A 61,721-nucleotide genomic window follows, 5' to 3' on the forward strand; every position below is an offset into this window, starting at 1 on the left:
ATTGAAGCACCAAACCTTCAACCAATTCAGTCAGATGCTTTATTGATTCCGTCAAGCTATTTAGCTGCAATTTAATTTCTTCATTGTCTCGTTCAAGGACTGTAGTTCTTAATTTCTGAATTTTTAATTGAAGATCCATTGAAGAAGAGCATGAACTTGCTATTTTCTTGTTTGGTAACACGATGAATAAGACGGAAAGTTAAGAATTTGGACCTGGAACTTGCGCTCTGATACCAAATTGATGTACTTTCAAGGTTTTGCACTTCTCAAGTATAAAGAAGAGAGAAAAATAAAAGCACCCCGCTAAGATTTTTCACAAAACTAGCGAAAGTGTACTTCAAACTCACGTTAAAAGAATGTAAGATGAAAAGAACATCACCCACACGTCTTCAATCCCGCAAGATTGCAAGAAGCATTGAATAAAGGAAGAACAGTGAAATAAAAAGTAAATCATAATTTTGAAGCAAGAGATTAGAAACACTAATCACCCATCTTTATTTTCAGCATATTAAGCCTTTTAAATAGGCCTTTCAATGAGTAAAATTGATAAGGTTAAGGAACTAATCCTGATTAAACTAGAATAAGAATAAGGTTAAGAAAATCTATCCTAACTAAAATAGGAAAAAGAATTCTAGTAGGAATGGGATACAACCTAACAATCCTAGTTTGACTAGAATTACAAATATAATCCTACTAAAACAAAAATTAAATTACTAGGAAACAAGAAATAAGAAATCCAAATCTTTAAGGAAAAGAAATTCCAATCTTGGATGAATTTTTGGACTTCTTGAATTTCTTGGATTTTTAGCTTTCTTGATCTTGCATCATGTGTTGACTGATGAACAAAAAATTCAAGTTGTCATACGTTCTTTACCTAGTTCTTGGGATCATATGAAAATGCATTTGACCCTTAATGAGAAAAATAACAACTCTAGAAGATGTCCGGAGGCATCTTGACTTAGAGGAGGAACGACTTGAGGCTGCAAAGCCAATAGCTGAGTTGCACATGGCAACAACCTCCAAAACCAAGAGCGATTCAAAGAAAAAGAACTGGGGAAAGAAGAGAGGGTCACCTCAAGCTCAGCCAGCTCAGCCTGCTATACTGAAAAAGGCAAGAGTAGACGTCCCAAACGTGTCAAAGTTGCTAAATTGAAATATTATAATTGTGACAAAAGGAGTCACTATGCCAGGGATTGCTATGATACCAATGAAGGAATGCGTTAAACTGAACACATTAGATAGCGTGTGAATTGTAAAATAAGAACTTACTTGTTCGCATAGCGAAAACAGAACGAACGGATGAACCACAGCTGGAATTATTGGTTGACGGTGGTTGTCACAGTGTGTTGGATCAACCCCAAATTCCACAGTCTAAACCCTAGTCTGATTTTAGGAGAAGAGAGTGTAGAAAATACTATTGAGAGTCTGTTTTATTGTACACTGTAAGTGTACTTATATAGAGAATATTAGAGTTGACTAATAACCCTATTGGGCCTTAAAGTATCCCTTATGGGTGGACCCAAAATTTCCTTACATACAATTCCGAGTACTATTCCAAAGCCAATGAAAAATCTATTTCATGCCAACAGAACCTTTTTAGCTTTGCAAATCTCCTTATCTCACTCCAAATTTGATAGACCAGACGTGAGAAACTGATCGGGATTGTTGTGATCTCCTGTAACAATTTTGCTGCCAAGCAATTCAAGATTGGAGCACTCTTTTAGTTTTTCTTTCCTTTTCAATTCTCCTTTTCTCCTTTCCTTTTCGTATTAATGGTTTAATGATGGATTGGAGTAAGGACTCAAATTGTTGCCCTGGTAACAAGTAACTTGAAGAAAATTGCAGGACTTCTTTTTCAGTTTCTTGGGTGTATCAATTGTTAGTATTAAGGATTAGAGATATACACAACTCAAACTACCACCAATAATGTAGTAAAGCCAATAATGTAGTAAAGCCAGCTACACTGGGTTTTACAAAGCCACAAATCTAATACTCAGGGATTGCAATTCACAAATAAAAAGAGTTTAACGTTTATACATTAACTGTGCAAAAAGAATTTTTACACCATCTGATTACATAAAAGATAATTACACGTAAACGTTCATAATAACTGGAATTAATAATGCCAAGATTCCGGCAATCATATTTGACTCAAGTACTTTATTCGCTTTTGTGCTTCAACCTAGGAAATGCACCTGTTTTCTTTTTAGAGATTTTGCTTTATCCAAGATATTATACATGAGACAAATATACATACATGATACAGCCAATCAGGTTTTATCCAAATTCATGTACACAAGTAACTGATGTTGAAAAAATATATACAGGGACAACCCAATTATTTGAGACAAACTCAGCGCCAAACAAGAAAACAATCATAAATAAAAACGCTGCATCTTTTAACTGGACGCGAATATACAGCAAATTCTCTCAAAAGGAGGTTAAGATTCTGAATATATTCATTGCGAAACTAAAACAAGTATATGGACACAAGTGAAAACTATAAACTAGTCAGCTAACATATGTAAACTGCATGCATCATTTAAAACTTCAATCTCCTTGAGTTGGAGGTTGGATGCATGCACAAAATGGAGCTCTCTTTTTCCTGTTGCTTTTTCTAACTCCGCCATAAAGATAATCTCGCAATAGAACCCTTCTTTTTGTCTCGGAGGCGTTACTATTTCCTTTGCTTTCGTCGTTGAGTTTCAGTAAAACAAACTGCAACTTCTGAACTTCCAATTGCAACCGCCCAATTTTCTCAGATATTCTTCGTGCCTGTTCTGATGTTCTCCTCCTACTAACATTTCCAATCTCTTCCGACTCCAATGCAAACTTCATATCAGAAGACCCGAAGCTATCTTCCATGTTTTTCATCAACTTACCAGTAAGATCGAATAACTTGTGAATAGCAGCCTCAGCTTCATTGAGCTGTCCTTTGAGAGTTTCCGATTCAGCTACAGCTTTACCCCTTTTCCCCTTCTCAGTAATCTCAAGTTCCCTCTTCAAGTCTTCTACTGTGATCTGAAGATTCGTCAATTTCTGCACATCCGAATCGAGCCTCTCTAAGACCTTCCTCTTGTTTCCCTCTTGAGTGGATTCTCTTGATCTTTTTGAGATGTTCAATTTTCCCTCACTCGAATCCTTCTCACCTAACTCATCTGAAGCAGGATTTTGACACTTTGTCTTCACTGATATGACACGCTTATGGAAATCAATATCATTTTCAGCATTTGGAGTATCATCCAACTTTGCTTTACCAGTAACAGTAGGATTGGCAGGATCCCATAGGTCAAAAACTAGATTATTAGTCTCAGCCTGTTCCTCTCTCCTGCCAATTCTGTTGGACGAACACTCGGATACGTGGTCAAGCATGATATCCTTGGTCAATATTCCACTTTCTGCCTCAAATATTTCAGATTTAGGTGCTGAGTTTCTTTTACGGAGGCTGCTCTTTGACTTTAACTCCTCAATCTGTTGCATTGCAGCCTGTAGCTTGATTTGCATGTTAACGTTTTCCTGCCCCAAAAGCTGCTCCATTTCGACCAATGCCTTCTCAACAGCTCGAACTCTTATTTCCAATCCGTGCAGGTCCAAAAATGCATCGGTCGCCACAGCATCTTCATTGTCTTCCAAATGAGAGCTGTCAACTGGATATGCTACAACAATGTCCTGAAAATAAGCCAAGATAATCTTTAGCTCACCTATACATAGAAAACAGAAAACCTCAATTTGTACATATCTCTAAGGTTTAAATTCCTCAGAATAACCTTTAGAATACAGTGCTAAGACTGCATTAATCTAATTTCCCTAGATTTCAAGTTGCAGGAGCATCATGCACGGGTCTACTTTTGTACACAAATATTTCTGATATTTTTACCCTACACTAGAAGATTTATCACCACCAGGAGTAACGAAGTTTCTTGTCACTAAATTCGTGGAAATAAATACCTAAGCTTGATCATGATATTGTCTATGCGAAATATCAAGGTCCATCATATATTAGTTAACATATCGCAACTTACCACACAGAGATGGAGAGGATAGAAGATGATAAAACTGTTGAAATAAATTCCACAAAATACAATTGAGAATGTGTTTTTCTTCGATTGAGAAGCATCTTGTGGCATAACACTAACATATATACACATGCATACATACATACATACATGCATATAATATTTCAGCAACCAATTAACATATTAATGGACAAGATTATTCCAGGAGCTTTCTAATATTATACTATTACTTACTAGTGTCCAGCTAAAAGAAGCCAAGCAGAGGATTTGTGTAGGAGCAGTTAGTTACCTTTGTGTCCTCAGTATCAGGCTTTTTGGGCTTCCCGTGCAAATAGGAGTGTTTCTCTAGGGATGATATGCATTGGCTCAAAGACAAGATTGCAGGTCCATATGCAGCTAGTTGAGTGTTAAGCTCTTCATTTTCAGTACCCAAAGTTTTCACTTTTTCTTTCAGAAGTTTAATGTCCTCATCCTTTGAAGTGATCTGAACATCGAAGCTTTGACATGCTTGTGCAAGCTCATGAATCTTCTGCTCGTAAAGGATTTGGTAGAACATTGAGACCTGCAACTCACCTAGAAGCACACTCATCTCTAACTTATGTGCGTCAATCTCATTCAATTGCTTATGGAGCTCAGTATGCAATGCTTCCTCCTGCATTTTCAGTTTTTCAAGCTCTCCATGAGATCGCTGAAGTCCTTCCCGCAATAATTGACTGGCCTGGAAAAGGTGTGCTTTTTCTGTGCTCAATTGGTTATTGTCACCACACAACTTTAGGATCTTTATTTCTTGGTCCTCTACAACGTTTTTGCTCCCAATTAGTTCTCTGCTCAAGTTCTTCAAAATTTGATGCAACACCGATTTCTCAGTTTCAGTAATATAAAGCTTCTGTTCCATTCCCTGAAGCTCAATTTCCTTCTCAAACAACAGATTTTTCAGTTTTTCAAGCTCTCCACGAGATTGCTGAAGTCCTTCCCTCAATAATTGACTGGCCTCAAAAAGGTGTGCTTTTTCTGTGCTCAATTGGTTATTGTTAGCACACAACTTTAGAATCTTTATTTCTTGGTCCTCCAGAATTCTTTTACTCCCAATTAGTTCTCTGCTCAAGTTCTTCAAAATTTGATGCAACACAGATTTCTCAGTTTCAGTAAGATAAAGCTTCTCTTCCATTCCCTGAAGCTCAATATCCTTCTCAAACAAAAGATTTTTGCCGTCATTTACTTGAAGACTGAGCTGATCCCTCATACTTTTAACACTCTTCAACTCATCTTCTGCCAACTGCAACGCTTTTGCCAGGTTACAGTTTTCAATTTCTAGCAGTTCCCCTCTGTGATCTTTCTCCCTGATTTTTAATTTCAGTTCTTCACTACCCTCTTTGAGTTTAGTTGCATCACTCTGCAACGCCAATAATTGCGCCGATTTGATATTTGACTCCTGCCCGATAATTGTCTTTTCAGCAACAAGATGCTCCGCCTCTAGTTTTAATTGCTCCAGTAATGTGACAAGAACATTCATCTGAATAGCCCTTTGGTGATTTTCTTCCTCAGTTTTGTAGAATGATTCATTAGCAACTTCAACTCTATGAAAAATATGGTCAAGATGAACTTGGTCTTTCCTGTCTTCACATGCATGGTTTGGAACAATATCAAGAGCCTTCAGCAACTTAAATATCCCATTTCTCAGAGTACTAACTTGATCAAACAAGGATTTCATTTCCATTTTCTGTTCAACATTCTGCTGCTTTAAATCAGAAATCAAAGTTTTAGATAATGCAGATGCTTCAAAAAGCTTCTGATACTCACACAGCAAAGAAGAACCCTTTCCTTCAAGATCTAGGGTGGATGTCTGTAAGGTGAAGTTGAGAATGTCAGACTCTGTAGCTTTTTCGAGCAGCTTATCAAACTCTTGCTTAGTTAATTGACATTCTTCCTGCAAAAGATGCATCTCTGATTCCATACCAGCCAACCGTGCATCACTCATGTGGACAAATCTGTCGTGTTCACAAATTTTTTCATCTAAAGAAATCCTCAGCTCCTCCATTGCATGAAGCGTCAATTCCTTCTCTTTCTCCAAAGCTGAATGCCTCTGTTCCAGTCCTGAATACCTTCCCTCCAGATCATCCAGTGCAACTTGTGCAGCCTGCAACTGAGAAAATAGACTTTCCTTTTCACAGGCAAGATCTGCTTTCTCTTTGACTAGTATTTCACATGAATCCTGTAAGCTCTTTGATTTTACCTTTAAACTCTGAAGCTCAACATGAGCATCAGAAAGGGAATTCTCAAGAACGGTATTCTTAGCTGAGACTTTTTCCAGATTCTCAATGGTTACTTGCAACTCACTCGTTAAAGTGGCTTTGTCATTGAGAAGTGCAGATTTCTCCTCGAGAAGAGATTGACAGGAGTCTTCTAATGCCTGTAAACTTCCTCTCACAGCTTCCAGTTCAGCACTCAAATCTGACAGTGAATTTTCCAGAATGGAGATTTTCTCAAGAAGCTCCTCGAACACTTGTAGCTTCTCCAGAAGAGCTACTTTTTCACTTCTTTCCCTCTCACAGGTTTCGTTCAGATTTGACTTTTCATCTTGCAGCTCCTTGACAGATGATTCAAAGCATTCTGGGTCAAGGCCTACTGCCTGCACCTGTGTCACAATAGACAATAACTTCTTGTTGTGATCGTTAAGTTCTTCCTTAAGGCAGTAGATTTCTTGCTGAAGAGCATTTCTTTGGTCCACTCGAAGCTCAACCTCTACCTCGAGTTTTCCCTTCACTTCCCTTAAACTAGATATCTCATTTTGCATATCCCTCATAGATATAGCTGACGATACGTTTATCTCATTGAGGTCCTTGTTCTCCTCTTTAACCTTCTGGACTTCATCCTGCAATGTTTGATTATGAGTCTCCAAATCCTTTAACACCTGTAACCGGTTCTGAAGCTCTGAAGCCAGCGCCCTCATTTCTTCCTGAGCTTTGGCATGCAGATGCTGCAGAGTTTGGAAAGCAGTTTCAGCCTCAACAAAACGCAAGCGTTCTTCTTGTACACAAGTCCACAATGTTCCCAGTTCCTTCTGCTTTTCTGTAAGTTCTTGACTTTGGGTACCCATCTTCAGTGCCAGAGATTCCAGCTCAGACTGAAGAGATTTATTGGATCTTTCTAATAAAAGGCAGCGCCCTTCTGCACCTTCTAACTTGGCAACTCCATCGTTGATCTCTGCATTCAACCTTTGGGCCTCCTCTTTGGCACAAGAAAGCTTCTCCTCTAAAGTGGAGATGGTTTCCAAGCATTGCTGAAGCTGCAGAGCCGCAGCTTCTTTTTCCCCAGTCAATTTTAGTATGTCTCGTTTGAGAGATTCAACCTCATTTTCTGCTTTCTCAGCCCTCTCAGTTGACCTTTTTGCATCTTCTTCAGCGCACTGTAATTTGTTCTCGAGCTTTGCTATTATCTCAAGAGATTGCATATACTGCTTAAGAGCTTCATCTTTTTCAGCTGCTACCTTAGCGAGATCCTCTCTTAAAGATTGGGCTTCAAGTTCAGCTTTGCCAGCTCTTTCACCAAGTACAGCAGCGTTCTCTTGGGAATGGGCGACGGTGTTCTCCAACTCAGAGATCCTGTATAAGGACTTCTGATACTGCTGAAGACTAGCCTCCTTTTCAGCTCCCAATGCAGAAAGTGCCTCCTTTAAGGTTTGGGCTTCAGCTTCAGCTTTGCTCGCTCGTTCACCAAATCCTCGGGAATCTTCTTTGGCTCGAGATATTTCTGACTCCAGATGAGATAACTTTTCCAATGTCTGTTGGTACTGAATAAGGCCTGCTTCTTTCTCAGCTTCCACTCGGGCAAGAGCTTTCTTCAATGTCAGAATCTCCTCAGATTCAACCTTGCACTCTGAATCTGGAAGTGCTCGCGATTCGAAACTGTTTCTCTCATTGGTCTGCACTCCTGCTGCTTTCTCCTCTGTCTCACTAAAATCCAGACCCTTCCTAACCCTTCCATCAGCAAATAAATCATTGCGCTGCTTCAATACTTTTCTTTTCATCGCAGAGTGTGACTCATCTGTGAATGCTCCATTGCTCTTGAGATCATGAGCAGCGACTCCAAGAGCACCTTTCTGCATCTCTTCAGGTTCAAAAAGACCGCGCATTGGGGTTAGCTCCGGTGTTTGAGGATCAGAACCCGCCGGTGAATCGTCTCCAAGTCCTAGATCCGTCATGGTCTGGTGGGCATGGCGGATCACCCCGGTTGCATGATCATATCTTTCAGCCAATGCACGGTATGCTCTATAGAATTCTTCTACAAATTTCATTAATTCTGGCCGTTTCTTATAGTACATCTCCGCTCTCCTTGCAAAAGAATCGGCATCTTCATTTATGAGTTTGATCATTCCTTTGACTTTGACATCCATATCTAGCAAAGCGAACAGTGAATTGTATTAGAAGTTGTTTAGGAAACACCATATGAGAGAGAAATAGTTAGAGAAAAAAAGAGAAGCCACATTTTGAGATGATATCTGCAAAATTTTATAAACTGAAATGCACATAAGGCATTGAGGTTTAAAGCCATCAAGAGCATGTTAGGAATAGAACAATAACTCCACCTCGTAAACAACACCGATGTTACTATCCCTGTAAGACTTTTTGATCGATAACACGACGTTACCATTTCTGAAATTGATAGACATTTAAAAAAGAGCACTCCATCCTATCTTGATCGCCGCGAGATCTCCTTAATCATTACCACAATGATACAATCATGAACGATGCGTGGGCACGAAATCAATGCTTCATGCAAAGTACTCTCACTAAAAGGAAATAAAGGCCGAGCTAGAACAATATATTCTTCCATTAATGACCACCTCAAAGAACAGGGAATTTCTCCTTAGATAACTCTAGCATAAGCAAAATTCTATTCCCGCAACAAAGAAAGAAAACAGCAGTACCTGTGAGATTCTCCTGTAACCATCTTGAGTTTTTGGGACTAATGTGACTATTCCACCACCAAGAGTACATGCGTCGAGAATCTTGATGCGACAAAGTTGCCATCTTTGCTAGTTTATCACAGATTATGCAGATTGCTCCTCAAATGTAGTCCAGACTCGGCAAATGTGAACCAGGAAAAAAATATACGACTTCTGAAAACGAATATACTAGAACTTCAAGACAACCAATTCAATGCTCAATGATAGATTTTATAAGTCTTGTTCTATCAGTCCCTGTAGATAACAGCAAGAAAATGAAGATTAAGGAATGAAACACACAGTTTAAAACTAAAATTTGACGTTGTAGAGGCGAATTATAGACTGTAAAATCTATAATTAGGAGGAAACTTACAGATTACTGAAATCCAAGTCCATTTTCATATAACAAATTATGCATATTGCTCCTCAAATATAAGCCAGGAAAAAAATATGGCCTCTGAAAGGAATATATTAGAACTTTGAGACAGCCAATTCAAAGCTCAGTGATGGGTCTTACATATCTTGATTTATTACTCCCTGTAAGTATAAGCAAGGACATAAAGATTAAAGAATAAAACAACAAGTTTTACAAAAAAAAAATTAGTATAGTCAAGGCTAAAAAGACTGTAAAAAAGCTAATTAGGAATAAAATTACCTGATCAACGAGCTGTAATCTAAACAGAAGGGTCTTTTAACATAAGATTGAACAAACTCTGCAGATCACTGAATCAGAAAAAAGGAAAAAAACTGGGTTAGATCATTCACAATACTAGACCAACAAGTAGTTGCTTAATCCAGAAGCAACAAGTCAAATTTAAGGATACATTAAAAATCACAGCTTGATCAATAAAACATTAGAAAGCCATAAAAGGGTTGACTGAGAGTCAACAAAAACTCGAACTGAATTAAAAAACTAACATGATCATGGAATAAATTCATGTTTTTGAGAATAAGAAATTACCAAGAAAAGGAGAACAAAAATGGGATTACCAGCCGCAAAATTGAACAATTACTCTGATTTTTCTATTAGTTTATGTTTTTTCTGTATCAACCCATTATGCAGTTAGATCTCTCTCAAATATCTCTGGAATTTCTTTGGCTTTTTGATACGCTTCGCTGGGATACTTACTGTATGAGCTAAAGTGTCCAATAGTAGTAGGGAAGAGGAGAAAAGCAGGGGCAAAAAAGACAAGAAAGAGACAAAAAAGTAGACACAGTTAGGAGTAACGCCTGTCCTATTTTATGTTTGAGATTTCGTAATTTCTTACTAATCCCATTCGTTTATGAAATAGTTTGATTCGATACGGAATTTAAAATTAGAAAAATTAATTTTGAAGCTTATAGTATTAAAAGTTTAAGGAGTAAAAGTTTTGTAAGACCATGATATTTGTGTAATTATAAAAAAAAATTATTAAGAATAAAATAAAAAATTTAAAATTAAATTATTTTTAAATTTAAAAATTTATCACTTATTATTGAAACAGACTAAAAAAAAAATATTTTGTCTAATTTAAAACAGAGAGTATATATTTATTGCCTGCGGATACATGGTAAATGACATAATTACACCATGTAAAATGACGAGATTGTCTTTTGGATTTGGAAAATTTGGAAGATGCTGTGTCTGTACTCTACAGTGATTCCAACGTTGACTCTAATGACTGCGCACCAATTCAGAATTACCAATTTACCCCCTTTTCCTTTCCGATTTTCTTTTTAACACGAAGTAAGGGAAGTCCCACAAAAATAAACTTACAAAATTCTTTGTCGCATGATTGTTGATGGGAAAGAAAGATTGAGATTGGATTAATAAAATGTTAATAATATAGACATAACTTATGAAGTAGACTGTAGACTGTATAATAGGTAATAAATATACTGTATAGGTTTTTCTACCAATCAATACTAATTTAAAATTATTTGTAATTATCTTTAATTGAAAAATAATTTTTATACGAGGTTAACTTTTGGTGGATAACTATTTGTACGTATACCGGTGAGATGTAATAAATATTCGTAAAATAATGGTAAGTTGATTACAAAAATAATATATTTTTACACGATGAAATAAAAGTCTTATAATAAATCAGGCATAGAGCACGCACATCTGGAAAATGGTCAGCATCGACACACAATGCGTGGTGCCAAAATCTGAATAATGTGGAAAACGAATAAAGTAGCACTCCTACAGTACTTGTTAGAAAACTAGTTGGTGGGCTCTTTTAGAAAGTGGGGGCGTCTTGGCCGGTGGTAACGCCCACGGCTCTTCAATCGTCACAAGACACACAATATTCTTCTTCATTTCTATATGGCCCACGTTTATCATACCCTCTTCAATCACCCCTTTTATTCTCTTTCTTTTTCTCTTCCTATTTATGTTTCATTTCTCAAGTGATTTTTGGTTTTTAGTAATCTCACTGATTAATTCAAATTTGTATAAGCTAAGATTAATTTAAGAAAAAACGTTCTTTATAGATCGAATTTGAGACATCTGATTAAGAATAAGAGATCGAATCTAAAATTTCTGATTAAGTTCGACCGAACCATAAACTATAATCTAGCTCCGCCCAAACCATAACCTTTGTGTGGTTTCATTTTTCAAGTTGCCTCTTGGGCAACGTCAAATGAATGCTGATACGAGACAGGAATTAGAAAACCCGATGTCTTGAGTTGTCCCTTCCAACAAGAATCAAATAATTCACGATGGAATAAAAGATAAGTACACAATTGTATTGTGCCTCAAAAAACAAATTTCATAAAGCATAAAATCCGTCATTCAAACTTATTACTACTGGTAACTTATTGGTAGAATTGTTAATTCTTTTATCATTCTAATTTTGTGAGATGTCCGCGAAATAGTAATAATATTACCTAACTTATTTTTTATATATTCAAGTTTCAATTCTCACTGGAACCTTCTCTTCCTTTTTCTTAGACTTCAAACCCAAAAAAGAAAAGGAGAAAATGATCTTCTTTTATCGAAAAATATTTAGCACTTTTCATTCTTCAAAAGTCAAAATTAAAAGAACACGACCGTTGAAAATTTATTATTCAACATTTTGATACGGAAAAGTAACAAGACTGAATGGCCTATTTATTTAAATATTTATATACTTTAAACAGTAAGGTAGGTATATTTGGTGATTGCCTAGATTAAATGGCTCAATCATACCACCTGCTTTCCTCCCGTAAGGAAATTCTCCTATCCATTTTAACTGTAATAATTCATTCACGCACATTCCTACATCATTGCTTTCGTTGCCTCGGGAGTTGTCTTTTTCCAGACGAACCTACTTGATCCTTCAACTAAATCATCCTCTATAATAGCCAATTATTACAATTTAAGAACATATCAAAACCGCCTAAATTTGCTATAATTACAGTATTTATTTTATGCATTAATAATTCTCCGTAATGCATTTTCCTATCAGGATTAGCATGTCATTTCCGTTAAGCTAACAAATAACCGAGACAAGTGATACCTGCTCAGTTGGGTTCGAGTCACGCTGGAGGGAAGTGTGAAAACACTATAAATACTCCTAAATTTGAGAGGGAATTCAAAGAAAAAATAATTTAACCAAAATTCAAAAAAATGGATGCTAGAATATTCAAGTAAGATGAGACCTACCTCAAGCCTAGCAAATTGAAAGTGAAAACAAACTTGTTTACCAGTAAAACGGTACAGTTGAATTTATACGTAATTTCTAGACAAGTGAACTAATTTGATCCTAAAATAATGCAATAATTGAAGAAATGTACAATACTTAGCCTTAAAATGTAGATGAAACAATAGAGATGGCAGTTCCGGGAGCAAGGTTTCCGGACACAGCAATGATGAGATCAAAAAACAAGAAAGTAAGATTATATTAAGCTTTATATAGAATGTAGTGTAAGTTTAGCCAGAAAATTCGTGTCCCTTACAATGATAACTTGGCTCACTATTTATAGTTGTGTCTAGGGAGGGAGGTCCTAGGATTGTACCCTCCTTTAATATCAATTATAAGGGACATTGATGAAGATGTAACAGTGAATATAAATGTCAAATTTTCTGTAACGGGTCATCGCTCTTAGTGTTGCAGAATATTCCTTATTAAATTCTACCGGGCGCAGAGCATTTAATACATCTTTATGAACGTTATCCCTTCTGGTGACAAGCGGAATGACTGCGTTCGGCCTTCGGTCATCCACGTCTAGGGTTCCACGTGTCTTTCCTTTAGATGACCACGTGTCATATCATATTTCACCTTATACAGATAGTCTCCCTACTTTCCAATGACATAACTTTGTGTTACCAGGAAGTTGGTAGAAATACTCTTTTGGCGGGAATTACTATAACTCCCTCTGAAGACTCCTGAAGGTTGATTAGACGCACGTCTCTCCGCATTTAATGCCCCGAACACGCGTCATCCCACGATTCAGCACAACTTTTATCGATTATCGAGGTAATCATGGCCATGAATTTAGCCACCAAAATTATACTTATACGCATCATTCTTTTTCTTTTGCACTTCATAATTTCTCGAACTTCTGATTTGCATTTTTGTTCTCCATCCTTTCTCTAATTCTCTTCAAACAAAAACATTTTCCTTCTTCATATTCAATGGCTTCTTTCTCCCAGCGTGCTGGTTTTTCAAAGAACAAGAACAAAGCCGAGGACTCTGCTCCTCCAACGGTGGGTTCCATCATCCCAATGAGACTCAGTACCACAAAGGACTTAGAAGAGAAATTTCCTACTGCTAACTCTCGTACATGGGCTGTTAGTAGGTATCCTTCTTCCATTCGTCCTTCCAGTATTCTTGATGTGAAGGAAGACTGTCGCTTCCATGGGTTGGATAACATTGCTCCTGATCTATCGGAGCGAGTGACCCTTCCCAAGGAAAGTTTTACATACTTTTACACGTATCCCTTTACTTTGGGTGCGTTTTCTTTGAGTGGAGAGCTTGATTCCGTGATTGCGGAGTTTTGCCTTCGCTACCAGGTGTGTTTGGCACAGGTAAGTCTTTTAGTGTGGAGGACGGTTGCCTGCCTTCTACGCTTGTGCCAGGAGATTGGAGAGGAGTTAACCTTAGCTCATATGATGAAACTCTATTCTCCCAAAATCTTCCGCGGGGGAATGATAAACCTCTACAAGCGTGGCCACCATGCTTTGCTATCTAGCATGGATGATGACAACGACCGTGGGTAGATGGAACATGTCGTTGCATTCTCCACCAACGACATCATTTCGACAATGACTTCATCCTTTCCGATCGCTTGGAACCGCACTCATAAGCTCTTTGTTTAGTATTTCCTTTTACTAAATATTTTTTTATAGCCATATTGATCCTCCATCCTTCGTTTTTTTTAGCAACTCGATGGATCCTACCGGTGATGGAAGGCTTGGACCGGTGGGTTCAAAAGATCTTGGACGTCATGATGTTCGAAACTCTTTTGTGGAAAGAACTGGCCCTTAAATACGGGTGGAAGGACAAAAATCATGGTAATTTTAACTTACCTTGATTCCATTTTTTTGTATATGGAGAAGTTAGTTAAACCCTTCTGACTTGTTCACGAAATTAGGTCTACCTGCGGGTTCTGTTATTGTCCCCGAGGAGGACGTCTTGGCTGATCTTGCTGATGCAGCGAGGCTGCTTCAGGAGGCACTTACTCAAACAGGTATCTCCGGGCCTGTTTCGGGTGCAAACACTTCTTTACGGAGTCCCCGGCCAGAGGATAAATAACCAAAGAGAAGACGTTTCTCCGCGGTCGGGGAAAAGAATAAGAGGGCAAAGATCGATGCCCCCGAGTCATCTCCGGTGGCAATAATGACTGGTCCTCTTTTCGCTCGGTCATAGACACTGTGATGATTGATGATGATGAAAAAGCTAGTGATGAGGGATCTTCTCTACATAGAAGGCAACGATCTTCATCATCTCAACAGGATGCTCGACCTGTTGAGAGAGTTATACTAAGTGTTTGTAACACCAATCATCTCAACCGGGGAGAGTTTTATTTGGTAGATAATGTCAACTCCCATTTTCGGGCACCAATTATTGTGCCCGGTATTGCGGGGATAAGTATCGGGTCCTTGCCGTCTTTGGTTGGCGAGAATCCAACAACCAGCACTACATTTGATGCAGTTTCTTCTCACTCTTCAACTCTATTAGTTTCATCTCCATCTTCATTAATACCAACAACTGCTACATTACTTCCATCTTCATCCACTCTTCCACCAGCAGTTGCTACATCGCCTCCACCGGCCGTACCTGACCATGAAGAGGGTGTTCCTCTTCCATAGTCCCCAGTTCATGAGAATTTGGGGCAAAATTATGTTGCCTCTTCTAAAGATCCATAAAGGAGGAGGAACGTTACTCTTTCGGTCTCTATCGGATGCAACTTGCTATCCCGGCTGGTGGAGCTTGCTAATTATCTGAAGCCTTTGGCTTTAGAGAAAGACTGGGAAAAGATTCAGGCACTCTCGGGAGAGTGTTGAACAACGCCATGCACCACGCCGCAACGGTACGTTCCTTTGTTCCTTTGTTATTTCTTCTACTTTTGTATGAATGTATTCTAAGTTTTACTTCTTCTTGTTTTGTAGGCCAACTTTCTTGCTTCTGAGGGCCTTCAGAAGTTGATTCGTGAGAAAGAGGAACTTACTTCTAAACGGAATCAGCTTTTGGTGGAACGGGACCGAACTGTTCTCCGCCTCTCGGAACTGGAAACCAAAGCTACTAAGGTCGTTATTTTGGAGGCTCGTTTGCAGCAAAGCGAGCAGGAAGTGGTAACCCTTAGCCAAGAAATTGGCTCGCTGAGGGTTAGATTTGATGAAGCCAAGGACAAATAGGCTGAAGTCCAGGACGCCGTTCTTACTGCAACCGAGCGCGAGGCTGCCTCCGTTGAAAGAGTGATTAACTTAGAGGCAGCCTTGAACTCCAAAATTGAAGAGGTTGCTGCTGTGGGGGTGAAACATGCCCAACTAGAAGAGAAGTATAGGAAAACTATCGAGCATAATAGGCTTTTTAGTTCAACTGTCTGCGACCTTGGTGTAAGCCTCAAATCTGCTAGGTCCGCCCGGGAAAACCTTTCTGCTGAGGTAACCCAACTCAAAGAAGAACTCAAGCGTCGAGAGGCTTCCCTCATTGTTTAAAAAATGTATACCATGTACTGCATGAGGAAAAAAACATTGGAAGGGGCCAAAGCTGGTGTCATTGACTTTGATGCCGAAATTGCTAAGGCACGCGAGCTTGCGTTAGCTGCTAAAAGTGGACTCCCATCGAGGTCCGATGTACCTGGCCCTACTGGTTCTGGTTCTGAGTTTTCGGGATCTGAAGAATAATCGGAAGATGATGATGCCGAAGGCCAAACTGATGAAAATGTTGAGCCACCAGTGGACCCACCTACTTCTCCCGGGGATGCGGACACTTCTCTTCCTCCTAGTTCCGGAGGCACTATAGTTTAGCTTTTCTTTTCTTTTTCCCATTTTGTACTTTTACCTTTTTGGCACGTTCTTGTAAATAAAGACATATTTTTGCTCAAGTATTGTTTGGGTCTTACTTTCGTTTGAATATCCATGCAAATCTTTAACCTTTGCATTTGCTTAAGAATTCTGCGCACGTTTTTCTGTTCGCGCTTTACTATGTGTAGTCTCTGATGCATTTTCCTCGAAGCACTTTGGTTCCGAGCATTATCCCTTTTACGTGAGGGTTTCTATAAGTATTTGCACAAGTTTACTTTTTGCGCACTTTCGTGTATGTTTTCGGGTGCATTTTCCCTCGAAGGCATTTTGAGTTCGGGCATAAATTCTTTCGAAACCAACCCTTTAACGTGAGGGTTTTCATAAGCGAGAGCCCTCTTATATTTACGGTGCTCTTGAAGAGGACGTCTCCTGTTCATTACGGCACTAATATTTGAAGTACTTGTTTAACTTTCAAATGATAGAGTTAGTTCATCGTTCAGACAAGAAACAAGATAAAAATAAAAGGATTTCTTTTCGTATAATTCCTTCTATTTTCAAAAGTACACAAGCATTTATTATGCTAAGAAATTGTCATTACTTGTGGCTGGCACTTATTATGCTAAAAAGAAATTGCCATTACTTGTGGCTATCTTGTACAACTTGTTTCTACGAGACTGGCTGCGCAGACCCCGGTCTCGATGATGTATTTGGTATTCGGATTTTCGTTTCCCGGTTGACATAGCAGTCAATGTTGTCGTATCCTCATATCATACCCCCAGTGTTCGAATGTGAAGAATGCGAATTGGAACACTGGAAGTCTTGTGTCTTCAAAGATCCTACCAATGAATTGCTAGATAATCCTTAACTCGGCAACATACCTCACTTCCCCTTAGGAATCCATGCTATCGAGCGAAAGAATATCTAACAATCCTCTAGCGGTTTGTGCTCATGAACGGTCGGGTAACCTCTGTTCGGTAGAAAACTTAACTTCCCAATGGGAATTTGCTATCGAACCAAAGATTATCTAACCGTCCCCGAGTGGAAGGTTGTTTGTTTGCCTTGCTATCAAAGGTCTTATTGCTGCTACCTTCGTATTATGCTTTCTATCGCTGCCTCGTTAAAAACCTTGCCAGAAAAACCCAATTGGGACAAAAACTGAACGAAGGGAAAAAGAGTGCAGCACATACTTTCTGCTTGAGTAATGTTCATCAGCAATAATATCTTTTGAGGTGCGCCACATTCCAGTTGCTTGGCAACTTTTCTCCATTCTGGTTCTCCAACTCGTATGAATATTTCCCAGTGATAGCTGAAATCCGGTAGGGACCTTCCCACGTTAGACCTAGCTTTCCCGAGTTGAGCTCCGGGGTATTTTGGATTACTTTCCTCAGAACCAAATCTCCTACTTTGAAATAACGGAGGTTGGCTCTTCGATTATAATATCGCTCCATTCTCTACTTTTGAGTTGCCATTCTTACACGCGCTAAGTCCCTGCATTCCTTGAGCAGTTTCAAGTTGATTAACATTGCTTCGTTGATCGATTCTTCATCTGCTCGAAAATATCAAAGTGGGTTCGCCCACTTCCACCGGGATTAGGGCTTCAGCACCGTACACAAGGGAAAAAGGTATTTCTCTTGTGCTCGATTTGGCCGTTGTTCGGTAGGCCCGTAGAACTCCGGGCCATTTGCCTTTTGCTGTTTCCAACCTTTTCTTGAGGTTTTGAATAATCACTTTGTTTGTTGACTCCACTTGACCGTTTGCGCTCAGATGATAAGGAGAAAATGCGATCCTCTTTATCTTCAAATCTTCGAGGAACTTTGTAACTTTTGCACCGATAAACTGTGGCCCATTGTCGCATGCTAACTCTTTTGGTATTCCGAACCTGCAAATTATATTTTCCCACAGGAAATCCAACACTTCGCGTTCTCCGATCTTCTGATAAGGACCTGCTTCTACCCATTTAGAAAAATAGTTTGTCAGAATTAAAAGAAACCTTACCTTCCGTGGAGCCAGTGGCAACGGTCCGACGATGTCCATCCCCCATTTCATGAACGGCCATGGGGACAAAACCGAATATAAGAGTTCTTCTGGTTGGTGTAGTGGTGCGTAGCGTTGGCACTTATCACATTTTTGTATGAAGTCTTTGACGTCTTGTTCCATGCGAGGCCAGTAATATCCTGACCGTACAAACTTCATCACCAAAGAATCTGTGCCCGCGTGATTGCCGCATATCCCTTCGTGGACACCTCTCATGACATAATTAGCTTCTGACGCTCCTAAGCATCGGGCCATCGGGCCTTGGAAGGATTTTATATACAATTTGCCTCTCTTGAAGCTATAAAGTGCAGCTTTGGCGCGTAACGCCCGTGATGCTTTAGGGTCTTCGGGCAACTTCCCGTGCTCGAGATAGTCGATTATTTCATTTCTCCAGTCCCAGACCAGACTAGTCGAATTTACCTCATAGTAACCATCCATATCCAGGACTAAGTTCATCAGTTGCACTATTGTCCCGGACTACGATCCCTTTATTTCTGTCGATGATTATAATTTTGCTAATGCATCCGCTTCTGCATTTCCTCGCTCGGGATATGAGTAATTGACCATTCCCTGAATCGTTCCAAAAGATCCTGGGCCTTTACTACGTATAGTTGCATACATTCTTCTTTGGTATCCAAGATCCCGTAGATCTGATTTACCACCAGATGTGAGTCACATTTGATTTCGATAACCTCAGAATCAAGTCCCCGGGCTAATTTGAGCCCCGCAATCAAAACTTTGTACTCCTCTTCATTGTTAGTTAAAGGGATCGTTCTGATGACTTGCCTTAAGGTTTTCCCCGAATGTGTGATTAAGACTATTCCGAGTCCGGACCCTTTTACGTTGGAAGCTCCGTCCGTAAATAAGGTCCAAACCCCCGATGTCGATTCCGACACCATTACTGCCCCCTTGGTTGCAAGAGGCAGTAGTGTCGGACTGAAATCAGCCACGAAGTCAGACAAAACTTGTGACTTAATTACAGTCCTTGGTTTATATTCTATGTCGAACTCACTCATTTTGACGAACCATTTGGCCAATCTTCCCGAGAGCTTGGGTTTATGGAGGATGTAGTAGTCACCACAACTATCGGGTGGCATTGGAAGTAAGGCCTCAGCTTTCGAGCGGCGACTACGAGAGCTAAGACCAGTTTTTCCAAAATTGGGTAGCGAGTTTCTACTCCCGTTAAAGTTTTTCTAATGTAATAAATGGGAAATTACGTACCCCTCCTCCCAGACTAAAACTGCACTTGCCGCAACTTCTGAAACCGCGAGGTAGACTAGCAATGTTTCACCTTCTTTTGGTTTTGACATCAATGGAGGGCTTGATAAGTACTTCTTCAGGTCCCTCAGAGCCTACTGGCACTCCGGTATCCATTCAAATTTATTTTTCTTTTTGAGCAGTGTGAAGAAGCGATGACATTTTTTCGACGACCGAGAAATGAACCTGCTCAAAGCTGTTAATCTTCCTGTGATACTTTGGACTTCTTTTATGTTTGACAATTGATCTGGGATATCTTCTATGTCCTTGATTGTGTCGAGGTTCACCTCAATTCCTCTTTGTGAGGCCAGAAATCCCAGAAACTTACCAGGACTGACCCGAACGCGCACTTCTCGGGATTAAGTTTTATGTTATGCTTCCTCAGAATGTCGAATATTTCTTGTAAATGATTAAGGTGGTCACCTGTATTCAAAGACTTAACGAGCATATCGTCTATATAAACTTCCATAATCTTTCCTATTTGCTTTTCAAACATATTATTTACGAGCAGTTGATAAGTGGCTCCGGCATTTTTCAACCCGAAGGGCATCACATTGTAACAATATGTACCGAAATTTGTTATAAACAAAGTCTTTTCCTGATCTTCCGGGTTCATCTTGATTTGGTTGTACCCGGAATAAGCATCGAGGAAACTCATTAACTCGTGCCTGGTCGTGGCATCAATCATTTGATCGATATTTGGCAGTGGGAATGAGTCTTTCGGGCACGCCTTATTAAGGTCTTTATAGTCTACACATGCGAAATTTATTGTTCTTCTTCAGAACTACTACTACATTGGCTAGCCAGTCCTGATATCTTATCTCTCGGATCAAACCGATATTAAGCAAGCGGGTTACCTCTTCTTTGACGAATTTATTCCTGGCCTCAGCAGTAGGACATTGTTCTTTGTCTTTCCGGAAGTACGTTGGGATCCAAACTCAGCTTGTGTATGGCTACTTCCATCGGGATAACTGTCATATCCCCGTGCGACCATGCAAAAGAATTGGCATTAAATTTAAGGAATTCAATAAAACCAGACCTGAGCTCCGGGTGTAGTACTATCCCAAAATGGAATTTTCTTTCTAGGAATTCTTCGAACAATGCAACTTGCTCCAGTTCCTCCGTCGTGCACTTTGTTGCGTCCGTCTCTTCTAGAACTTGGAAATATCTCGGCACCTGATAATGTTCGGACGGCTCTGCTCCTAGACTAACTTCTTCTAGTTCAGGAATAGGTGTCGGTTCTTGTAATTGCTATGTTGTGTGCTCTTCCCCTTTGCTACTGGAAATCGAAATTGCATTCATCTCTCTTGCTGTCGGTTGATCACCTCTTATCTGCTTGATTCCTTCGGGCATTGGAAATATCAGCAATTGGTGATATGTTGAGGTCACAACTTTTATCTCATGTAACCATGGTCTTCCCAGGATGATATTGTATCCCATGTCATCATCTACTACTTCAAAGAGAGTTGTATTCATTACTCCTTCAGCATTCATGAGAAGCAAAATCTCTCCCCGGGTCGTCACACTCGCAAAGTTGAATCCAGCAAGGAGCTTTGTTGCTGGAATAATGCTTCCGGTGAGTTTAGATTGCTCCAATACTCTTCATTGTATGATATTAGCCGAACTTCCTGGATCCACTAGAACACGTTTAATCTTAAAATCCAACACATTTAAAGAAATTACCAGTGATCATTGTGTGGTAACAACAATCCATCTGCGTCCTCCTCCGTGAAAGTGGTATCATCTTCCCAGAGTCTTTTACTATGAGTTATTGATACTTCTGTCTTCTTTGCTGCCGAAAAGGTGACCCCGTTAATCTCATTCCCTCCGAAGATCATATTGATCGTTTGGCGCAGGGGTACTTCTCCTGCTTTTGAAGGTTCCGCGTTGTCTCTGTTACGACCATAATTGTTCTTATCTCGGTCACTCAAGAATTCTCTGAGATGACCATTCTTCAATAGTGTTGCCGCATCTTCCCGGAGGTGTCGGCAGTCCCCTGTTCGGTGGTTGTTCATCCCATGGTATTCACACCATAAGTTGGTATCCCTCTAGATAGAATCGTATCTCATAGGTCTTGGGAATCGTGATTCTTTAATATTTATCATGGCTGACACCAACTCCACTATATTGACGTTGAAGTTACATTCCGATAACTTGGAGTGAGAAGGATACTAAGACCCCGACGTCTCTCTATCCTGAAGTGATCTATTGTTTTGACCACGATCGGTCCCTCTATCAATGGTGAACTTATTTTCTGCCCGAAAGTTTCTGCCACGGCCTTGGGTCCGCTCGTAAGGCAAAAACCAGCCCCTCGAAGTCCGCATGTCCGCGTCGTAATCATCCTTTAATTTTTCTCTACTCTTCTCCCGTCCCTTGGCCGACGATGTAAAACCGACCTGGCCATCTTCGATCCTTATCTTTGACTCGTACCGGTTGTGGACATTTGCCTAAGTTGTTGCTTGACACTTAAGCATGCTCTTCTTCAACTTCTGAGAAGCGTCTGAGCTTCTCGGATTCAATCCTTTGGTGAATGCTTCAGCTGCCCATTCATCTGGGACAGCCGGGAGCAACATTCTTTCTTTCTGGAATCGGGTAAAGAACTCTCATAATAATTCAGATTCTCCCTGTGTGACCCTGAATATGTCAGCCTTCCGGGCTTGTACTTTTCTAGCCTCGGCATGAGCCTTGATGAAAGAATCCGCGAGCATCTCAAAGGAATCTATAGAATGCTCAGGTAATAACGAATACCACGTTAGAGCTCCCCTCGTGAGAGTTTCTCCAAATTTCTTTAGCAACACAGATTCGATTTCGTGAGGAGCTAAATCAACTCCTTTTACCACCATTGTGTAGGTGGTAATATACTCATGTGGGTCTGATGTCCCGTTATACTTTGGCACTTCAGGCATTTTGAATCGCTTCGGGATTAGTTCTGGTGCCGCACTCAGCTTGTACGATAATTGAGTATACTTCTTCGAGTTTGGGCCTTTCAATATTGGTGGCGCGCCCGGGATTTAGTTCATGCGGGCGTTTACTTCCCTTATAAATAGTAAAAGTTTATTTTTGAATGGGTCATTCTTGTTGTCGAGACCGGATCCGCTCCCCCCAGCCCCATCGGAGCCGACTTCACCCCTTGGAGTGTTGTTGTCGACTCTCTGCGTTGTTTGGTTTGCGGGAACACTGGGAGTAATTGGATCTCGTCTATTTGCATTATTCGAAGCCCCAGATAGCACCTGCTTCAGCTCCGTCATAACCTTATTGTTGCATGAGATGGCCTAGAATGATCGCTTGTTGCTCTTGCAGGAACCTCACTGCATCCACGACATGCTCCCCATCAGCATCATCGGGAGTTGTCTGTCGAACCTATCGAGAGTACTGCCTGTCATGCACCAGCGTAGCGTCATTCCGCTCATTGCGGGTTTCACTGATTGAATCCTCGAAATGAGGCTGATCCCCTCAAATTTCAGGGTTGTGTGTGTTGATAACAGTGTTATCTTCCATTTTTTGTGATTTTTTCTAAGACAAAAATAATCAAATCACGTTAGTAAAAAATGCAAGGATCAATTTAATTGCACGGCTGTCTAGGCCCCACGGTGGGCGCCAAACTGTTTACTCATAAAACAGTACAGTTGAATTTATACGTAGTTTCTAGATAAGTGAACTAATTTGATCCTGAAATAATGCAATAATTGAAATAATGTACAATACTTAGCCTTAAAATGTAGATGAAACAGCAGAAATAGATGTTCCGGAAACAAGATTTCCGGACACAGCAATGATGAGATCAAAAGGCAAGAATATTCGTGTCCTTTAACGATAACTGAGCTCACTATTTATAGTTGTATCTAGGGAAGGAGGTCCTAGGATTGTGCCCTCCTTTAGTCTCAATTATGAGGGGATGAAGATGTAACAGTGAATATAAATGTCAAATTCTCTGTAACGGGCCGTCGCTCTTAATGCTGCAGAATATTCCTTATTAAATGCTACCGGGCACAAAGCATTTTATACATTTTTATGAACGTTATCCCTTTCGGTGACAAGCGGAATGGCTGTGTTCGGCCTTCGGCCATCCCCCTCTAGGGTTCCACATGTCTTTCCTTTAGATGACCACGTGTTATATCATATTTCACCCTATACGGAACTGTCTGCTTGCTGTCAAGATTATAGGGCTATAATAATTGAAGATTACAAATATTTGCCGAAAGCAAATAAGATAACTATCAACCACGAAAGTCACAAACACGAAGGAAAAGAAATTTCTTCTTCTAGGTGATTTAAACCGTGTGGCTTACGAAAGTGTATACGGTCAAATTTGAGTTTCCCCTTCATATGATTAATAGAGATTGGAACATGATAGACCAAGGTTCAACTTTGTGAAATATCGAGCCACGATGCAAAGTTAGGCAGCCGAGCTCGAGACCCAGAGACCGATCAAGATCAAGATCGACCAAGATCGAGGTCAAGCAAAATAGAGACCGATCAAGATCAAGATTGGCCAAGATCGAGGTCAAGCAAAATAGACACCGATCAAGATCGAGATTGGTAAAGATCGAGATCGAGCAAAATAGAGACCGATCGAAGTCGAGATCGTCCGAGATCAAGGAAAGCTTATCGAGCCAAAAAATAGAAAGTCAGAATATCCGTAATTGAGCGAAAATCTCGGCGGAAATCACGGCGCATATCAATGAGAGGCCAATTAATTAATATATCATGGGATTCCTTGCTGTATTTAAACAAATGATATTAAGAATAGGACTTCCCTACTATATAAAAGGGGTCTGATCATTTGTAAGAGGACACATATACATCCACATTCGCAGACACATACCGATTCAGATTCATAGAATATAAAGCAATATACTGCCTTTTCTTCTGGTTTTGATATTGAGTCACTTTGCTCTTGTATTCGTTACTCTCCATTCAGTTGGAGAGTAATTAATTCATTCGGTTTGCATTCATTTCTTTTACAGTTAATTTCGATATTCATTTATATATTTTCTCAATTTGTACCAAGTTATACTACGTATCCTTAGAACCGCGTATAAATTCAATTGTTATCCATTTTTGAGGTAAACAGTTTGGCGCGTGGTTATTTGATACAAATCTATGTAAAACACACTATTTTACGTTTGTTCTTGGAAGTGTCTTTATTTTCAGGCTAAAAATGACGAACTCTCAATTAATACCCCTAGATATCGACAACGAATCTGGCCATCAATGGGAGAATAACAACGGAACGCCCAGGGATGAAAGGCCACCCGCTGACCCCATTGAAACTCCGGTCGTGGATCCGATTGATGTTAATTCTCATGTGGCCATCGAAGTGAACCAGCATTTCGGTCCCGAAAACAGCATCCATGGTGGAATCTGATCTGCAGTTCGAAATACCCAAAATATTGGAGAAGACGGGATCAACCTGCGTATGATCTTCGAAATGCTGCAACCTCAACAGGCGGTGATAGCTCAGTTGCAGAGCCAAATCCTGACACCGAGCAGGGCTGAGCCTGGTCTACCCCAAGAAGTCACCCACAAAACGGGTCCAGCTGTGGTAAGGTCAAATGAACAAGAATCGGGGACTAACCCCGAAATTATAAAGATGCTCGAGGAACTGACAAAGCGGATAGAATCAGGGGAAAAGTGGATCGAAGCAAACGATAAGAAAGTGGAAACTTATAACTCTAGGGTTGATCATATCACGGGGGCACCACCAATATTGAAGGGTTTGGATTCCAAAAAGTTCGTACAAAAGCCTTTCCCCCCAAGCGTAACTCCCAAACTGATCCCCAAGAAGTTTCGCATGCCTGAGATTCCTAAATATAATGGAACGATCGACCCCAACGAGCATGTCACCTCTTACACGTGTGCCATCAAAGGGAATAATCTAGAGGACGAGGAGATCGAATCCGTATTACTAAAGAAATTCGGGGAAACCCTGTCAAAGGGAGCAATGCTATGGTATCATAATTTACCACCTAACTCTATCGATTCTTTTGCCATGCTTGTAGATTCTTTTCTAAAAGCACACGCCGGAGCCATAAAGGTCGAGATTAGGAAGTCAAACATTTTCAAGGTAAAGCAAAAAGAGAACGAGATGCTGAGAGAGTTTGTATCTCGTTTCCAAATGGAACGAATGGATCTACCACCAGTCATAGACGATTGGGCCGTTCAAGCTTTCACCCAAGGACTAAATGAACAAAGCTCAATGGCTTCACAGCAGTTGAAGCAGAACTTGATTGAGTACTCGGCTGTTACCTGGGCCGATATACATAATCGATATCAATCAAAGATTAGAGTCGAAGATGACCACCTTAGGGTTCCTTTTGGACCCGTTACCAAAAGAAACATCGATCGAGAACCAAGGTTGAACAGGGATCAATACCAGCCGTATAATAGAGATCTTAGGGGTAACGGACATGGGCACAACTCCGTACGAGGTGAGAGGAGAAGTGATCGAGGCCAAGGCTCCGTATTTAAGAATCTTATTTAGTTTCTTTTCCAATGTACCAAAAAAGAATTACTCTCCATTCAGCTGAGGGTGATCAAACTTGAAAGCCTAGACTAATTAATTCATTCGGTTTGCATTCATTTCTTTTACAGTTAATTTCGATATTCATTTATATATTTTCTCAATTTGTACAATGTTATACTACGTATCCTTAGAACCGCATATAAATTCAATTGTTATCCGTTTTTCGGGTAAACACTTTGGCGCCCACCGTGGGGCAAAGGATAATAGTGGTTATTTGATACAAATCTCTGTAAAATACACTATTTTACATTTGTTCTTGGAAGTGTCTTTGTTTTCAGGCTAAAAATAATGAATTCTCAATTAATACCCCTACATATCGACAACGAATCTGTCCATCAAGGGGAGAATAACAACAGAACGCCCAGGGATGAAAGGCCACCCGCTGACCCCATTGAAACTCGGGTCGTGGATCCGATTAATGTTAATTCTCATGTGGCCATCGAAGTGAACCAGCATTCCGGTCCCGAAAACAGCATCCATGGTGGAATCTGATCTGCAGTTCGAAATACCCAAAATATTGGAGAAGACGGGATTAGCCTGCGTATGATCTTCGAAATGTTGCAAGCTCAACAGGTGGCGATAGCTCAGTTGCAGAGCCAAATCCTGACACCGAGCAGGGCTGAGCCTGGTCTACCCCAAGAAGTCACCCACAGAACGGGTCCAGCTGTGGTAAGGTCAAATGAACAAGAATCGGGGACTAACCCCGAAATTATAAAGATGCTCGAGGAACTGACAAAGCGGATAGAATCAGGGGAAAAGTGGATCGAAGCAAACGATAAGAAAGTGGAAACTTATAACTCTAGGGTTGATCATATCACGGGGGCACCACCAATATTGAAGGGTTTGGATTCCAAAAAGTTCATACAAAAGCCTTTCCCCCCAAGCGTAACTCCCAAACTGATCCCCAAGAAGTTTCGCATGCCTGAGATTCCTAAATATAATGGAACGACCGACCCCAACGAGCATGTCACCTCTTACACGTGTGCCATCAAAGGGAATAATCTAGAGGACGAGGAGATCGAATCCGTATTACTAAAGAAATTCGGGGAAACCCTGTCAAAGGGAGCAATGCTATGGTATCATAATTTACCACCTAACTCTATCGATTCTTTTGCCATGCTTGTAGATTCTTTTCTAAAAGCACACACCGGAGCCATAAAGGTCGAGATTAGGAAGTCTGGCCTTTTCAAGGTAAAGCAAAAGGAGAACGAGATGCTGAGAGAGTTTGTATCTCGTTTCCAAATAGAACGAATGGATCTACCACTAGTCACAGACAATTGGGCCGTTCAAGCTTTCACCCAAGGACTAAATGAACAAAGCTCAATGTCTTCACAGCAGTTGAAGCAGAACTTGATTGAGTACCCGGCTGTTACCTGGGCCAATATACATAATCGATATCAATCAAAGATTAGAGTCGAAGATGACCAGCTGGGGGGCTCCTTTTGGACCCGTTACCAAAAGAAACATCGATCGAGAACCAAGGTTGAACATGGATCAATACCAGCCGTATAATAAAGATCGTAGGAGCAACAGACATGGGCACAACTCCGTATGAGGTGAGAGGCGAAGTGATCGAGGCCAAGTCTCTCGAGGTCTGATGAGGAAGAATGGTTTCGACAGGCATACCTGGACCTAAGGAAGCACCGCGATTGTCGGAGTATAACTTCAATGTTGATGCATCCACCATCGTATCGGCTATCGGACGCATCAAAGATACTAAATGCCCTCGACCTCTGTAGACGATCCAGCCCAGAGAAATCCCAATCAAGTATGCAAGTATCATTGCACCTATGGCCACAGAACGGAAGATTACAGGCAGTTGAGAGAAGAAGTAGCCCGGTTATTCAATGAAGGGCACCTTCAGGAGTTTTTAAGTGATCGGGCCAAGAATTACTTCAAAAACAGAGAGTTCAATAGGCAAAATGAGCAAGAAGAACCGCAACGCATTATTCATATGATTATTGGAGGGATCGATATTCCCCAAGGGCTAGTGTTTAAACGCACTAAGGTATCGATTGTAGGGAGAAGCGATCTCGGGCTCAGGATTACATACAGAAAGGAACCTTGTCCTTCAAGGACGAAGACGCAGAAGGAATCATAAAGCCCCATAATGATGCACTGGTAATATCTGTACTCATGAATAAGACTCAAGTTAAGCGTGTGTTAATTGATCCAGGTAGTTCGGCCAACATCCTTCTATCGAGGGTCATAGAGCAACTCGGTCTATAGGACCAGGTTGTTCCCGCGGCCCTGGTACTAAACAGATTTGACATGGCATGTGAAACTACTAAGGGCGAGATAACTTTGCCAGTAAACATGGCCAGGACCATCCAAGAAATGAAGTTCCACGTGATCGAAGACGACATGAGGTATAACTCCCTGTTCGAGAGACCATGGATCCACAACATGAGAGAAGTACCCTCGACCCTTCACCGGGTTCTAAAATTCCCAACACCAGAGAGAATCAAAACAATCTATGGGGAGCAACCCGCCGCAAAGAAAATGCTTGCCGTCGATGAAGTGATTCTAATATCGTCACTCTCATCGACAAAGGGGTCAAATTCGAAGGAAAAATAGGAGACCAAATGGCAATCACAAATGCCGGTCTCGACCCAACTAGAGAAGTAGGAGTTTGGCGAAGATGATGATTATGGGGTCCCTCGATCCTTCATTATCCCCGATGATTCCGACATTACCAAATCAACGGTCGAAGAGCTGGAGCAAGTCATACTAATCGAACACCTGCCCGAACAAAAGGTATACCTGGGCACGAGGTTAAATCCTAAGCTCGGGAAAAAGCTTATCCAATTTCTTATAGCTAACATGGATTGTTTTACTTGGTCCCATCTTGACATGACAGGGATCCCACCGGAAATCACCACCCATAGACTAAGCTTGGATCGGAAGTTCCATCCGGTGAAGCAAAAAAGAAGACCCCAGTCTGAGGTCAAACATGTTTTCGTCAAGGACGAGGTAACCAAGCTTCTTAAAATAGGGTCCATCCGAGAAGTAAAATACCCCGAATGGTTAGCAAACGTTGTAGTAGTCCCTAAAAAAGGAAACAAACGAAGAATGTGTATAGATTACAAGGATGTAAATAAAGCATGCCCCAAGGATTCTTTTCCTTTGCCTAATATCGATTGCATGATCGATGTCACGGCCAGTCACGAGATCCTCAGTTTTCTCTATGCCTATTCCGGGTACAATCAAATACAATGAGCCCGGATGATCAAGAAAAGACCTTGTTCATCAATAAGTATGGTACCTACTGCTACAATGTAATTCCATTTGGATTAAAAAATGTTGGTGCCACTTATCAACGCCTAGTAAATCGGATGTTCGAAAACAAATAGGGAAATCTATGAAAGTTTACACTGATGACATGCTAGTTAAGTCCCTGCGAGCAGAGGACTGTTTAAAGCACTTGTAGGAAACTCTCAATATATTGAAGAAGTACAACATGAAGCTAAACCCGAAAAAATGTGCATTCGGGGTCGGGTCAGGCAAATATCTCGGGTTCATGGTATCTAGCCGAGGAATCGAGATTAATCCTGACAAGATCAAAGTTAACCGGGTGCATGGCCGCCCTAGGGCGATTCATCTCGAGGTCCTCCGATAAAGGCCATCAGTTTTTCTCGTTGCTAAAGAAGAAAAATAATTTCACATGGACCTGGGAATGCCAACAGGCCTTGGATGAGCTTAAACAGTACTTATCGAACCTGCCACTGCTTCACACACCAAAGGCAGACGAATAACTTTACTTATATTTAGCAGTATCAGAGGTAGCGGTAAGTGGAGTCCTAGTCCGGTAAGAACGAGGTATGCAATTTCCCATTTATTATGTCAGTCGGACCTTAGGCGAGGCTGAAACTAGATATCCCCACCTAGAAATATTGGCGCTCACTTTATTAAACGCATCTAGGAAACTAAAACCATACTTTCAATGTCACCCCATATGTGTTGTAAAAACTTATCCACTTTGAAATCTTTTGCATAAACCCGAGCTTTCGGTACGGTTGGCCTAATGGGACATAGAAATCAGCGGGTATGATATCGAATATCGACCCCGAACAACAATTAAGTCTCAAATTTTGGCAGACTTCATAGCTAACTACACACCGGCCCTAGGACCCGAGGTCGAAAGAGAACTATTGATAAACTCAGGTACGTCCTCAAGAATTTGGACCCTCTTCACGGATGGTGCTTCGAACGCGAAAGGGTTCGGGCTCGACATCGTACTAAAACCACCCACATGCAATGGGGTTAGACAATCTATTAGAACTGTGAAATTGACTAACAATGAAGCCGAATATGAGGCCATGATCGCAGGTTTCGAACTAGCCAAGGGCTTGGGAGCGGAGGTGATCGAGGCCAAATGCGACTCCCTCCTCGTAGTGAATCAGGTTAACGGAACCTTCGAAGTTAGAGAAGATCGAATGCAAAGATACCTAGATAAGTTACAAGTAACTTTGCACCAATTTAAGGAGTGGACTTTGCAACATATGCTTCGAGATCAGAATAGTGAGGCTGATGCTCTCGCAAACTTAGGGTCATCAATCGAGGATAACGAGCTCGATTCAGGGGCCGTCGTGCAACTTATGAGATCAGTAGTTGAAGAAGATCACGCTGAGATAAATTCCACGAGCTTGACCTGGGATTGGAGAAATAAGTACATAGAGTATTTGAAGACCAGAAAGCTTCCCTCAGATCCGAAGAAATCTAGGGCCCTACGCACGAAGGCAACGCGATTCACTTTGACCGAAAATGGAACCTTATTTAGAAGAATTTTCAATGGTCCATTAGCGATATGTCTGGGACCGGGAGACACCGAGTACGTTCTAAGGGAAGTTCACGAAGGCACTTGCGGAAACCACTACGGTGCCGAATCATTGATTCAAAAGGTAATCAGAGCCGGCTATTACTGGATCGACATGGAAAAAGATACGAAAGAGTTTGTTCGAAAATGTGACAAATGTCAAAAGCATGCACCAATGATTCACCAACCCGGGGAATTGCTCCATTCGGTCATGTCACCATAGCCATTCATGAAGTGGAAAATAGACAGCATCGACCCCCTTCCATTGGCACCAGGTAAAGCTCAATTTATTTTATTTATGACTGATTATTTTTCTAAGTGGGTTGAAACGCAGGCTCTCGAGAAACTTAGGGAGAAGGAAGTCATTGACTTCATTTGGGATCACATCATATGTCGATTCGGGGTGCCATCCGAAATTGTGTGTGATAACGGGAAACAATTCATTGGCAGCAAAGTAACCAAATTTCTTGAAGATCGTAAGATCAAAAGAATCCTATCAATGCCTTATCATATTAGCCGGAACGGGCAAGCTGAATCAACCAACAAAACCATCATCCAAAATCTTAAGAAGAGGTTAACCGACGCCAAAGGAAAGTGAAAATAAATTCCACCCGAAGTTCTTTAGGCATATCGCACAACCTCAAAATCCAATACCGGGGCTACCCCATTCTCATTAGTTTATGGCGCCAAAGCTCTAATACTTATCGAAGTCGGAGATCCGAGCATCCGGTTCCGATATGCAACAAAGGAATCAAATAACGAGGCCATGAATACGAGCCTAGAACTATTGGACGAAAGGCGTGAAACCGCCCTCATCCGATTAGCTACCCAAAAGCAACGAATCGAGAGATATTACAATCAAAGAACTAATCTTCAATATTTTAATGTCGGGGACTTAGTGCTAAGAAAAGTCACCCTCAACACCCGAAATCCTAATAAAAAAAATTGAGTTCGAATTGGGATGGACCGTACAAAATTCTCGAGGTCACCGGAAAAGGGTCTTACAAGCTCGGAATAATGAACGGGGAAAACTACCAAGCAATTGGAACATATCTCGCCTAAAATGGTACTACTACTAAGGTACGCTCTTTTTTTCATCCTTTTTCTATTTTCAGATTAACACATGCAAGTGATCGACAAGAAACGACGACGGACTTTTTAGCAAACGGCACGAAGTCCTTAGGTCTGAAAGCACGTGTTGCGCTCTTTTTTCCTCGGACCGAGTTTTGTTCCAAATAGTTTTTTCGGCAAGGTTTTTAACGAGGCAATGATGAATCATGCTAACTTAGAATTAAACCCGATTACGAATTGGCATCGGAGATCCATTCGATATTATCCGAGGTTCCTTTGCAATCAACCTCGAATACTAGGGGGGAAGGTACCCTCGGATATGCATTATCTTCACATATCAACTCTAGAAAGGAAACTACTTCATTAAGGGAGGATCTCAATAAATAGGATTTATTGTAAGGGTGAAACGGTCAAATCGAACCATGCCCATATAGATTGCTCGAACCCTGTTTCGATCGAGAATAAAGAGAAGTATGTTCCTTACAAACATCTTATGCTTTGAAATTAGCAGAATTTCTTTTATCTTCCTTCTTTGCAAAGAGCTACGTACTTTCGAATATAAACAAGCCCAAGGGCAATACTTAACCGGAATACGAACAATCTCTCCCTCACTCGGGGACTGCCATCTGACTCAAACAGCCCAAGTCATCGGGCCTAGGGAGCTAAAGACCTAATAGGCAACGCCCCAATTTCTAAAAGTCATGGCCACCCCACTCGAGAACTACTATCTCGGGCAAGCCCAGATAAAACGGGAAAACAAGACCAATGGGTAACTCCCGTACTAAAAGGATACAACCAATTTAACACGGCTCAGATACGTCCGAAATCCGTAACAAAAATAGGCCTTCAATAAATAAAAAAGTTCTTTCACAACCGGTTCTAAAAGGCTACCCTCGGCAAAATTTCAGACTTAAGATGTTTTTCGGGAAAAACTTTGATAAACATCGAACCCCGATAATGCCTAAACCCAGAAAGGAAATAAAGGCGAGGTTTGTTCAAAACCACGAACACAACCTTATTTTATGCTAAGAAATTTTCGACCTTTGTAAATACAAAAAAGCAAAGAAAAATATGAGAGCCGAAAGGGCAAGAAAAGCCTTATATTTATATACAAGAGTTTTTACAAAGGCCAAATCGGCCTAACTTTACAACGATTAAAACACGGCCTCAAAAAAAAGATAAAATAAAAAGTCCTAAGAGGTCTGGTCTTCATCGAGGGTCGCATCTCCGTCCTCGAAATCCTCTCCGTCTTCGGATTCGCTCAAACTCTCGGAGTCTTCCTCAGGGAAGATAGCTTCTAGGCCATGGCTTCCTCTACTGTGGCCTTTTCGACCTCAGCCATGATATCGAAGCCCTGGCATGAACCACTTTGAGGGATTCCCTTCAAGCCTGCCATTTTGCATGCTCAACCATGCCTTTGGCCTTGTCATGGTTGACTTCGACATCGACCCTAAACTGGGCCACTTTAGCATCAGCCCTTTTGTTAGCCTCGGCCACCTCAGATCTGGCTACGGCCACCTCGGATCTGGCCACTTTGAGTTCATCGGCCAAGTTTACCTTATCATAAACGGCCAATTCCAACCTGTGTTGAAGCTCCTTGAGCTTTTTGACCTGCACCGAGGTTTTCTCTTTCGTAGCTTGGAGTCAGGTCTCGGACGACTCCAGTTGAGCTTGGACGATCTCCTTTTTCGAGGCTAGAATGTCCATGTTCTTTTTAAATTCTTCCGCCTCGTCCTGTATCGCATCCACCTACATTTGGAGCCGTCCGATTTGTTCGAACCTCTGTCGGGCCTGCAGAATCAAATCATTAGTAATTATCTCCAATTCATCTTCACTATCGTGAAGCACTCGAAATACCTGCTTAGCCATCTCGCCATGCTCATCCGGAGTCGTTGCCAAATTTTCCTGAAGCTTCTCACTAAGAAGTTTGTAGGTGTCACTCTTCTCAGTAAGGTTCCGAACCTCAGCCTCATGCTCCTCCCGAATTCGGAGGTAAGCCTCGTGATGCAACACCGAATCCTGCAAACAAGGAAGAAGATGTTAGAATTATCTACAACTCTAAGTATAAAAGAAACAGTAGAGATACCCTCGAAGTTACCCGATTCAGAGCATGGTGGGCCTCGTTTAAAAGGCAATCGGATCCTACCGCGTTCATCATGGCGTGATCCTCTTCGGTCACCAAGGACCTAGGGTAACTAGCAATCCCTACGGGGGAGAGAAAACTCGGGCATCCTCCGAGACGGAGAGCACTATTCTTCGCCTATGGTCGGGATTAACACTCGGGGCCGGGAATCGGTCCACCAGTTTTGGGCTCGATGAAGACCCGATCGTGCCCGACCATGATGCTTTCTTCCGTACCGGTAATCCACCAAACCCGATAATATCTTCATAGGCAGTAAACTCGAGCCCATCCAGAAAGCCATGGATATCAGTCGACCCCTGAATACCCTCGTAAGATCGACTTTCCAATATATTAGCCTCACGGATCATAGCATCTGAAATATGAGGGGATCTAGTAATGTCGACTATCCCGAGCACGTCCCTCGAGATATCTTCTGCTGCCCGAGAAGCCTTGCCGCCGGTATCTCCTTCGACCATCTCAGCTCGGGACGGAATGGCCTCAATTTTTCCTTGTTCAGGAATTATGGCCAGAGCTCCCTTATCGACCTCCGCCGATTCGGAGGATTGTTGTATCACAATATTAGCCCGCACACAGGCTACCCCCCTCTTCTTTTTCTTTGGGCTCATCCTTTAATCAGCAGATCAAGTCCGAAGGAAGGCATAATACCGGAGCTCCCCTTTGGCTTGCAAGATTTCTTCGTCGGTTTTCTCTTTTTCGAGACTGGGGAACTCGGAGCCCCTTTTCTCTTCTTCTCTATAACCTGCCTCGGAGCAGGGACTTCTTCGTCACCAGATGGAGGGCTCATGGCAACATCCTTCCCAAGGCCTACAAAGGAAAAAAGGGGAGTAAAAAAGAGAAGAAGATCAAAACAATAACTGTTCTAAGAAAGTAACTTACCATGACTGCGGGCCTCCCATCGACCCTTTGATAATTCCATCCAAGCACGCTTGGAGTACAGTCTCTGCAGCACCAGACCTTCAACCTATTGTTTAAGTTTCGGAATCGGTTTCAGTATCTGGGCCACAGCTGTAACAAACATAGAAAAAGTAGATAAAGAAAATGGAAAGCAGAGCCACAAAATTAAACGTTCAAAGGGGGATACTACTCATGATTCATATTCCATTTCTCAGGAAACGACATGTCATTAGCGGGGATCAGGTCTGAAGTTCTGATTCGAACAAATTGTCCCATCCAACCTCGGTCACGAGTCTCATCTATGCTCGAGAACGGGGCTTTAGTGGCTCAACGAGCAAGCTTGATTAGCCCTCCTCGATAGAGTCGGGGACTGTAAAGGCGCATAAGGTGATCGAGGGTAAAAAGATACCCCTCGATTTTGCTCAAGAAGAATCGGAGGAGAATCACTATTCTCCAAAAAGAAGGATGAATCTGGCCGAGGGTCACGTCGTATCTCTTGAAAAAAGCGACGATGACAGGGTCTAAGGGACCCAACGTGAAAGGGTAAGTATAAACACTTAAGAACCCCTCCACGTGGGTAATAATCGATTCTTCAGGTGATGGGACCACCACATGCTTTTCACCCCAGTTGCATTCCTTTTTCACTTTGTCTAGGATTTTCTCGGTGATTGTACACTGGTACCTTGAGATCGACTCACATAGGCCCGGTACCGAGGAGGCTTTTTCGACCTTAAAGTCGATGACAGTTGCACACCCTACTAGAATGAATTCCTCAAGGTGAGGCTCCGCCGCATCCTCACCGTCGGCGGGTCGTGATGAAGAAGCGGCCTCTTTTTACAGCACTGTTATGGAGGTTTTCGCCATTGATGAACAAGGATAAAGAAAATTAGGGTTGTATGCGGTGTGGAAATTATAAGGCAAAGGGATTTTCTGGAGAAGATGCAAGAGTAGAGAAGAAGCTTTGAGTGAAAAGTTTGATTAAGTATGAAAGTTTGGATCCTTATAGCCTGGTAATGACGGTTTAGAACTGGTAGTGGTTGACCAACGACTGACATGCATTTAATGCCTTGGTAACTGGATTGACGGGAAGTTTTGTCACATACGTCATAATCGGGCTCGTCGCTGACATCATTACACATCTAGTCGAAGTTCAGAAATTCATATCGTTTCTTGCTATCTTCTTTCCGAGAAACGAGGGGACTATCTGTATACGGTCAAATCCGAGTTTGCCCTTCGTATGATTAATCGAGATTGGAACATGATAGACCAAGGTCAACTTTGTGTAATATCGAGCCATAATGTGAAGTTAGGTAGCCGAGCTCGAGACCCAGAGACCGATCAAGATCGAGATCGACAAAGATCGAGGTCAAGCAAAATAGAGACCGATCAAGATCAAGATTGGCCAAGATCGAGGTCAAGCAAAATAGACACCAATCAAGATCGAGATCTAGCAAAATAGAGACCGATTGAAGTCGAGATCGGCCGAGATCAAGGAAAGCTTTTCGAGCCAAAAACAGAAAGCTGGAATATCCGCAATTGAGCGAGAATCTCGGCGGAAATAACAGCGCATATCAATGAGAGACCAATTAATTAATCTATCATGGGATTCTTTGCTGTATTTAAAAAATAATATTAAGAATATGACTTCTCTACTATATAAAGGGAGAGGGGGTTTGATCATTTATAAGAGGACACATATACATCCACATTCGCAGACACATACAGATTCAGATTCATAGAATATAAAGCAATATACTGCCTTTTCTTCTGATTTTGATATTGAGTCACTTTGCTCTTGTATTCGTTACTCTCCATTCAGCTGAGGGTGATCAAACTTGAAAGCCTAGACTAATTAATTCATTCGGTTTGCATTCATTTCTTTTACAGTTAATTTCGATATTCATTTATATATTTTCTCAATTTGTACAAAGTTATACTACGTATCCTTAGAACCGCATATAAATTCAATTGTTATCCGTTTTTTGGGTAAACAGTTTGGCGCCCACCGTGGGGCAAAGGATAATAGTGGTTATTTGATACAAATCTCTGTAAAATACACTATTTTACATTTGTTCTTGGAAGTGTCTTTGTTTTCAGGCTAAAAATAATGAATTCTCAATTAATACCCCTACATATCGACAACGAATCTGTCCATCAAGGGGAGAATAACAACGGAACGCCCAGGGATGAAAGGCCACCCGCTGACCCCATTGAAACTCGGGTCGTGGATCCGATTGATGTTAATTCTCATGTGGCCATCGAAGTGAACCAGCATTCCGGTCCCGAAAACAGCATCCATGGTGGAATCTGATCTGCAGTTCGAAATACCCAAAATATTGGAGAAGACGGGATTAGCCTGCGTATGATCTTCGAAATGTTGCAAGCTCAACAGGTGGCGATAGCTCAGTTGCAGAGCCAAATCCTGACACCGAGCAGGGCTGAGCCTGGTCTACCCCAAGAAGTCACCCACAGAACGGGTCCAGCTGTGGTAAGGTCAAATGAACAAGAATCGGGGACTAACCCCGAAATTATAAAGATGCTCGAGGAACTGACAAAGCGGATAGAATCAGGGGAAAAGTGGATCGAAGCAAACGATAAGAAAGTGGAAACTTATAACTCTAGGGTTGATCATATCACGGGGGCACCACCAATATTGAAGGGTTTGGATTCCAAAAAGTTCATACAAAAGCCTTTCCCCCCAAGCGTAACTCCCAAACTGATCCCCAAGAAGTTTCGCATGCCTGAGATTCCTAAATATAATGGAACGACCGACCCCAACGAGCATGTCACCTCTTACACGTGTGCCATCAAAGGGAATAATCTAGAGGACGAGGAGATCGAATCCGTATTACTAAAGAAATTCGGGGAAACCCTGTCAAAGGGAGCAATGCTATGGTATCATAATTTACCACCTAACTCTATCGATTCTTTTGCCATGCTTGTAGATTCTTTTCTAAAAGCACACACCGGAGCCATAAAGGTCGAGATTAGGAAGTCAAACATTTTCAAGGTAAAGCAAAAAGAGAACGAGATGCTGAGAGAGTTTGTATCTCGTTTCCAAATGGAACGAATGGATCTACCACCAGTCATAGACGATTGGGCCGTTCAAGCTTTCACCCAAGGACTAAATGAACAAAGCTCAATGGCTTCACAGCAGTTGAAGCAGAACTTGATTGAGTACTCGGCTGTTACTTGGGCCGATATACATAATCGATATCAATCAAAGATTAGAGTCGAAGATGACCACCTTAGGGTTCCTTTTGGACCCGTTACCAAAAGAAACATCGATCGAGAACCAAGGTTGAACAGGGATCAATACCAGCCGTATAATAGAGATCTTAGGGGTAACGGACATGGGCACAACTCCGTACGAGGTGAGAGGAGAAGTGATCGAGGCCAAGGCTCCGTATTTAAGAATCTTATTTAGTTTCTTTTCCAATGTACCAAAAAAGAATTAACCAAAATAACTAGCTTTTTCCTATCACGATAAATTTGTTCACTAGTATCTATCATTTTAAATGCATTTCTTAAAATAAGACTATATTGGATCCTACAAGAAAATGAGAAGCGCGTATACACTAAGATGGATCTAAAAATTTAATTTGGTATGCGTAGTAGAAAACAACGGTATTCATTGCGTTTTTTTTTTACAGGGATTTGATTATATTAATTTAATATAAATGTCTGTATAAAATATTCGCTTGCTTGGGACGCTGGTGAGGACGGGGTCAAGTTAACCTATAAAGGCAAACTAGGCCGTTGAGGAGCAACCAATTATTAGTATTTCATTAAATTCAATGGGAGCCCAAAGAAATGTAAATTAAGTTGCTTTAGCTTACGGCTATCCCCGTGTTCCAATTTTATACTCAAGAGTCAAGATGGTGATTTGTATAGTAAGCATAATTTTTTTGATAAATAACTCATCATTCCATGGGTTTGATATGATTATTTAACTCACAGAGCTGTTGGCTAAGTAGACAAATCTTTCTTGTTGTCTAATGTCACAAAGGAGAATGATATGATTGGCCATGTGTTTTGTTAATACTCTTACTATTATTAAAGTCTAAAATGGGTGGCTATTATTCATTTCGCTTTGGACTACACGAAAAAGAAAATTTTCAAATGCTGTGATTATGATTAGAAGCCACGAAGGTTGTTTAACTTGTTCTGGTATGTAATCATACACCATATAATTAGAATTATGAATTAAGTGTATACATTAAGTATAGTCTGAAATATACCAATCGGTTGATTTGTTCAGATTAATTGAATTAATAATTCGTTATAAGAAAATAGCGAGAAGAAAAAACTTAGTTTTCTTTTTGCAAACATGAATCGAATTTCTTTATCAGAAAACAACAAAAGTTTCCAGTTCTACCTGGGAGGTTTGGTATTGAAATAGACAGCCACGGAACTGACAAAAGAAGTTCGAAGGTTACCTGTAGTTGTTACTCAATATGCCAAAATCCGCCCTAAGAATATTTACGTAATACGGCATTAAGGAAAGAGTCGGTCGAGGTCACCCAAGAAGCAGCAAAGTCATTGGCCGAAGTGTCGACATGAGCCGTGGTCGAGATGTCGACAAGAGCCGTGGTCGAGATGTCAACAAGGGTCGATGTCGAGGTTGAATATTGATGATAGGAGCTATAACGACTAGTTTGTTAGGATAGGATATTAAAAGAGAATTTTCTAGGAAAAATGCCTCATATATATAGAAAGAAGAGACAATGATATAGGCATGTAATATTCATTCTGATAAGAACACTTTTGAGAAGAAGACTCTCTCTTGCAAAAATACAAAGATTACATTTTTACAAATCTTGGATCTTTGTGTCACTCATCATTGTGAGGAACAACATTCGTCCAATCCATTTATTATAGGGTGAATTATTCTCTTTATTTACTTAAATATCATCTATTGCTATTTACACCTCCATTATTGCACATACTTTAAGGATATTTTGCATTTATTGTCGTCAATCATTTATGGGATTTGCCCCCATTTCCCACGCGTTTTCAAGATTTGCATTTAGAGTTATTATCCTTAACTAGATCTAACTCATTATTACATAAATTTAATAGTTTAGCCGAAAGTTACATTTTTTGGTGAAACAGGTACTTTGGCAAGATAAGGAATCAGGGAAGGATTAGAAAATCGAACTCCAAGATTATTAGAAAGCTTTAATACGTCATACTACTTAGTCATGATTTTTTTTCTTTGGGTAAACAGACATTACTATCTATGTTGTTTGTTCACCTAAAATTCACATTTATTATTATTATTAATTATTATTATTATTATTATTACTATTATTGTCTATAATAATTTTATTATCTATTAACTTATTAGCAAAAGACATCCTGATTATGGGAACTTTACATAACTGTCACAATTTAAAAGAAATATAACAAATTCTTAGCATGAAACCCAATATTACAGTTGTGACAGAAAAATATTTATATTTGTAGCACACAGTTCATTTAAAATAGGAATATTAATTATTAATCCGTAAACATAACCAATTTGAATGGAAAGTCAATAATTCTTTACACAAAAATCATGCCTTTTTTTCTTTTTATCTATTAGTTTTCCTTCTTTTTCTTCATCTTCTTAATTTTGTTTTCTGCCGAAGCCAATATATTTTCTAAATTTGTTCCATTCGTTTTCTTTTTAATTATCTTTCTTAAGTTTTTCTCTTCCTTCTTTCTTCCTTTCTTAACATAAAGATATTCCTTTCTTGAATTAACACATATTAAATATACAAAAAATATATACATAAAAAATACATCTTCAATTAAGATGACACTTAAACATGTGAAATATACATAAAAATATATATCTTAAATTTAATTAAGATGTCATATAAATATACATAAAAAATATACATAAAAAATACATCCTGAATTAAAATGGCACTTGACATATAAAATATATTTGAAATATACATTAAAAATATATCTTAAAATAAGATGGCACTTCACAAATAAATATACAAAAATTATATACATAAAAATACATTTTGAATTAAAGTGATACTTGATATACAAAGTATAAAAGACGTATAAATCAATACATCTTGAATTTAGGTAACATTCACTTATGCATCAGATTTTCAAAAATGGAGTGAAGAAGATGAATGTTGGAAAGGGAGAATGGAGATGGACAAAAAAAGTACTTCATGTGATTAGTGAGTCAGTTAACTTATTAAATATTGAGCTTAATTTTTATAATATGCTAATAATGAAAAAAATACTCTTTATGAAATAAACAATAAATAATGCTATTTTTTTAAATAATAGTTAAAAAAGGATCAAGCCTGTAAAAAAACTCATAGTTTTTTGAAGCCAATCTCTTGCTACGCAGCCGTATTTTATTTTTCCAACTAAATACATGTATAATTATGTAGGCGAAAACAATTACAAGCCTATATTAATACGTTCAAAATTCTTTCTCCGGTCTCCACTATAGTGTCAAATGGGAAGAGGATAAAGGAAGAGAAAAAAGTTTGGCTGTGAAACTAAGAAACCTCATATGGATGAGTAACGAGGACGTCTGATAAAGCAACCTACACTTCTAACATAAGGGTTGAGAGTTCAAATAATCGTACAATAAGTGAAAAATCCTTTTTTTATTCGATGAAGAACAATAAAAACCTTTCACCAATAAGAATCATTGTATAAAGAAAAACAAAGAAAACGACAAAGCAAAAATCCAATGTCTAAAGGTAGAAATTTCCCCTTTTGGCAGGTCTAGATGATATCGGAGTATGACAGGATGCCATCTCCAAAAGCTAAAAGCCAATAGCTAGGAAAAGGAATGTAGTTCAAATCTTGCAGTGTAATCCAATACAACAATATTGAAGCAATATTGAAGATGGAAGTTTCTGCTTTATCTTCTGTTATCATATTCAAATTAATGTTATCATATTCAAATTAGTAGGGTTCTCTGTCCACTTCACTAAGTTTACATGTCTGAAGTTAATTCACCTAGCTAATGTCTTTTGAATGAATGTCTATAGTTGATTCAAGAGCTTAACCATTTGAAAGCCGCATCAAATAATAATCTGAAAATTCCACCCAAATCTTTTCATAAAATCACACTGAATAATGGATCCCCATAATTTCATGTAAAATTCCTAATGCAGAGACAGACACAATGCTGTCCATATCCAAGACCAGACAAGAAATGAGCATACCTAGATCATATTACGTTCCAGAGGAAATGAGTGAAGAATCAAGAATTATAGAAAGATACTATAGTGCTAAAAATAAGGTGTTGACAAGTTTTCTTCTTCATCCCCATCATCAAAGTCCTCATTAGGACATGCATCTTAATTCTTGTAGGTGTCAAGTAATCCACACGAAGGGCATAACTGAACTTGCCAAAACATGGATGGAAGAACAAGAAAAGATGGCACGGGGTTCGTCTCGATTTATGAGGAGAATAAAGACCAAATCCCCGTGTCTTTCTTACTTCGATTAAAATGGGCATGAATGAAGTAGGAAGGGTATTTCGTTAGATATTTGGCAAACATTTAAGCAAATTTCACCTCATCAATTTTCATAGTAGAGTTTTACATAATAATGGTCATACGCTTGAAAAATGAGCTCCCTTGTACTCGCTATAAGTTACACCCTCATTTTTTATTATTTTTGATAACCATGGTGTCCAGGTCAGCCTGCGCGCACCTCGACTAATTCCACAGGATACCTGCCACCTCCCACCAGCAACAGTCTCTATTCACCAAGGCTTGGATAGATGAGAAAAAATCACCTAGTATTTTTTGCCTCTTGGGTTTTGAACCTAAGACCTCATGATTCTCACCCACTTTATTGACCACTAGGCCACACTCTTGGGTGCATAAGTTACACCCCCTCGTAATCACACAATGTTGAATGTTTCCCTAGATTTGTCAAGTTTGACGTTCAAATTGCAACCAAAATGCACATAGATCAAAGAAATGAAACAGAAAGCCGTAGTGCGTAGGAGAAAATCCAAAAGTTACAAGGAGAATAACAATACAAGCTGCATAGATACGTTTGAATTGGGATATAACTATTATGATTACATTGTTTGTCAAAAGTGTAGTCTCCAAACAGCAAGACAGCAAAACCACAGTATTCTTCCATGGAATAGTTCCACTGATGAGTTCAAAACTAAAGAGTAAATGAACTAAGCATCATAATCACGTAAAATGACAGAAGAGCAGGAGAAAAGAGATGAAGCAAAGCACACATTTTTTCTTGCAATACTCAGCAAATACCTTCGGAACTAATCAGAAAGAACAACTTATATCCTAGCAATGAATGAGCAACCACTGATCATCTATCACTAATCCAGACAATTTTTGAGCTGGAAAGCATTCTATTTTACAAGTAAACATATTTGAAGTACAGTACACGAAACTCCAAGATGTTTACATGTCAATGTTGTTATTCCTCTTTCTTAAAACCGTCAATGTTTTTCTTCTTATACCTATGTACGGTCCTCATAGGAAGGTCATATATACAGTTTGTCTAGGATGATGTTGTCACCGCCTCTTGATAAATTTTAGTCCTGTCCAAGATTAGAACAACTAATTCAGCATATCTTTTCATCATTATATGCTGATATAGTAATGATATTGAACTAACATGAAAGAATGTCTATTCTAACAAACATACTTCTTCACAAGAGAGTAAAGACTGCACTAGTCTTAAGATATCTGTTTTGTAAAATCAAAAGGGGACCAAAAGGATTAGTAGTGGCCACCAAACAGAGATGCAAGACATCAGTGTTAAGGACAACAATGAGGTTGGTAAACACAAAGAGGTTAAAAAACGAGGTGAGACTAACAACAGAAAAGACAATTAGATACAAGGAGCTAGCTCTGGTAAAATATGAGGTGAGCCTGAAAACAGAAAAGACACTAGGTACAAGGAGCTAGCTCTGGTTGACTCAAATTTTGCAGATCTTCAAAGTGATATTTTGACCTTTTTCTGGAGTAATATTATGAATTATAGTATTTGTTGATTGGGCAGAGAAAGGTACGTAAATAGATTAAGAACACTGTTCTCACTTTTGTTGTGTAAAGTAGACAATCCACCTAAACATGCTGAATCATGTGCGTGGACATTTTTGATAAGCACATCAAGAGAGTGTGTGTGTGTGTATTCCTACATATATATATATACTTTTAGTTCCCTTTTGCTTCGCCAAAGCCACTTCTTCTGTGGCTTTGTTATGTTACCAGTTATCAGGATAAAAGTATGCAGGTGCTCAATGCAGAAATATCTAGCATTTTCTGCATATATATCCTAGTTTTGCTTGATGTCCAGTGTTAAAAATGCCATAACAGCCTGATGCGTGTTCCCAATGTTTAAGATGATTTATGCAATATTTATTAAATGTAAATGCAAAACCTAGGCCATGAATCTTAAAAGAGAAGACTAACCTTGATAGCCAAGAGTTTAACACCATCTTGGACCGATTGGCCCACTTTAACTTCGAGCCCTCTTACATAACCATTAGATGGTGCCTTCACGACATGCTACTCATAGACAATGTAAAGAGAAGCGAAAGTGATAAATTAAAACCAGCCAAAACAATTAAAGCACTCAGGAGATTTTAATCTTAAGTTGCAGTTGTGATATACAAACCTCCATCTTCATTGCTTCTAATACCAACAAAGGTTGCCCCTCCTGAACCTTCTCCCCATCCTTCACCAAAACTTTAACCAGTAGACCAGCCATGGGTGCAACCACTGTGCCAGAAGGATAAGATGTTGCCATGCGAGCAGGCTTGTCTATCGTTTCATCATCATCAAAGATTTCAAGGCCCATCCTTTGTTTGAAGTGATGCTGGCAGTTGCCCTGCCAGATGTGAATATGCTCAATTTGATCCTGCAAAAATGGAAGTTTGGCTAATTCAATATTGATCAAGTTCTTTCAAATAGCAACCACTCCACTCTCCATCAAGGGGCATCAAATTCTCATGAACCAAGATAAAATGTGCTAAAGATATGCAAACCCTTTTATCTTTAGTCCAAAATGTATTTAGTGGACTAACTAACATCATATTAACTCTCCCTGGAAAAAAAATCTACACCTGGGATCACTAGAAGGTTAATCCTTATCTCTTCTTTTTCCCTTCTTCATTGGTTAGACTAGATGGGAAGTGGTGTTGAACCCACTCTTTTTAAAAGCGAAAAACCGCAAAAAAGCAACAGGTCCATGGGGCTTGAAGCAAAAAGTAAGAAGTTAAGCGCACACTAAAATAACTAATACAACATTAAAAAATAACTAATACAAATGTAGTACTATAATGATCAAATTGCAGTAAATTTAGCATCTATTAATCCAATTTCTCAGGATTGAGAATCAAAGAACCAACAGCTACTCGTTGGGATCACATCATGTGTCACCGTTCAAAGCACACATTACTATGAAGCATGTGGCTTCGTAAATGAAGTGATAATCCCTCGCTTCACATCGCTTCATCACTCATCGCTTAAAACGATGGCTTTTAAATAACACACTGGTTAAAACATCTACACTGTTATGGATAACTGGATATTGAGGATCCAAAAATTGTCCAATACTATGTGACTACACATTTGAATGTTTTTCTGCTTCATCAATATGAAATAAATAATGACAGTCATTTTGTTGGTTGTTAAATTACTGCTATTCCTACTAATATTACTAATATGATATAGCACTGGACGATAAATCTGAGAATGATTACAATCCTCAAATGGTCTCTTTATAATTGAGGGGAAAGTGAGAACAAGCAGTTCCGAAAAGTATTTGGAAGGACCACAATATACTTGGAATATAACACGTTGGAATATGCCTGATTAAAATTGAGGTGCACTCATATTTATCTGGAATATTCCTATAAACATTTCAAACTCACCCGCCATCCTATTTAGGTGTTCTACTTTCATATGACATGGCTTCTAAGGCAGATTGTACTTGAATATGGACGGATCATGGAGAGAGTTAACTTTTCAAATCTGAACCTTTTCTTATTATTTAGCTAGATCCCATCATATCTTTCTTGTCATACGAAAGTACTGTAAAATTAATGAAGAGTGTATCCGAAAAGCTTCTCTTCTAGGAAAGTGAACATATTTTGGGGACAGCTTGAAAACAAACTTTAATTTGGGGAGGAGAGGAAACATGTTAGTGGAAATCTGAACATTTTGAACAACAACATACCCAGTAAAATCCCACTAGTGGGGTCTGGGGAGGGTAGAGTGTACGCAGACCTTACCCCTACCCCGGAAGGGTAGAGAGGCTGTTTCCGGGAGACCCTTGGCTCAACAGTAAATCTGAACATTTTGAGACGACCTAAAATAGAAAGCATGCCATTTAAGTTAGGACTACCAGTTAATTCTTGGAAAGCCTATGAATTAACAAATTAAAGTAGTTCAACAGTGAAATGTGTTGCAATCTTGAACCTTGAAACTTCAGAGTTTAAATCTGTTGCAGACTTGCAAGTTATGAGATAAAGAGTACGTAGGATTAAGAGATTACTTGTTGACCTATCCATACCTTGGCTAACCGGCATTTGTTCATCAAATTAACACAAGCTTTTCCGTCTTTATCTCAATTCTTTAGCAAGTATGTACTTCTACCTCCGTTCAGTTTATGTGAACATATTTCCTTTTTAGTCAGTTCCAAAAAGAATGACCACTTTCTAAATATGAAAACAATTTAACTTAAACTTCCAATTTTGCTCTTAATAGAAGCTCTTATAGTCACACAAATACTATGGCATGTTCAAGACCACAAGTTTAAAAAAATTATAGCCACGCGAATGTTATTACTTGTTTAGAACCACAAGTTCCAAAAGTTCTATTTCTTTCTTAAGCTATGTAAGCAGTCAAATAGGTTCACATAAATTGAAACGAAGGGAGCACTACATATACATGCATCAATGTACATAAGAGTGTGCGTGTGTGTGTATTTATGTACATATGTATGTCTATTGGTTTTTTTTTTTTTTGCGGGGGGGGGGGGGGGGAGGGGGGGAGAAGAAGCTATGTTAGGCGTTCCAACAACTCCAATTTTTATAAGAACTTTCGAGCAAATTTTTCAAATATTATGATAAGCACCTTTTTAATTTTATTTTTGTTCTGTATAATGTTGGCCTGAGATGGAATTAAATGGAGAAACGTGATCAGTGAGGATTCATATAGCCGATCCCAACTTTTAAGACAGAGACATAGTTGTTGCTGTATGATAAGCTCCTTTTTGAGGGAGTAGGAATCTGTCATGCATTCCGAATGATTATTTCTGTTCTTGGTAAAGGAAAAAAGGTTGGTCAGCCTCAGCCTAAACATAGTTCTGCGGCATTTCAATCAGTATGTATGCCAGGACAGCTAGAAAATAAAGACCTGAAATATAAGGTGTTACCTTGGAATAAGCAGCCAAGCAGACATTCAGGCTTAGACCATTGACTTCAACTCTATAGTCATTGTTGCTTAGTGGTGTCACTTGGATCTCCAAATCAGGGGAATTGCTTTCTCCTGTCTAAAGATATAGATCATTTTGCGGCACATGGAAAATTGAAAGGCAAAAAGAAATTCGACTACAATCATTCAATTATATCAAACAGAGAAATTACCATTACCTCAACTAGGTATTTCCCATCTGGCAAATAGGTGATGGAGACTGTCAAAAGATCTGAACCGCTATTATTGTATTGATTTTCCCATTCAAGATCCACTTTTCGCTTAGCAAAATGATGGACTCTGAATGGAGGATTACCATACCACAAATGGAGGCCTCCTGCTTACGAGAACAGATCAATAAAGTTTGCATCAGCAGTCAGGAGCAAGCACGACTTGGCTAAACACAACAAGATTTTAGTATTCACCAGAAGCCTTATCCTTCAATGTTGCAAGTTCCTTTTGGCAAATGCATGCAGCTACAATGGATGCGGCATGTTTGGAAGCACTCTCAGCTTCTTGCGCCGATATCGAATTGGCACCATCTATGAACAGATCATCCTTGTACCGCTCAATAAAATGAGTTTCTACTTCACCATTTTGAAAAGCCCTATGGCTGGCAAGCTTAATGAGAAAGTCTATATTGGTGGGTAAACCTGCAACCTTCATTAAAAAAATGACCACGACTAGATCTCAATTACTAGAGTATTCTTGATTATAAACTATTTATCTGAGTCAATACCTGCAAAACAGGTCAGAACAAAAGAAAAAAATCATACTTGAAACTTTGACAAGCAATCTTTCATTTTTATAAGTGCTGCAAGGCGGTCTTGTCCCCATACTACTAGCTTTGCAATCATGGGGTCATAATGCATGCTTACTGTGTCGCCTTCCACAACTCCAGTCTCAACTCTAACTGCATTTTTGTATTAAAGTCATGCGAGTGCAAAATATACAGCTTAACAATACTTAGCATTTGCATAATCAGAAAGGCAATTAAGCTGAATAGATGATGATCAGCAGAGAATCCTAAATGGGCTAGTCTCAGAACTTCATTAAACTATAGCAACTAGCTTTAGTAAATATGTTATGATATCCATCAGCAAATTGAACAAGCTGGCTTGATATTTCAAAGGCCTTGCAGTAATTGACTACTACCTCAAGTTAAAGAGCCTTTGGCTAGGCAGTGTAAAAGGAAATCCAGCTGGGAGAGAGACCCAATGTCAATTCTGAGACAAATGATTCCATATAACAATTAGACATAAAAGGCACTGATATCGTGGAAAGCCATTGCAGACATTTTTCTGAGCGGATGGGATTTCAATATAGCAATTCATTTTTTTTTAATATATATAACATTTCATAGACAACAAAATCTTCAGAAATGTGAGAATGGTAGCAAGTGGCTGTTACTCCTATTCAACACCAAGGAAGCAGTTAAGCATCTGCTTGTAAATTTTGCAACTATGGATCATGCCCTCTACATGGAAACTTGTCTCACATTTAAGATGCTAGTAGGGTTAGACAAACAATCTACACAAATCAAGGAACAAAGCGCAGTTGATATGATAAGAAGATAAAAACTGCTCAAATATCTAGTTTCCCTCTTGAGAAGTTGAGGGCTCTATACTGTTCCCTCAGTGACAACCCACTTAAAGAGCCTTATGTAACTTTTCATAAATAGTATGCTCATACTATGGAATCTGCACCTGCTGATGTAACTGTAACAGGACAATAACGATGAAGAACACCAGTTGCTGGAAGAAATCCTTTTGGAACATTTTCAGCATAAATTCGGGCTTCAAAAGCATGACCTGGCATTGAAATGACAAATGTTAATATCTAAGAATTTTCCAGTATGCTTTAGGGTTAACTTTAATTTAAACTCCCATATTTGTTTCCAGTAATAAGAAGAATTTCCCATAGCACTTTACTCCGGAGACAATTCTTCATGAAGAAATTCCACTGATAAGCTATGTTGCATAGACTCTCCAAAACAGCTGCCGCACCCGTGTCGGATCCTCCAAAAATACATTATTTTTAGAGGATCCGACACGCACCCATCGATATTTTCGGAGAGTCGGAGCAACATAGATGATAAATAATAACTTATTATATTAAGCTCATATTGTGCTAGTCCAAGTTTGAAACAGAAAATTTCCCAGACCATTTCCATCATCGACTACATTAAACAGGAAGAACAACTTTTTGCTATAATCAAACACAGTTTCCTTCCGTCAGTTAAGTACTCGATTTGGATTGTGTTGTTAAAGACTAGAGAAATGTCAACACCGCCAAAAGTTAAGCTCATCACCGACCATTAGTGGATCTACTTATGTTACAAAGATGATATTATATGAATCAAGGCATTAAGTACTTGATTGGGCTTGTGTTGTTAAAGACTAGAGAAATGTCAACACCACCAAAAGTTAAGCTCATCACCAACCATTAGTGGATCTACTTATGTTACAAAGATGATATTATATTAATCAAGGCATCATTTCCAGTAAACGGTTTCTCAATTCAGATGAGCCTTTGAGTAGCTATCGATATTATGACATAACGATAAATTGCTATTTTATTTTATTCGTAAAAGAACACTGATGTATCAATTAAACCTCTTGCACAGGTGATTGTTCTACTGATTAAAGTATTTATCCTTTTTTGCAAGTTAAGAAATTTCATAAAAAAAACCAAGTTGGTGCAAAAAAGAAAAGTACAAGATGTGCATGTGACTTTGCTCGAGTCATCCATCGCTTTCCACCAAGTTTGACCAACTATCAATACGACATGGTATTATCTCTCTTGACCAAAAATACAAGTGAAAGAAAAAAGATCTCTTAATATTTTCTACACCACTCACTATTATGAAACAATCTCCAACTTTAACTTCAGGGTAATGTTAACAAAACTTTTATGCTATAGTATGTAATGGAACAAAATTGCTCTGAGTCCAAGCAATTTTCAATTTACCATCCAAGAACCACAATTCCTTAAGACATCTTCACATTCCAGGGAAGTAAACAGGCAACTTTATATATTAGTGTCATGCTACCTAGTCGTACGCAGTCTTGGTATTTCCAGGTCAAGACTCTACCTGATACTACCACTTTGTAAATAAATTTAGAGAACCATAAAGCAAGCTAACCAGGATAAACTCTAACCTGAAAATGGCACCTCAGACTGAGTCAAGGGAAGAGGCTCCCCATTTGCAACACGTATTTGCCACTCCACAAGATCTTGACCAACAATCATCTCTGTAACAGGATGCTCAACCTGACGAAGAGTGATTATATCCTCTGCTCTACTGCAACTAGAAAGGAAGGGAATAGACAGAACAAAAGTACCTGAAGACGGGTGTTCATCTCCATAAAATAAAATTGTCCAGATACTGTATCAACTATAAACTCAACAGTTCCTGCACTGTGGTAATTAACTGCCTTCAAACATAATGGAGGGGCTGTCAGATACGGAAAACAATTGAGAACAATATAGAAAAAAGATTTGTACAGTTAACACTCAGGAACATAGTATAATATGAGAGGCTTTTTTACAGCAAATCTCTTCCAAACAGAAGGCTAGCGACACTAGTTGATCAAGAATTAACTTTACCGTAACAGAATCTGTATAGGAACTCATCACGTTACACATAAGAGAGAGAGAGAGAGAGAGTCAGAGAGGGAAAATATATGATAGAGAGGAAAATTTGAGAAATTTTCGTCTTATTGGTCATCTGGTGGCAACATAGTAGGATGCTTTTCCAATTAAAAAATAAAAAACAAAATAAAGATTACAAAACTATTTAGCAAAGAAAAAAAAAGAAACTAGTTATTAATCAAGTATGCAGGTTAATCCTTGCAGTAAATTGAGCTCTTAATTCACTACTATAATATCAAGCTTCAACCATGTTTTAGACAAAGACTGCAACTGTCATGTAACACGATGCTGAGTTAGCATAATCCCATCAGAAGTGTAGTGATATGAGCTTTAACAGTCTGTATTTCAAGTCAATAAAGCCATCAACCATTTTTTCCCCTGCTAGCCTTAAAATACATTGCTTTAATTTGTAAAACAATGAATTATTTGCATATGGCAAATAACTTTATCTTCACCTGCCCATCAAAAAGAAACATACACACAAAAATGCCCTCGTCTGTTACCGCCTAAACATACTCTAGCCTTCTGTTACCAACTGATATGAAGCCCTCTCGGTAATATCACCTCCTACTCCTAGCTTTAATATTTCCAAAGTTTGCCACAAGATGCAGTGTCATGTTCTAAGTAATTGCTGAGATTCGTGCACATGTATTAATGCATAAGCAGACAATTTTCTAGATTTCAGATAATTCCGTTTCAGTCAATAAAAAGTAAAGGCATGTAAAAATTAGCAGCCAATAAACTTGACAACATTGATAAGACCACCTAATTTACACAGAGAAAATAGACAAATTCATCTCACCTTAGCTGCAGATACAGCTGCTTGACCCAGGTGGGAGCGGAAGTCAGAGCTCACATTAGGCTGTGGATAACAAAGTTTTGTCAACCTTTTAAGACACTTCAAGAGAAATTAAGAAAATAACAAAAGTCTTACAGCTGGAGCTTCTTCTATTATCTTCTGGTGTCTTCGCTGCACACTGCAATCTCTCTCATAGAGATGTATAATATTACCTTGTTTATCCCCAAATATCTAACATATAAATGAAAGCAAACTGGAATTATAATGATAAAGTAAAAGGGCAAGACAGGAAAATACAACAACTACTGCTAATATGCCTCAATCTAAAGCTAGTTGGGGTTCACTTTTAATCTCACTAACAAGAAAAAAAAATTGAAAACATCAAGCAGTCGATCAAACATAACAAAGAGCTACCTGGACTTCTATGTGTCTTGGTTTAGTAATATATTTCTCCAGTAGGATCGTACTTATACCAAATGATGCAGCTGCCTCACGTTGGGCCCCCAAGAATGAATCCGCAAATTCATTCGGACTCTGAACGATCCTCATACCCTGAAATTAAACAGGTTAGCAGACAGTAACTTTCTAGTATGGAATAAGATAAACAAGATCCTTTTTTCAGACATACTTTAGCTATCTTGTTGGCATTATAAGATTTCTTCTTATGTTAAATTCTTTAATAGTAATGGCCATACACAATAAGATTGGATCGCATAACTCAGAAGCTTGAACTTAAATTTGCACTCCTTAAGCAAAGTAAGTAGCATGTTAACAGAAGGCAGACCTTCCCTCCACCTCCATGGGTTGGCTTAATTAAAATAGGATACCCAATCTTGTCTGCTTCCAACTTCATAAAGTCAATATCTTGCTCATCACCATGATATCCAGGCACAAGTGGAACCCCAGCTGCACCCATAATTCTCTTTGAAGCACTGAAAGAAGTATCCAGAGAAAGAAGGGAAATAAGCATGAATTGTCAGCAGCCAAATGCAGCTGCACACTGCTAAAGTACAACTTCATTGAAAGGCTAGCAGATGGCAGTGCTATTAAGGCTATAAACTTATCAATTTAAAGTAATGCTGTCAAACCCCAGCCAAATAAGAACTCACAGACAAGACACGTATGACAAATCATTTCATAGAGCTGCATGCCAAAACGCTAGTTGGTCGACGCAATGTGATTTAACCTTGTCATATAGACACCCTCTAAGCCAATTGCGTAATCAATATGGGAAAAGCTGAACTTATTATTCACATGCAGGTGATATATGACTAAAGTTTTACTCATAAGTCTTGCCAGGATTATTGTCATGTTCCATGTTAGTATAGTGCACACGTGACCTTTGCAAATGTGGTGCTTCCCCCATAAACATGCTTAAGGCTGGATCAATTTTAAAAATCAATTGTCTGTGCATAGACAATCACTAAGGCTTGCTGCTAAGCATAAATGGACATTGCGGTCCCGCTCGAACACTAACAGCAATCATGTTAATCCAAATGTTACAGTTAGAAGCTTTAAATAGCCAAAATGCTTGCCGTAGATGCAAATTTGAGTCTGGTGCAAACAGTTACTACCCATCTATTCAAGTATTAATTAATGCAGCCAGTTTACATTGGTGAGCTCCTTCAAAAATTTAAATCAAACATATCAGTACAAAAACAGAAAGCAAGATGAAACATGATTGTCCATACCCAAAGGTGGGAAAAAGTTGAATATTCATAAACAACAGAATGAGATAAACAAACATAGATCTTCTGTTCTTCCCATTACACAAGACTTTTTACCCAATTCCTTCTCCTGCTGAAATTGAAAAGGGCATGAGCAACTTCCTAAGATGAATCATAATCCTAATTCAAAGTTATGCCTTTGAATCTCCCTCAAACATTAGAACTAGCAATTTGAATGAGTAAACTGTTGTAGCATGAATTAACTTGATAAAAACATAGGCACAACATGAAAACAAGTGGAATGCAGTGAATTCTACCTTTTATCACCCATGTCGCGGATTGCAGATGCAGGAGGTCCTATAAACGAGAGACCCTCATCCTCACAAAGTTGAGCAAAGTCGGCACTTTCAGATAAGAAACCATAACCTGGGTGGATAGCCTAATTATAAAATAAACAGAAATATAAACAAGCGATCCTCTCTGAATGGTTATGTGTTGGAAAACATTAACCACCAAAAGTTTAATTTAGAAGTACGACAAGTTTAAATATGTGAACCACAGGGAACATGGAATTAGCATGAGTCGAACAAGGAAAGAAAAGGTCTACAGAAATCATAGAAATGAGTGTGTTTATTGTATTAACTAGATTTTTTGAAATCTTGCCAAGGAAGGCCATGTTTTCTAGTTAAGAAATAACATATTTGAGGACTATGTTGCGCAGACTCTCCAAAAATGCTGCTGCACCCGTGTCGGATCCTCCAAAAATGCACTACTTTTGGAGGATCCGGTACACACCCAGGGACATTTTTGGAGAGTCCAAGCAACATAGTTTGAGAATGCCATAGCATGACAAAGCCTAGCATCTAGTCCCATTGAACTTTAACACAAGACATAGCTGGATCTGGAACACTTACTGAGCAAGTACAATGTGGTGTACGTGTCAAATATTTTCATAAGTTGTATAGCTAGGTAAAATATTCATGGAATTGTCCTTATATCTCTTAAAAAAGAACAGTAAGTCAGTGATTTCTAGAGATGTATATTGGTAAGTACAATAACGACTTGTAACGCTGTATATCTCCACCATTAAAGTTTAAAAAATGTGCATTGCTTTCATATCCGATATTTTAACCAGGTTTACGTGTTACCAGTCCCCAAAAGTTATAAGAAATGACAAGCATATATATTACACACTGACATCCCATATAAACAATAGTATACTAATGTATCAAGTTCTTGCTTGAAGAATACAGTTCTGGAACAGGCTAAACAAAAGTATGCCACATATATTGGGACAAAGTAAGTAACATGTAACAACCTCTTATTAGTAACCTGTAAACTAGAGTCTAGACATGTTAAATTACATTGATAGTGTAAAAAAAATCACATCAAGTTAAGAATCATTTTAACTATATACTATAATTCAATTCGAAGACAGTGATCCTGCACCCACATACTCAACTGATAAGATGCATAATCAAGGAAGAGAAGCACAGATATAATTAAACTATATACCTGAGAGCCTGATCGATTAGCAGCTTCAATAATAGCAGAAGAATTCAAATAGCTGGAACGAGCAGGGGGAGGACCAATTCGAAAAGCCTCATCGGCGGACTTCACGTGCAAGCTATCTCTATCGGCGTCGCTATAAACTGCGACAGTACGAATCCCTAATCTTTTAGCGGTTCTGATAATTCTACAAGCAATTTCGCCTCTATTTGCTATCAATATTTTCTCAATTCGTTGATTATTGGAACTCTTTATTGATGGTGCCGTGGAGTAGAGTAATGTTTGATGAAAAACGTGTGGTTTTGTCTGTATTTTCCGCCGGAGTATAAAAGCCATTAACGACATTGCTATGAGGAATAGTGGTGTGGTGTGGTCCAATGGAGTACTGAAAGAGAGCTTAAAGAAGAAATTGCTACTACTCCTAAATTTATAGCTGCTCTTCCCATTTTAGAGATTGCTACTTCTAAAATGTTTGGTAACTATTTAATTTTTTTTACATTTTTTAAGAATTTAAATTCCATGGGTAACTTCAAACATTATGTTTATATTTTATTTCATCTAAGCAATACATTATCCTCTCTTTAAAAAATAATACTCCCTCCGTTCCAACTTATGTGAACCTGTTTGACTGGACACGAAGTTTAAGGAAAAATAAATATTTTTGAAATTTATGGTCCTAAACAAATCAAAAAGGGTCCAGAGTATTTGTCTGGTTATAAAAGCTTCTCATTAAGGGTAAAATTATAAGTTTAAGCTAAATTGTTTTCAAATTTAGAAAGGGATCATTATTTTTGGAACAGACCAAAAAGTAAATATGTTCACATAAATTGGAACGAAGGTATTATATTTTATGTTCGAAAGTGATTAAATATTAAAATATTTATTTTACTTTAAACGAGAAATTCTTATAATCATAAAATATGATAATTGTGTAATAATGTAACTTTAAATATTTATAGTCATACAAATTTTATGTATATTTAAAATCATAAACTTCAAAAGTTATAAATAGTACATTTTCTTCTTAAAGTTTATGCTTAATTAAATTAAATTAAATTCAAGGAAAGGAGTATACAAATTTGAAATAATATTTTAAACTTAGTATCGATCAAATACTGACGTAAAACCAAACGAAAAGAGTATAAAAAAGGGATATGATCCAAAGGACAATGTGACGTGGAGATGCTGTGGCGTGCTTGTCTAAAATTCAGTGTGGTGGCGATAAGATCACGTTGTTTTAGTATTACACTTCAGTTATAGTTTGGCTTTGGTAAGTTTTGGAAAGTATTGACAAGGATATTCATTCTCCTTCTCTGAAAGTAATAGTTGTTCTACATCCGTTGATTCTTTTATGTTAGTACGTGTGTAAGAACAATTAATTTTTATTGCAATATATATTTTTCTTACTATCTTATGCTTTCTTTTATTTTTAAACGGAAATCATATAATTGTATTTGTCAAAATAAGGAACCGTCTCCAAACAATTTCTTACTCATATGCACCATGCGTTGGTCGATCAATCTATAAGGTTATTGTATTGGTGGAAAAATAGGCATGACACGTGGACTAACGATACGATGACAAGTGATATTTGTAGCAGGTTAACAAAGAAAAATAATGAGGCATGGTTAAAATACCCACAAGATTTATAAAAGAAGATACCGTACATGACAACCGAAAGAGAAGAGAGGCACGAGATGCATGAAGAACATAAATGAGGAAGATTCATGAACTGTTACGAATATGGAAAGAGAATCGACATTATCCCTTATTACATCACCTATTATTACCATAATCGTTACGAGTAATTTCAGTAACGGATAATTAATATAATTAATGTCAGTAACGGGTGAGAATTAAGTGAGAGGGAACAGTTACATCTTTTGTATCTTTATATAAGAGTCATTACCTTATTTTGTATCATCATCGAAATACTCACTAATATATGCAGTCTTTTATTTTACCCCTATTTGATTGAAGATTTTTATCCACAATTCTTGGGAGAAAATAATGTTCATCAATAAGATTTCTTTCCTTCGTTTACTAAATATTAAATTTCAATTGCTTTTTACTCTCTTATTTTATTTTCTTCTTTTTGGAAAAGTGAAGTAAACTTGGTTATCAGAAATTCGATTTTTTTTAATATTGACTTTGACTACAAAAATTATTTTTGGTTAAACAAATTAGTTCCGTTTCCAATGGGTAACAAGGTGGAACTCCACCACACCATACTCCCACAGCAACTCCACAACGTTCACGAGACAGTTCACCAGAAAGGTCTACTACTCGTAACGATGGACAACAAGTTGGTGAACGAGACAACAAGCGGGATGATTTGAAGTGGATGATTGCACAACATGTTGGTGAAGCTTTGCGTGCTTTTCGCAAGTAGATTGCCCAATATTGTGCAGACCCGTCCACCAATAAATACAACTCTAGAAAATCCTCGTTCACGACTTGATAATTCCGAAAGTGGAGATATACCAAACGAATCTGGAGACGGAGGGTGAGGTACACCGAATAACTCTAATTTGCAAAGTTTGGTATTAACCTTGCAGAAATAACTCAAGGAACAAAATGAGTGGATAGAACAGATACCTGGCGTGCCGCCAGTGATCAAAGGAGTGGATATTCACAACAGCCTTGGAAGTCGAGTGCAACACCTTTGCCAATTCCCAAAAAGTTTAAAATGTCTAATATCCCTAAATATGATGGGACCACTAATCCATGGGACCACGTTACCGCATTTACCATAGGAGTTAAGGGCAATGACTTAACCAAGCAGGAAATTGAATCAGTCTTGGTGAAAATATTTGGCGAAACCCTCACGAAAGGAGCATTAACATGGTATTCGCTCTTACCTGAAAATTCTACTGACTCTTTGTCACGACCCCAATCTCGTTCCGTAGGATGTCGTGATGGCACCTAGTCTCTAAGACTAGGTAAGCCTAACATATATAAAAAAAATAATAGAAATAATAAATGAATTTCAATCTAAACCAACCGGCTATCATAAAATAATTCCACAAGACAACTAGCATTAACTCCCAAAATCTAGTGAGACTGAGTCATAAACTCTACACGAATATACTAAACCAATCTCTAATACATCAGTGTCTAAATACAGATTAAACAGTAGAAAAGATACAAGGACGGAGGGTAGGCCTACGAACGCCGACAAGTATACCTTGAAGTCTCTAATCCAAAGCTCAACTCACGAATGCCTAGCCTGGTATGAAGTACTTGGATCTGCACAAAAAGATGTATAGAAGCGTAGCATGAGTACACCATAACAGTACCCAATAATTATCAAGCCTAACCTCGGTAGAGTAGTGACGAGCTCATGTCAAGACACCTACTGGAATAAATAAAGAGGTTGAACATGTATGGCACAATACAATAATGGAAACAGGGAAATAATACAATAAAGAAATACAACAAGAAAAGCTACACCAAAATTAAGTCAATAAAGGCATCAAGGGAGGAACACATAATAAGAACACCAAGGAAATGATGCAGACAAACGCAAGTGATGTAAATGAAACATAACAACAAGAATCACATCCGAGTTACCGCCTCATTTTCTTATTTCACAATTTCAATCACAATCTTTTCTTATATCACCGCGGGAGCCTTACACTTAGTTTTGAAAATTATTTTTTCCGAAATAGCTAGCCACGTTTTAGCCCACCTTATCACACCGCGCGGATTCAAGTAGTTTCCCTGCTAGCAACACGCGTATCAAGCCCATTTTATCTCACCGCATACATATCAACCATATCCTTATACCACCGTATTTGTATCAATATCACAACATATCACAGATCGCACCTCAAGTGCCCAATACCATAATTTGCCAAAGAAGTCACAATAATAATGTTTTCACAATAAATAGCCCATGGCTCAACCACATTATATACAAGAGTCTCAACAAAAGTAACCGAAAGTGAATAACTCAACAAGGATGGTATTTCAACAATTTACAACTTTGCTTCAATGTGATCACGACTTTTACAACTTCGACACCAGAACTCGACAATAAGATATTCCAAGAAATAACAACTTCAAGTAAGATAACTCAACAGTTAAGTATTTAACAAGGAAATGAGAAAATAGTAACTTAAACTAAGCATGTAAGGGCAGATAAAAAGTAAGAGATAAAACAAGTATTAACAATGTCAAGTGAAACATGTAAGGATAGATTAACGATGATGAATATAACATGTTATGACAATTCAGTTAAAGGCATGAAAAGAATCTACATAGCTTAAACCGATAAATTACCACATTTAGCCTGTGTAATCACTCGTCACCTTGCGTACATGGATTTCACGTACCATAATTAACACAAAATAACACCAATCCTAAGGAGTAATTCCCCCACATAAAGATAGGCAAGACACTTACCTCAAATACGCTAACTCAATTCACTAGTAAGCCTTTTCCGCGAATATCCAACTCTGAACGGCTCGAATCTTGCTAAAATAACTTTATACCATAAATACAAACCATAGGAAACTATTCTGAATAATAAAGTTGCAATATTTACAGAAAAATAAAAAATCAACTCAAAAAGTCAAACCTGGTCCCGCATCTCGTAACTTGACCAAACTTACAAAATTCGAACACCCATTCAATAACGAGTCCAACCATACTAAAATTACTCAATTCCAATCTCAAATTGACCTTCAAATCCTCAAAATATAGTCTATGAAGTTTTCACAAATTTCTCCAATTTTTTTAACTCAAAACACTAATTAAATGGTAAAAATAATGATGGATTCATGTATAATAGCCAAATCCGAGTTAGAATCACTTACTCCAATCAACTCGTTGAAAATCTCTTCAAAAATATCCCAAAACCAAGGTCTCTAGCTCAAAAGATGAAAAATGGAACAAAACCCTCAATTTGGAAATAATATACTGCTGCCCAGTTATTGCCTTATGCGATCGCGGAAAAAAACTCGCGATCGCGGAGAACAAATTCTCCCTGCTTATAAAACCTCTTACGCGATCGCGTGAACTCAGTCACGAATGCGGTGACCAGCCTTCCTCAGCTTACGTGATTGCGCTCTAGGCCATGCGAACATGAAGAACATCACTTGCCTCCCTACTGCCTCTCCTCCCTCATACGTGAATGCGGTCCCACTCATGCGTTCATGGTGCACAAGCTCCCCAACCATCGCGATCACATACTTGACTTCGCGAGCGCGAAGAGTAAAACTCCATCAGTCGCTGAGGACTCTACGCGATCGCAGTATAATCTTCGCGAACACGATGAAGGAAACCAGAAACTCAGAAAACGAGCAATCCCATTTCAAGAATAAATGGTCCGAACTTAATCCGAAACACGCCCAAGGGCCCCGGGACCCCGTCTGAACATACCAACAAGTCATAAAACACGATACGAACTCGCTCGAAGCCTCAAATCATATTAAACAACAATAAAACCACGAATCGCACATCGATTCAAGCCTAATGAACTTATGGACTTCTAACTTCTAAAACTAATGCCGAAACATACCAAACCAACTCCGATTGACCTCAAATTTTACACACAATTCATAATTGACACAACAGACCTATTCCAACTTCCAGAATCAGAATCTGATCTCGATATCAATAAAGTCAACTTCCGGTCAAACTTCTCAACCTTCCAAACCTTCAACTTTCTCACTTTCGCCAATTTAAGCCAAAACAACCTACGAAACTCCAAATCAATATCCGGACATGTTCCTAAGTCAAAAATCATGATACAAAGCTCTCGGAACCGTCAAAACTCCATTCTGGAGTCGTCTACACAAAAGTCAAACTCTGGTAAACTCTTTCAACTTAAGCTTCCAAATTTGGGACTAAGTATCCCATTTTACTCCGAAACTCACCCGAAACCAACACCAACCACCCCGGCAAGTCACATAACCACAATATAACATAGAGGAGGCAATAATTAGGGGAACAAGGCTAAAATACTCAAAACAACATGTCGGGTCGTTACACTCTTTTGCTGAGCTTGCAAATTTATTTATAAAAGAACATTCGGGAGCCCCAAAAGTAGGAAAAATGATAGAGGATATCTTTAAAGTAAAGCAGGCAAGCACGAAATCGCTCAGAAAATTCGTGGATAGATTTCAGCGGGAAAGGATGATGCTACCACGTGTACCTGATAACTAGGCAGCTATGGCATTTGCAAATAATCTGAATGAGAAAGGTTCAGAAGCCACAAGAATATTGAAAGAAAGTGTGTCGGAGTTTCCCGCAACTACTTGGAATGACGTGTACAACAGATACAGTACGAAGTTACCAATAGAAGAAGATATAGTTTCCCAACCAAAGGTAGAAAAAAGGTCCAGATCTAGACGTTCAGAGACAGAGAAGAGGTCTAGTAAGATCAGGTACGAGCCTTATATGGGAACTGTAGGACGAGATTCCCAATTTAAACAAGAACAAGCACAGCTTGATTCAAGATCGAAACAGAGGGAGACGGGTTCTTCTTCCTGATTCAAAAGGGAGCGGGA

At 39.1% G+C, this 61,721-nt stretch overlaps 2 protein-coding genes across 8 annotated transcripts; both read right to left on the bottom strand.

The window, feature by feature from the left end:
• Nucleotides 1–2,378: 2,378 nt before the first annotated feature.
• LOC107816889 (protein NETWORKED 1D) lies at nt 2,379–10,101 on the bottom strand. Of its 2 annotated transcripts, none has more exons than XM_075237776.1 (6): nt 9,923–10,101; nt 9,617–9,684; nt 9,335–9,498; nt 8,944–9,216; nt 4,306–8,411; nt 2,379–3,669 (listed from the first exon to the last, which is right to left on the bottom strand). In XM_075237776.1, the coding sequence occupies exons 4-6, from the start codon at nt 9,044–9,046 to the stop codon at nt 2,551–2,553; spliced, it is 5,328 nt and encodes a 1,775-aa protein (XP_075093877.1). In that variant the 5' UTR covers nt 9,047–9,216; nt 9,335–9,498; nt 9,617–9,684; nt 9,923–10,101; the 3' UTR covers nt 2,379–2,550. The 2 variants fall into 2 exon arrangements, with proteins under 2 accessions (XP_075093877.1, XP_075093878.1); XM_075237777.1 differs by having other exon boundaries at nt 9,952–10,100.
• Nucleotides 10,102–43,139: 33,038 nt separating this feature from the next.
• On the bottom strand, nt 43,140–55,620 carry LOC107796067 (methylcrotonoyl-CoA carboxylase subunit alpha, mitochondrial). Of its 6 annotated transcripts, none has more exons than XR_012702704.1 (16): nt 55,213–55,619; nt 54,015–54,136; nt 52,815–52,962; nt 52,445–52,582; nt 52,166–52,261; nt 52,034–52,093; nt 50,922–51,014; nt 50,739–50,850; nt 49,284–49,388; nt 48,354–48,490; nt 48,003–48,237; nt 47,757–47,914; nt 47,540–47,652; nt 44,777–45,019; nt 44,572–44,667; nt 43,140–43,694 (listed from the first exon to the last, which is right to left on the bottom strand). XR_012702704.1 is itself a non-coding variant. In XM_016618785.2 (16 exons), the coding sequence occupies exons 1-16, from the start codon at nt 55,549–55,551 to the stop codon at nt 43,689–43,691; spliced, it is 2,205 nt and encodes a 734-aa protein (XP_016474271.1). In that variant the 5' UTR covers nt 55,552–55,619; the 3' UTR covers nt 43,140–43,688. The 6 variants fall into 6 exon arrangements, 2 of the variants coding, with proteins under 2 accessions (XP_016474271.1, XP_075093879.1); XM_016618785.2 differs by having other exon boundaries at nt 47,540–47,656; XR_012702701.1 differs by lacking the exons at nt 43,140–43,694; nt 44,572–44,667 and adding an exon at nt 46,340–46,471 and having other exon boundaries at nt 44,882–45,019; nt 47,540–47,656; nt 55,213–55,620.
• Between the last annotated feature and the right edge of the window lie 6,101 nt (nt 55,621–61,721).

This window comes from Nicotiana tabacum, chromosome 19 (genome assembly GCF_000715075.1).
Source record: "Nicotiana tabacum cultivar K326 chromosome 19, ASM71507v2, whole genome shotgun sequence".
Lineage (NCBI taxonomy): Eukaryota > Viridiplantae > Streptophyta > Magnoliopsida > Solanales > Solanaceae > Nicotiana > Nicotiana tabacum.

Coding starts and splice junctions, on each gene's coding strand:
- LOC107816889 (XM_075237776.1), bottom strand. CDS start 9,046: ATGGCAACTTTGTCGCATCAAGATTCTCGACGCATGTACTCTTGGTGG. Junction 8,412..8,943: donor GTTACAGGAGAATCTCACAG/GTACTGCTGTTT, acceptor TCGCTTTGCTAG/ATATGGATGTCAAAGTCAAA. Junction 3,670..4,305: donor CTGATACTGAGGACACAAAG/GTAACTAACTGC, acceptor GCTTATTTTCAG/GACATTGTTGTAGCATATCC.
- LOC107796067 (XM_016618785.2), bottom strand. CDS start 55,551: ATGTCGTTAATGGCTTTTATACTCCGGCGGAAAATACAGACAAAACCA. Junction 49,389..50,738: donor GTCTGAGGTGCCATTTTCAG/GTTAGAGTTTAT, acceptor TTTCAATGCCAG/GTCATGCTTTTGAAGCCCGA. Junction 48,238..48,353: donor ATTGCTTGTCAAAGTTTCAA/GTATGATTTTTT, acceptor TTTTTAATGAAG/GTTGCAGGTTTACCCACCAA.